The sequence below is a fragment of the Falco biarmicus genome, chromosome 3, assembly GCF_023638135.1.
Source record: "Falco biarmicus isolate bFalBia1 chromosome 3, bFalBia1.pri, whole genome shotgun sequence".
Lineage (NCBI taxonomy): Eukaryota > Metazoa > Chordata > Aves > Falconiformes > Falconidae > Falco > Falco biarmicus.
Window position 1 is genome coordinate 74,785,436 of NC_079290.1, and position 72,089 is coordinate 74,857,524.

Sequence of the window (72,089 nt, forward strand, 5' to 3'; positions counted from 1 at the left end):
AAGCTTTGGCTTACAGAACCATTTCACCCCACATAGCATACACTGGCACAATACCCACGGGTTACCCTTACAACATAGACAGTTTATTCCGTCTGCTCGCTCTGAGTCTTCTCTTCCGTCTTCTGATCTTGACATACAGGTTGCACAAACTTGCTAGGGACCCATATAGGTCCTTTATCTGTGGAGATACAAAAATAAACCTCTACCGATAAATAACACCGGATTAGGTCCTTCCCATACACCTGAAGCCATATTTTTATACAGAACATTCAAACCAGGAACTGTAGTTGTTTGGTTCCCTCGTGCTGTTTGGTGATGTATAACAACAGGTGGTCCCTCTCTACCCTTCGTAAGGGAGAGATAGTTTAAGGTAAACAACACCTTAGTCAACCGTTTAGTTACATCTATGTCCTGCGATACTTTCTGTCTCTGAAGATAATCCTTCAGGGTACGGTTTGCCCTTTCAACAACTGCTTGCCCCATTGGGGAGTGAGGAATCCCTTTAACGTGTTTAATTCCCCAAGCTGTCATAAACCTAGCGACTCGTTGACTACTATACGCTGGACCATTGTCTGTCTTTATTTCTACAGGTACTCCCATGACAGCAAAACAAGACATTAAGTGTCTCTCCACATGTAATGCCTTTTCACCGGTTTGTGCAGTGGCCCATATAAAATGAGAATAGGTGTCAATTGTGACATGCACATACTTAAGCTTCCCAAAGTCAGGTACATGTGTTACATCCATTTGCCAAACCTGAAGTGCCTTCACACCTTTTGGGTTAGTGCCCACCCCTAAACCAGGTCCATGATGACTACATTGAGGACAGGAGCGGACAATACCCTTTGCATCTGCTATGGGTATTTGATACTGTCGATGTAAAGACTTTGCATTCTGATGAAACATCTCATGGCTGTTACGAGCTTCTTCAAACTTCTTTGTTGGAGGAGTTATTGCCAGACAGCTGACTGCTTCATCAGCTCTAGCATTACCTTCGCCCAACCCAATGGTCCACTGATGACTTCTAATATGCATAATACAAAATTCATGTTTTTTCTGTCAAAGAGTACTACGCAGTTGTATAAACATTTCACCAAGATGTTGGTTCTTTGTCTCTCTCAATAAGGCATCTTCAATGCGCTGTACTACACCAACTACGTACAATGAGTCTGATACTATGTTTACAGGTGTATTCCAGCTTCCCAATGCCCAACACACTGCTTTCAGTTCTAAGGTTTGAAGGTTGTCCCGTGGTTCACCGGTAATCACTTGTTTCTGCCACTGATTATCGGATTGCCAAACACACACAGCCTTCTTCATCTTTCGTCCTGCATCTGTAAACACTGTTGGCCCATCAACTGGTCTTTTTGAGCATAACGGTCTCGCAATCCACTGATAATGTTCTAACATCTTCCAGAGAGGTCCTTTTGGCTGGTTGTTGTGTACAACACCTGTATAGCCAACAGGCTTCCTGTATGGCTGTCGAATGTCTCAGGAGCCACTCATAATCATCACCACTGACTGGAATACTGATATCTGCTGGTTCAGTCCCATCAATTTCAACAATCCTGTCTCTTCCTTTTCTCACCAAGGCCGCTACTGCTTCAGGACGACTTAAAATATGATGTCTGGGTTGCAATGGCAAAAACAACCACTCTAAAATGGTTGCTGTATTTTTCCCCTTTTCCTTTTGCCATTGCAAAATAAGGGCAAAAGGTGAAGTGGCAACATTACAAACCAAAAAAGATAATGGATGATTCGCCATTTGGCGACCACGCCAGCCAGTCTGAATCTTGTGGGACACAACTTCTAGGGCAGCCCGCTGTTCTGGTGAACAAGTTCAAGGACTGTTGGCTTTGGTGCCATGCAACCAGGTTTGGAACGGTTGCAAATCATTGTTAGTGAGTCTCTTTGTGTGTCACCAGGGTGTAAGGGAATCGTGAAAAAAAAGTCTTTCAAGTCTATCACAACAATTTGCCAAATCTGAGGGATCATCATGAAAGGTGGAAGAGCAGGTTGCAACACTCCCATCGCTAAAATCTGATCATTAACCTTCCATAAATCATGTCCCAGTTATGTGCATCAAGATTATTAATCAGTACTGGACAAGCTAACGAGCTGGTCACCTGCCAATCACCCTCCAAAACAGCAACACGAATACACCAGACCAACGCTGCAGAATCGGATCTTTTCTCGAGTTCAGCATCGGTGGGGTAGTTGGGCTAACTGGAGGAATTACAGGTATTGAAGTAGTAGGCAGGTTCATTTTAACTCGCTTTACCAGGTTTCTTAATTTATCTATTACCTCCTGTAAGGATTTCTCTGTATTGTTATCACAAGACTTCTCCCCGCCTTCCTCCTCAAACCCGTCCGATGATGTTTCTGGAAGAGGAGGGGACATCGGACGGCGCTTTTGCCCGCCCTGATGTGACCTACGAGCTGTCGCCACCCTCCGTTTTGGTCTTGCTCCACCCACAGCTCCGATTGGTGCAGCAGGACCCGCTGCCCCGCCCTCCTGGTGAGGCTCAGCCGCCTCTTCCGGGTTCGGCTCAGTTACAGCAGACTCCCGAGGAGTGTCCGCTGTCTTATCTAAAAGCTCCGGCACTGCTGAACACGCAGGGGCGGACATACCCTTCATAGGACGAGTATGCCCAACTCCGAAAAGTGTAGCCAAGAGAGAAGGCTTAGGTGAATCACCCTTCTGCTCCACCGGCTTTTCTATCACATCTCCCCCCAACGCTTCTAGGGCTGCCGCCGCTACTTTTTTTTCCGCCTTCATAGTTTCCAGAGTGTTAACTATCGACCGCCACGTAGCTCCTAACGCTTTAGCTTCTTTTCCTTCTTTACCTCCCTCGACCGTAGTATCCCAGAGGCAAGTTCCCACTTCTCTCCATTCCGCAATACTAAACGATAACGCGGGCTCGGGGATCTTACTCTTTTTTCGTGCCCAGCGAACTAAGGTCTCCACTTCTGTCTCTTTAACGCCCTCCCCTCTCTTAAGGAGGATGCTAGTTAACAGTTTAATTGCCGCGTCTAATTCCATCGCGGTCTTCTCAGAGCTCCCCCCTCTCACAGAAAGGATATCAGCGGGGAAGCCCCGCCACACTCGTTGCGGTCTTCCGTAGTGCCCCCCCCCTCACAGAGAGGAATTTAGCGGGGAGCCCCGCCGCGATTTACTCTACGCGGCCTTACCACCGGCGGCGGTGCGATCTGCAGCTCCACACCGAGCTCTGGACTCCGCTTTTCGCCTTCCAGGTTCTGCCCGCCTCCGACATCTAGCTCCCTAATCGGACAACTTCCCTTCGGGTCCGATGCACGGAGATTCCGCATTTAAATGAACAGCATTTAAGCGAATAAATGGGTCCCTGTTCAGGCGCCAGACGAAGAGGGTCCCCCGTGGAGAGTCAGCCAAGTCACGACAATCACACCAATATGGCTACATGCTGTGCTCACTTTATTAAACAAACAGGTCATGTTTATAACTTAAACCGACCGCTCACCCGACTTTACACACAGGTGATTGGATAAAAGTCTCTAGGCCACGTGGGGTCCGTGTCGCTGACGGTGAGCATGCTGCAGGTGTCTTATCAGAGTGTGCTGATGAGAGTGTGTTGATTTCGCCGTTCCCAGGACTTGCTCTGCACCTGGCTTCTTGTTTGTGCATAGCTTCTTTTCTTTCTCCCACTGCTTGTTCCCAGGACTATTTAAAGCTGCTCTGCAGCTTCAACTAACAGACCTGGGTTGTCCAACCCAGACAATGGTAACATATGTCCTTGGTCCTTTAAAAATCCCTCTGCACCTTCCAGCAGCCTGCAGGACAGCAGTCAGTGCAAGAGGAGGATGACAATCACACCTCCTGCCCTAAGCGGCAGCAACTGCACTTCGCTGATTGACGGAATGCAGCGCTTGACTATAGGCCCACGATGGAAGAACGTGAAGCCCGGGCCTGTACACTTGCCATGGAATAGCCCCAGAAGCCAGGCAGATGGCTGCCCACTGTTACATGGGGTGCCACAGAGGCATTTGCCATAAGCGCCAAAGAGGAAGGCACCTCCCAGCAGCCTGCAGGACGGCAGTTAGTGCAAGAGGTGGAAGACAATCACACCTCCTGCTGTAAGAGACGGTAGCTGTACTTTGCTGGTCAATGCTATGCAGCACTTGACTATAGGCCCACCAGGGTACAGTGTGAAGCCCGGGCCTGTAGACTTGCCATGGAGCAGCCCCAAAAGCCAGGCAGATGGCTGCCCACCTTTACATGGGACACCACAGAGGCAGGTGCCGCAAGCACCAGAGATGAAGGTACTTCCAAGGAGAAAGAGAAAGAGGCAGCAGAGGAGGAACAGGGATAAAGTCACACCTCCGGCTGTGATAGACAGCGACTACACTTCGCTGATCAATGGCAAGCACTGGTTGACGATAGGCCCACCAGGGAAAAGTGTGAGGCCCGGGCCTGTAGACTTGTCATGGAACAGCCGCAGAAGCCAGGCAGATGGCTGCCCACATTTACATGGGACGCCACAGAGGCATTTGCCACAAGTGCCAAAGGCAGCTCCCAGCAGCCTGCAGGACAGCAGTCAGTGCAAGAGGAGGAAGACAATCACACCTCCTGCCCTAAGCGACAGTATCTCTACTTTGCTGATTGATGCTATGTAGCGTTTGACTATAGGCCCACCAGGGTACAGTGTGAAGCCCGGGCCTGTAGACTTGCTATGGAACAGCCCCAGAATCCAGGAAGATAGCTTCCCAACTTTACATGGGGTGTAACAGAGGCAGTTGCCACAAGTTCCGAAGAGGAATGTACTTTGCAGGAGAAGGAGGAAGAGGCATCGGAGGAGGAACAGGAATAAAGTTACATCTCCTGCTGTGATAGACAGCAACCTCGCTTCACTGATCGATGGCAAGCAGCGCTTGGCTATAGGCCCACCAGGGTACAGTGTGAAGCCTGGGCCTGTAGACTTAACGTGGAACAGCCCCATAAGTCACACAGATGGCTGCCCGCCTTTACATGGGGCGCCACAGAGGCAGTTACTACAAGCGTTGAAGAGGAAGGCACCTCGCAGCAGCCTGCAGGATGGCAGTCAGTGCAAGAAGAGGATGACAATGACACCTCCTGCTGTAAGCGACATTAGCCTTGCTTATCTGATCGATGCTATGCAATGCTTGACTATATGTCCACCAGGGCACAGTGTGAAGCCCGGGTCTGTAGACTTGCTGTAGAACAACTACAGAAGCCAGGCAGATGGCTGCCCACTGTTACATGGGGCGCCACAGAGGCATTTGCCATAAGCGCCAAAGAGGAAGGCACCTCCCAGCAGCCTGCAGGATGGCAGCAAGTGTAAAAGGAGGAGGAAAGTCACACTTTCTCCTATAAGCGACAGCAACTGCACTTCGCTGATTGACGGAATGCAGCGCTTGACTATAGGCCCACCAGGGTACAGTGTGAAGCCCGGGCCTGTAGACTTGCCATGGAGCAGCTCCAAAAGCCGGGCAGATGGCTGCCCACCTTTACATGGGACACCACAGAGGCAGGTGCCTCAAGCACCAAAGAGGAAGGTACTTCCAAGTAGAAGGAGGAAGAAGCACCAAAGGAGGAACAGGGATAAAGTCACACACCTGCTGTGATAGATAGTGACTTCGCTTCACTGATTGATAGCAAGCAGTGCTTGACTATAGGCCCATGATGGAAGAGCGTGAAGCCTGGGCCTGTAGACTTGCCATGGATCCACACCAGAATCCAGGGAAATGACTGCCCACCATTACATGAGGCTCCACAGTCAGTTAATACAATAACCAGAAGGCAGCACCTCCCCGCAGCCTGCAGGACAGCAGTCAGTGCAAGAGGAGGAAGACAATCACACCTCCTGCCCTATGTGACAGTAGCCTTACTTCGCTGATTGATGCTATGTAGCACTTGACTATAGGCCCACCGGGGTACAGTGTGAAGCCCGGGCCTGTAGACTTGCTATGGAACAGCCCCAGTAGCCAGGCAGATGGCTGCCAACCTTTACATGGGGCGCCACAGGGGCAGTTACCACAAGTGCCAAAGGGGAAGGCACCTCCCAGCAGCCTGCAAGACAGCAGTCAGTGCAAGAGGAGGATGACAATCACACCTCCTGCCCTAAGCGACAGTAGCCGTACTTTGCTGATCAGTGGCATGCAATGCTCGCCTATAGGCTCACGAGGGAAGAGCATGAAGCGCAGGCCTGTATACTTGCCAAGGAACAGCCCCAGTATCTAGGCAGATGGCACTCAGTGGAAGAGTAGGGGAGGTTGAGAAGGAGAAGTAGGATGAACATCCCACCTCGTGCCATGAGAGCAATGGCCCTCGCTCATGTGACCGACGTTGTTCATGATATAGCTGTGGCCAAACGGTGGAATAGCATCGGGCTGTTTCGTGTCCATCTGCTGTGGTAGGATGTGAGGTCCAGGCATGGCAGCCCACCACAGGACGATGTGGAGCCCATGCAAATTGATCCGCCTCGAGAAGGATCATTGATGGCATTGGGTCCACCTGCCACAGCGATCACTGGGCAGCACCCCATCCATCCAGGCTCCTTTGTGTGACTTGGCGCCAACAGTGTTCCAGGAGTGCCTGGCCGGCTCACTCCGTACCTGCAGCTCAGCCTCCACACTGTCATGACTGGACAATAAACAACAACAAAAGAAGAAAACTGCTGTCGTCCTCTCTTGTTTGGCACTTTGGAGGCTGCCTCTGCACTCCTGGGGTCCTCCTGGCCTCTGACTTTGAGTAGGAGGCTCTTTCTAGAAACCTTCTGTTTCCATGCCCACCGTCCTGTTTTGGTGGTGCCTTACATTCTGAGGGTTTTTAGGCTGCCTAACGTCGGTGGTTTGACAGCCAGGGTTTTTTTAAAATGGAGTACAACTACTACCAGGAAAGCCACTGAACCCTAGGAATTTCTTGTTTCCAAAGATGCTAATCTGTTAAGAGTTGTGCATGGTAGTTTTTGAAAAGAAACTTGGTTGCATAGGAATTGCCATATAAAAATGCAGTAGTCTCTTGCCTGGACCTTTACATTTGGTCTGTATCTCAGACCTAAAGTTCTTTCATGTTTAATGTTCATTGTTTCTTGCATTCCTCTCAGGGAGGCGTCAGCGAGCGTCTGTGTGTTGCCTCATTCCCAAAGTGTGGTGTGTTCTCATTTAATCTGGGATAGAGTTAATTTTCTTCTAGGTCACTAGTACAGTGTTGTGGTTTTGATTTGGTGTGGGAATAGTCTTGTGGGGGTCTCTTTCGTTTCCCAGGCCTTGCCAGTGGGAGAGCTGAAGGGGCACAGGATACTGGGAGAGGCCACAGCCAGGTTGGCTAGCCAGAGAGGTATGCCATACCATGGGACATTATGCTTGGTATATAAAGTGGGGTGGGCTTGGCCAGGCTCACCAATCGTTGCTCAGGGTCTGTCTGGGCATTGGTCAGCAAGCGGTAAGTGGATGCAATGTGCATCACTAATTTGCTTTTCTCCCTTGCCTTTGGATTTCTTTCCTCTGGTCTTCTCCCTCCCTTTTGTTTTAGATGCTATTGTTATTATTATTTTTTTTCGTTGTTTCTCATTTCATTTCAATTTTTTTTTTCTCTCAACCCTCAAGTTTTACATTACTTTCTGATATTCCTTCCCCCCCTCCTGGGTGAGGGGAGCATGACTGAGTGTCTGCGTGGTACTTAATTACTGGCTGGGGTTAAACCATAACAGGGTTATATCATGAAAATGATGTGTTACAGTTTATGTGCTTGAGGAATGTATGTAATCCAGAGGAATCCTGACAGACTTGAGAAGTAAGCCGGTGTAAACCTCATGAGTCTCAACAAGACTACGTGCAAGTTTTTGTACCTGTGTGGGCAATCTCCAGTATCAGTACAGGTTGTGTGATGAACGGATTTGAGGGGAGCCCTGCAGAGGACTTAGGGGTACTGGTGTATGAAAAGGTGGACACGAGCCAGCAATGTGCACTTGCATTCCAGAAAGCTAACCATATCCTGGGATGCATAAAAAGCGTGGCTAGCAGGTTGAGGTAGGTAATTCTCCCCTTCTACTCCACTTTTGTGACAAAGCCCACCCGGAGTACTGCGTCCAGTCCTGGGGTCCCTAGTAAAAGCACTGACATGTCAAGAGGAAATCCAGGGGAGGGCCACAGATATGATCAGAGGGCTGGAACACTTCTCCTATGAAGAAAGGCTGGGAGAGGTGGGGTTGTTCAGCCTGGAGGAGATGAGAGTGTGAGGACACCTTACTATGGCCTTCAAATACTTGAAGTGAGCTTGTAAGAAAGGTGGAGAGAGACTTTTTACCAGGGCCTGTAGTGAAGGACAACAGCTTACTGTTTCAAATTGAAAGACAGTAGGTTTAGATGAGATACAAGGAAGAAATTTTTTATTATTAGGTTGGTGAGACACAGGAACAGGCTGCCCAGAGGAGCTGTGGCTTCCCCATACCTGGAAGTATTGAAGGTCAGGTTAGATGTGGCTTTAAGTGACCTAATCTAGTAGAGCAAGGGTCCTCAAAGTACGGCCTGCGGGCTGGATGTGGCCCCCCAGGGTCCTCAGTCCGGCCTCCGGTATTTACAGACGCCCCCGCCGGGGGTTGTGGGGGGAAACCCAGCAGCCGCAGATGGCTGCCTGCCACTGCATCCGTGCGCCGGCCTGCGCAGCCCCCAAGCACCCGCCGGGACCGGGCTGGAACCAGCGCCTCGTCCTCGACCTGCCCCCCAGGGGGCGCCTCTGGGCCTCAAACCGCGCCGCCGCCGCCCCGTCCTCCTCCGCCGCCGCCTCCTCTGCGGTGCGCGGCGGGCGAGAGGCGCGGGCATCTCCTCTGCCGGGCAAGCTCAGTCGGCAGCCTCTGCACTGCGAGGTCCAGCCAACTCGGGCGAATCGCCAGAATCCCGGCGCGGCAAAGTTCCTTCAGTTCCTTCTGGCCACCCTGTCCGGACTGCGCGGCCGGGCTGAGGAGGCGGGCGGTGGCATCAGCGAGGGGGGCGGCTCCCCCGTCTCTCCCTCCCTCCCTCCAGCTCCCAGGCAGGACAAGCAAGCCAGCACCAGTAGGAAGCGCGCGCACCATCATGTCAAAAAAAAGAAAAATTGACTCCGAGTGCAGGGTATTCCAAGAAAAGTGGATTTCTGATTATTTTTTTCACAGAGTACGAAGAAAGAGCTGTTTGTCTGATATGCCAGAATTCAGTGTCTGTGTTCAAGGAATACAATTTGCATCGACACTACGAAACTCAACATAAAGATAAATATAATTCTTTGGTTGGACGAGTGAGAGAAGATAAAATATTAAGACTGAAACATGGACTGACAACTCAGCAAAATACTGTGAAGCAAAAGCAGCTCAATATATCATCACTTCGAGCAAGCTATCAAGTTGCCAAGCTCATAGCGCGCACTGGCAGAGCATTCATAGAGGGAGAATTTGTTAAAGAATGCCTTCTTTCTGTTGCTAAAGAGATGTGTCCAGAGAAGGCAGATTTATTTAGTACAGTGAGTCTTTCAGGACCTACAATTACACGAAGGATTGAAGAAATGGGGGGAAAATTAAATCTGCAGTTGCAGAACTCCTCAAAAAACACGTTGCTATTTCTCATTGGCACTCGATGAAAGCAATGATGTTCTAATTTTCATTTGTGGGACAAATGATTCTTTTGAAGTCACAGAGGAGCTTGCTGCACTGAAAAGCATCAAAGGAACAACTACAGGAGAGGCTATCTATGAGAAAGTTTGGCAAACTGTGAATGATTTGGAGCTGGACTGGGGTAAACTATTCAGTGTGACAACTGATGGTGCTCCTAGCATGGTGGGGTTCATGAAAGGAGTGGTTGCACGCATTAACAAAGAGATGGACAAACGCAACCATTCACATCCAATAGCCATACACTGCATCATCCACCAACAAGCACTGTGTTGTAAATCACTGAAGCTGGACTTTGTCATGAAAATTGTGGTTTCTTCTGTTAACTTCATTAGAGCTCATGCACTAAACCACAGACAGTTTCAGGAATTTCTGTCTGAGCTAAATGTTGCCTATGAAGATATTCTGTACCACACAGAAGTCCATTGGCTGAGTTGAGGGAGAGTTTTGAAATGATTTTATGCCTTACTTCCACAGGTTTATGATTTTGTGCTTTCTAAAAACAAAGAAGTACCAGAGCTCAAAGATGCAGAATGAAATGGCACCTTGCGTTTCTGACAGATGTAACAGAGCTACTCAACTATTTCAATGTCCAGCTTCAAGGAAAGGGGAAGCTCATCTGTGATATATATTCACATGTGAAAGCATTTCAAGTCAAATTAGACCTGCTCATTAACCAAGTAAAGGAGGAAAACTTCTGCCATCTCCCCATAACTCAAAACCTGTCTGCAGAAAAACCAGCAGTTGCATTCCCAAACAAAACATGTATGGATGTACCAGAAATGTTGGAAAAGGAGTTTCAAATTAGCTTTAAAGAGCTTCGTCTCCATGAACAGGACATACAGTTTTTCCGGAACCCATTTTCTGTTGACATTGAAACTGTTGATTCGATTTACCAAATGGAATTGGCCGAACTACAGACTTGTGACTTGCTGAAAGATGCATTCAAATCAAGCAGCCTTACTAATTTCTATGCATCTCTCCCCTCAGAGACATATCATAATCTCAGGAACCATGCACTCAAAATTGCAACCATCTTTGGCAGCACCTATGTCTGTGAGCAGACTTTTTCCCAAATGAAACATCTGAAATCTCCAATCAGATCCAGACTAACTGATGAACACTTGCATCACTTGCTACGACTAGCAGTGACAAATATGGAACCTAACACTGACCATCTCATTAGCCAAAAGCAGGCCCATAGTTCACATTGAAATATTTTTGTTGTTGTTGTTGATTACAATTGTTCTTAATTTTAAATATTGCATTCTTTTTCCTGTTTTTTGTGGCCTACTACAAATAAAATATGTGCAGTGTGCATAGGAATTCGTTAATTTTTTTCCAAACAATAGTCCGGCCCCTGGCAGTGTCTAAGGGACAGTGAACCGGCTCCCTGTTTAAAAAGTTTGAGGACCCCTGTAGTAGAGTATGTCCCTGCCCTTGGCAGGAAGATTGGAACTAGATGATCTTTAAAGGTCCCTTTGAACCCAAACCATTCTATAATTCCATGACTAGAATCACTAACCTTATTGAACAGACCAATAAGAAGTGAACACATATCAAACCTCATCAAGTTACATGCAAGAGATTACATCAGAAGGCTGTCACTGGAAAGTGGAATACTTAAAAAGCAATTCTGCTGTTGCTTACACAAGCAGTCCATTTCAGCCCCTTGATGTTTCTGCACTGGACTCCAAATAAGGCAAGATTAACAAGGGGGGAAAAAATTACATATGACCATGCAATTCACAATCAGACTGCAGATGTAGAAAAGAGACACAGGAAGCATGTGCAGATGATTGTAAGCTCAGATGTAGATTTTGAGTATAACAGAAATGTTCTTATAATATAATCCTCTTTTTTTTTTTAAAAAAAAAAAAGTAAATTCTTAAGATTGATTCTTTGTTTGCTTCATGCTTAAGGAAAACAGCCACCAAAATCTGACAGTATTCTGTACAACTGCAGCAGCAGAAACCACTACCTCCAGGCTTCACTACAGTCACATGTCAGCATTTCCAGTGCTGAAGTAGCCACTGTAGTTGCAGTTTTGGGTGCTGCATCATCATCTGTTATTGCCTTGGTAGTAGCACAACCTGGATTTTTCAGATGTTCATCAGTTGTTGACATACTACACACCCCTAATACGGGTAAATGAAAGGGAAATCTAAATTTTACCACTGTAGAGGAATGAAATTTTCCAGAAGAATTAAAAAGGCGCTTCTGCATCCCAAGGCCTTTCCACTTGAAGAATATGATAAGCTGTATTTCAAACACACAATAGCAGTGTGTAATTTTTTCCAGAGGAAACACTTAAAAGCATCCTGTAAAATGTCAAGAGATACATATTCTAAAATACAGGATATTTATCAGATTCTCCTTTGCATTGTAAAGGATATACATAAGATCTATCAGGACCTTCTATTCTACCTTTCACAACAAGGTAGTTAAGACATGTAAAAATAGAAAATGCAATCCCCAAATAAAGACCTTTTCCTCATAAAATGTGCATGGACTGGAGAACTCATTGCTGGAATTATCTGAAGACTCTGGAGGTCTTGGCAAGTTTCCCAGAAGCATACAGAAATAACATGAGGATGTAGAACTATAAATGCTAGTTAATGAAAAAATATATTAAATATAAAATAATGACTGTATTCTTGTTTTTTTAACATGGATTCAAGATATTGATTAAGCAAATCTTGTGGGGTGAGGGGCACTGATTATCCCAACATAGCACCTAAGTAGTTTCACAGCTTCAACCTCAACTATTTGTTGGGATTACTTCTGTGGAAATGACACAAGGAGGGAAATCATTGCGGGTTAGTTTTGGGGTTTTGTTTTTGCTGTGCAAAATGCTCAGTGAGGTCAGGCTCACCTGTTAATAGAGTTCCCGAGTCTTTGTCCAGTAACGCTGAAAATACCATTTGGAAACAAAAGGTAGTTCCAGGCAACCTGCCTGTTTCAGTACCTATTGCAAAAGGAGCTGAGTGACACCCAGAAGTGGCTGCTGTTGAAGAGGAATTAAGGGTCTTTGAACAACCATGAATTTTCACACCCGACACTTAAATTCTTCACTAAGTTTGAGACATCGTCTAACCCAGATAAAGAAGCACAGATCAGCCTTTCTGTGTACCCCTTGTTATTGGGGGGAGTTAAAGTGGTAATAGAACAAGGTATGCAGCAAAAAATCAGAAATAAAGACAAATCCTAAAAAACTTTACCCTCACCCCACCCTTCTTCCTGGGCTCAACTTCACTCCTGAATTCTCTGCCTCCTCCCCAGAAGTGTACAGAGGGGCAGGAAATAGGCGTAATGGTCAGTTCACCACGTTGTCTTTGCTGCTCCTTCCTCCTCACGCTCTTCCCCTGCTCCAGCATAGGGTCCTACCCACAGGGTTGCAAGTCCTGCCAGGAGCCTGCTCCAGCACAGGCTTTCCACAGGTCACAGCCTCCTTTGGGCATCCACCTGCTCCAGTCTGGCGTCTGCCTCAGGCTGCAGGGGGAGATCTGTTCCGCCATGGACCTCCACGGGCTGCAGGGGGACAGCCTGCCTCCCCACTGTCTTCATCATAGGCTGGTACACCTCCTTTCCCTCCTTCTTCACCGACTCTGGTGTCTGCAGAGTTGTTTCTTTCACATGTTCTCACCCCTCTCTGCCGGCTGCTGTTGCCCAGCATTTTTTCCCCTTCTTAAGTATGCTGTCCCAGAGGTGCTACCACTGTTGCTGATGGGCTCAGCCTTGGCCAGCAGTAGGTCCATCTTGCAGTCACTGGCATTGGCTCTGTTGGACATAAGGGAAGCTTCTGGCATTTTCTCACAAAAGCCACCCCTGTAGCCTCCCCATTACCAAAACCTTGCTATGCAAACCCAATACACTGTATCAAAAGTTCCAGAGATTCTTCCAATCACACGGGTTTTTACTCAAACTCTTGCATTTTATCACCTGTTGTCCTAAGGACTGTGCAAACACAATAACATTATAAATGAACTAAGATACCGCAGTGTAGACAGATGAACTGCCTGTTGACTACGTGTGAAAAAGCAAATTAAGCGCGCAAATGGAAACTGCTATGACATTAAAGAAAACAGTGGTTAGTGGCATCAAAAATAAGGAACTGGATGTAGTAATAAAAATAATAGTAATAATAATTTTGATCCCATTTCTTCTCCTTGAACACCTAGACGGCTTTGTGGGTAGTTGCCTATGGTACATAGAGTACATACAAGATGCATCTATACAGTAAAGCTCCTTGAGTTTCTCATGGACTACCCAAAGCGTGAGTTTAAGTGGCCTGATTGGCTGCAAAGAGCATTGATAAGAAGGAGGTCAAAAATCAAGAGTCACAGAACCTTCCTGTGGCCTGGAATGAATCTCTGCTCAGACAGCATCTAACCATGAACCTTACCTCTCTGTTCATTCTTAAAGAAAGGGCCAACCTCCTCTTACTCCCACCCTCTGCCATATGTCATTTATAATATTCTTGGCATTTATCTGTCTTGCCTAAAACATATGAGAACATATGAGGAAGAGGCAGCAGAGGAGGGACAGAAAGGAAGTCACACCTCCTGCCGTAAGCAACAGCGACCTCAAATTCGCTAATCGATGGCAAGCAGCGCTTGACTATAGGCCCACCAGGGAACAGTGTGAAGCCCAGGCCTGCACACTTGCCATGGAACAGCCCCAGAAGCCAGGCAGATGGCTGCCCACCTTTACATGGGACGCCACAGGGGCAGTTGCCGTAAGCACCAAAGAGGAAGATACTGCCAAAGAGGAGGATGAGGCAGTAGAGGAGGAACGGGAATAAAGTCACACCTCCTGCCGTGATAGACAGCGACCTTGCTTCGCTGATCGACAAAATGCAGCGCTTGACTATAGGCCCACCATGCATGTGTGCATTGTTCTTATCTCTACCCTTGACTTTTACATTCCTTTCTGATTCTCCTCCCCATCCCTCTGGGTGAGGGGGAGGGAGCAAGTGGCTGCGTGGTGTTTGGTTGCCTGCCAGGGTTAAATCACAACACCTTGTTTCAATTAATACACATTTTAGAATATATCAGCCTTGAAAATAAGAGTCAGGAATGCTGCAGAATCTACTGCAGTCCTTAGCAAATAACTCACACTGTGAAGACCTCTTTCCTCATGTCTGAATCTGCTTGTCTATAGCTTCCAGCCACTAGATCTTATCCTTTTTAGCCAGACTAAAGATCCCATTATGAAGGTTTTGTTCCCTGCATTTGTACTGGTAGACTCTGATCAAGTCATCTCTTATCCTCATTTATGAGGAAGTGCAAAGAAGCAGCTTGTTAGATCTTTCACTACACATTTTCTACTCTTGTAATTAGTGCCATGGCTTTCTCTGAACTTTCTCTAATTTAGCCATATTAATTAACGAACACAGGCCTCAAACTGGACAAAGTATTCAAGTAACAAAAGCACTTATGTCAAATTCAGAAAGATATGCCTACACAATACATCTGTACCTATTCCTTCAAAGTTCATAAAAGTTATTTAAGACACAGAATTGAACTGGAAACCCACAGCCATCTGATGATCAACAGACTCCCCCAGTCAAATCAAATAGTCAACATTTCCTTTTGCCTGAAGTTATTAAGGCTGCTACTTACACATGATCAACTGCGTCTCAAGCTGTTACAGATATCACTTCACAGAACTATGTTTTTAGAATAAATATGGACAGCATTTTATTTTCCTGTACAGTTCATTGCATTGAAATACATTCAGCTTTGTGCCAATTTTGGCTGGGTAAGTGGTGCAAACAGTACCACTGCTGAATCCTCTTCCTTACTTGACAGTGCTTTAACCTTTCAATCCTCAGCAAACCATCCTTAGCTATTAGATAGTTTTTAGGACACTGATAAGAAGCTAAGTGCCGTAGGGCTGAGAAAGGATGTCATTAAGAGTCCAAGAGGAACACATTCTTTCAGCGATGAGTCTCATTTTACACTGACATTTTTACACCTAAGAATTAGCTGTCCTTTAATACATGTAAACCATGTGAAGCATTGCTGGCTGATTACACAAGACTTTCATTTATGAACCAACATACGGACTACTAAGTCTAATCTTCACAGAAATCAGAGAGTATCACATTGACACTTTTAGCTTTAGCAACCACTACTAATTTCGTCAAAAATATATCAAGCTAGCTTGACATTGTCTGGTTATCCTATAACTCATGTGGATTGGCACTAATTATGCAACACTTGTTTAATTCATTAATTAGGTCCCTTATAATTTTGTCCAGAAGTTATGTCAAGCATACAGTTATGTAATTATCCAGGTCATGCCTTTTACCCTCTTTGAATGTTGGCACATTAGCCATTTTTGTGCTATTTCTCCAGTATTTCAAAGCTTATAAAAAAATCAACATTAATGATCCAGGAAGCTCATTGGACAGCCCTGTTGAAACTAATTATCTGGGCATGCCAGTTTAAAAACATGTACATTTAGCCACTGCTAAAGAGCAATCCCTTGAGCATCTGTTACTGGAAATTATTTCATTGATTTATTATACAATTACATAATATAACACATACATTCCCTAGCTTTTTACATCACTTAACAATTATACTACATCCCTCTCACATTAGACCAATACATCTGTTAAGACTCTTTCTGACTGTAAAGTAATTCTGTGCTTCTTATCAACAGTGTCAGAAGCTCTGGAGAAAGGGGACAAAGCGGCATCGGGGCTTTTGCCTACATGGGGACTGCTTAGACATGTTGTAGGTGGCTTCAAAAATCCGCAAGACGCAAAAGGGAACTTGCAAAATCAGCAAAATGCGAGTGGGGGCTTGCAAAATCATCCAAGACATGAGTGGGGGCTTGCAAAGTCAGCAAGACATGAGCGGGGGCTTGCAAAGTCAGCAAGATGCAAGTAGGGGCTTGCAAAGTCCACCAGACGCAAGTGGGAGCCTGCAAAATCAGCAAAATGCGAGTAGGGGCTTGCAAAATCAGCAAAATGCGAATGAGGGTGATTCATTCAAACCTCCCCTGTATCCCCCTCCAGAATGCAGACAAGAGCATGAGGGGGTGGAGGAGGGGGAGAGTCTGTGTCCTTTACCAGACACCACCCACCAATGCCCTGAATACTCTAAATCTCTCCAACTGCATCGACTTATACTCGATACCGATTCCGAGGACGGCAAGCAGAAGCCTTGGCGGACCGATCCCAGCCGCCCTGACACCCCCCGACATTTGTGCCAGCCCACACCCCTTCAATGAAGGCCATTTTGTCTGAACCCAGCCATGCAGACATAGTGTTTTTCAGTCTGCCTCAACCTGCATCACCACAGGCACATCCAAACATTAGGCCCTGTATCTCCCCCACCGCCCCCCGCATGTCACAGCTTGGTTTTCAGGGTTGGCAGAAGCTGGAGTGTGTCCAGTTCTCGCTCTAGATGTGCCGCTCCTGCAAGTGCTCTGCACAGCTGGTGGGATTTTACAGCTCTGGAGCTGATCAAGAGGACAATGGCTACAATCCCTTTGGCAACTTGAGCCCTTACAGTGCTTCGTTTCAAATGTGCCTGTGCCCTCTTCCCTCAGAGAGGGACCTGGGCTTTTGGGGTCAACAGTGGAATTCTTGCCACATGGAATACATTTATGGAGGAAAACCTTTTTCTCCCTCTAACAAGCTTTCATTTTCAGTGTCCAACCTCCCTTACACCCAGGCACTCCAAGTTAACAATTAGCTCAGGCAGCTCCCATTTTTCAATCACACTGCTGTACTTCTAGCATGCCTTCATTACACAAAAGGGATAATGGCATTCTATTATCTTAAATTTTTAAATTGAAAGCAACTTTATATTAACCAAGGTGTCCTTAACAGCTACCTGATACACTTTCCATATTTACTCATACACTGCCAAAGAAGTAATTTTTTGTACAGTCTCATTACCCATGTGAAGTACTCAAGAAAACCAACCCAACTAAACACCACCTCACAGTGGGTTACCAAAAGGCACTGAAAGAAAGTCCGTGTCCTTACTATTTCACGTCAGAGTTCAGAACATAATTTAATATTAGGTTAAGATTTAGGATTGTTAACATGAAATCTGCAGTACACCATCAGTCCTCTCCAATACAACATTACCCTTTTTACTACAGATAATGAACAGATGCTTAGGACTAATAATCTTGTTTCATATCACCTTTTGAGGTTTTCTGCTACAGTCGCTGTTACACCAATTTATTTATAAATCCACTTTTTAGTATTGAAAACATATTTCAGATTTCTTTTCAGCAGTTGATGGCTAAGAACCAGGTCTTGCATTTTGCAAAGTGGAAAAGCTTCCAAAGAATGCTACACAGTCCAAATATTAAGGTACTTCCCTAAGTTTAATTAGGTACTAAATCATAGGTCTGCTACCTATTGCAGACTATTTAGAAGAGGCGAAGAAGATGCATCTTATGCTCATTTCTCCTTCCCTTAATCAACAGTTCTTTCTTGAAAACAAAGACCCACCTTACTTGACATATTCTTGAAACTGACTCTTTTCTACAACAAATCAAAGTTTAGTTAGAAGAATATAGATGGCCAGAAAAATCTTTAATTAATTTGCGTATGTTCCTAACTGCATCTTTTAAAAGAAGACGACTGACAAAAGACAACAAAAACATTCTGTCCCAAGTAAATAAACACCAGGCTTCACTGATTTTCTTTGTACCTCCAATAAAGAAAACAAATTTCAATCTTAGAAAATTATTTATGACAAAAGTCAGCGACTTCAATATTTAGACAAAGTTAACACAAGTAGAAATGACTTGTTGAGACAAATCATAAAGGAAGACTAGTAGAGGTTATGCAATATTTTACCAGGTACCTAAAATCTCACATTTCCTCTTAGAGCTTTCTCCTACATTTCTAAATTAGTCCAAAACAAAGAGATCTCATTTTAATCATTAATGACTGTAGTGAAAGCAGTCTAGATTTCTTGGTCCACGTAACATTAAGAGGAAATCTAGCCAAATGCCTGCCTACTTAGATCACTTTATGCTTAGATCAAATTTATGCTTTAGACTAAATGAAAGAGTATCAGAAAGAACAGGCTTTTGTGTTAAGCACTTTTTTATTGAAGTAGGAGATAAGCATTAGAGACTATTCCACGGAGACAGTATTATTATAAGATAACCATTGCTTTGTCAAAGACCTAATCCTTCATAAAGGGATTGGGGGAAGCAACAGAAACAAGGAAGAGGACAAGAACAAAAACAGGAAGAAATTTAGAAGAAAAAAAAAAAAGGAGAAAATACATCCAGAGCCAAACTTTTTAAAAAAAAAGGTGGGAAAACACCTACAAAGTTGCAGCTAGTTTTATGAATTCTGTAATGTTCAAATACATTCATATCGCAACTGGATTCACACTGCTTAGGGATAAGAACTTGCTTGAATTCTTGTGCTTACTAAAACAACATCTCCATGAGAAAGTGCTGTTGGTAGCATTTCTCCTGGCATACAGTTGCCGATACATCAGTAAAAATGTATGTACAGAAGGTTGATGGAGAGGGCTTCCTAAAGCAGGATGTTGTATCAGCAGAAGATGTATGAGTAAATGCAGTTAAGCATATTCTCACAGCATTTGCATCACACTGAGGGAAAATAGCCGGTCCTTTAAAAAAAAAAAAAAATGCAAGGAGTTCTAAGGCAACATTCCCAGTGCTCCATCACATCATTTCCACGTTGCACAGATTACATTCCTGGTTCCTCTGTTGCACTTCTATGATCTGTTCTTCCACATGGCAGTTTTTGCTCTGTCAGCTCAGCTTTTGACACTGAGGATTTCGGATGGTGATGGACAGCAATGTAAACCTGGAATGACCAATGACTGCTTAACTTTCAGGTGCAGGAAGGTAAATTCTTCTAACTGTCAGTTAATTTTGCCATATCTCAAACACACCTGAGCTCCATGAACTGCTTTCCACATGGAAAAACTGATAATTATGTTCCACTTGCAACCCCCAGCTGCTATCAGTCAGTAGAAAATGTTTTGGGATCTGGAAAGCCCGGAGTGAAGTTTGTCACTAACTGGGCATGCAAGGTCTTCAAGGTGTATCTTGTTGCGCATGCTGCTAACACTAGACAATGCCTGACAATAATAAAAGCATGTGGAAGGATGATCATTCACATCACAGTGACATTTGCAGCAATGACACACAACATGTTTTTAATTCTACTTTTTTGGCCCTACTATATTGCCTCTGATTATAAAAACTGAATTTGCTATTCTTCCCTAGTTACACAAGTTCTGATGGACCTCTGGAAAGAGTGACTGATGATAATTTGCACCATGAACTTTACAGCAAGGTGAATGCAGGGTCATTTCGCCCCGATCAGTCTATTCCATTGGCAAGACTGAATTGCCAGATGTGTTCCTCAAGGATCCCTGGCTTTAAATTAGGACAACATACTCTGAGACCACCATAGAAAGACTTGAATTGCCTCTCAAAACAACATAGACCAATAGCAGGGAAAACACCAAAGAATGCCAACAATGTGACTATTACAAGACCAAATGTTTCTACTGCTATTAAAGGATGTTGTACTTTACCTGATCCTTTGCAATAGCATTGAATAAAAAGTGCAAGTATTACTGGCAGGTCAGAGAGTAGGAAGCATAGAGATACAATATGCTGATTCAGAGAAGCCTGTTACAAGAACAATTTCCAGAGCACAAGCAGAAGCCATAAGACAAAGTTTTCTGGAACGTGCTACTTGCATATTATGCTGTAGTCATAATGCTTTGTGCTCTTGTGAACAAACATGACTTGCCTTGTAAATTCATTTTAGTTGCTTTTTAATTAGAGGACAGAGAGCTACCAAGTAATATGGGGAAAAGGATGGATGGTCCTTATGTTTTTGAAGTTTAAATACATAGTGATTTTCACCAAGAAAAGCGTAGTTTATGTGGCCGTAAAGGGAAAAGAGCCTACCTGGTTTTAGTAGGTAGAAGCAAGATACAGTTGTTAAGCTACACACCAGTGTAGAATACTTCACGTTTCCATAGTGACAGTATAAACTATGAGTTGTACTCGGGCAACCAGGGTAAGACTATAGTTCCAGCCAGGGATGAATTTTATCTATAGGGAACAAAACAGTGACCGACAGAATTTAAGTCTGAAAGCTTTATTCCGACAGAATTTAAGTCGGAAAGCTTACTAGTCCAAGTTTGTTACCCTGAGAACTGTAGCGCTGATTTGGTACTTAGGCATTTTAGTCTATCCTTGCTTTGATACTGATGTTTTAGTCTAGCCTCATAGATCCATTTTCATGTCTACCTGCTTGTGACCACCATGGTAAAAGTTCCTGCTTTCCCTCGCTACCTTTTGCTGCGGATCAAGGTTGGCCCTTCCACAGGTATGTGGATGGTGTGCCTCAAAGTGCAACGCTTCACATAAACAGCTATTCTCAACTAGATCTATAAACTTAACACACAGGAAACAATAAGGAGCAGTCTGAAGTTTTCCCATAAAGATCACCAAAGTGAAATACAGACCTTGTTTCACTGGTGTCAACAGCTTCATATCACAAGTACTTTAAGGAAAATATCCAAGAACAGCATTCCATAGTTGAGACCAGTGGGATGGGATTTGTCTGGGTCCTCAGCAGATGCTGTGCCAATTTAAACATTGTTAATTCATTATAAGCAGCAGTGATCCAAGCAGATACATTATTCATAAGAAAATCAAAGACCCAAGGAAGAGGGCCACATAAAATTAACTTGGCTTTGGTCGCTTTGAAGAGATGATTGCACCATGAGACAACTGTGCCAGCCAAGACGCTCTACAAACTGGTAGGGTGCCAGACTAAAAAGCAACCAGACATCTGCTTAAAGACAGACATTGCAAGTTCAAGTAATTATTTTATATTTAGAGCATGCAATGGACTTACCAGAAGACCATTTATAATGTCACATTTGTGTTCAGTTGACAGATAATTTGCATAAGGTCAGACAGGCTGAATCCAAGTTACTGGGTTTTATGAAAGGATCTTTGTACATGTTCAGATGCTATTCCAAACACAACATACATTAAGCCTTCTTGAACTTGGCCACTGCACTAACATTAAAAAGCTGTAACCATCATAACAGCTATCTAGCCTCAGTCAGACCCTGGGCTTACAGAAAAGCCAGTGTTCAGTAACCTACACTGAACTTACAATGCATAACTAATATTACTTCCTAAATCTAGGTCATTACAAAGAATTAATTGAAGGCCAGTCAGATGATCACCGAAACCAGCACCAATGGAAAGGAGAAAAAGTGAGGGAAGAAAGGGAAGACAGAAAGGGATGTTAAGCTCTTACAGGTAGAATGAATGAAGAAAGAGGAGGGGCATGTATGTGAGTAATTGCAGTATAGCCTCTAACACACAACTTCTACAGAAAGGATAGGTCAGACCTTGCTTTAAGCCTGACTGTGTTGATTCAACTTGATCTATAAATTGACACAAACGAGTTAAGCAGTCATAGGCCTACATAATTTGTTTTACCTTGATACCACCACATCAATTTAACTAAAGCGATATAAACAGCAGGTTTAGAATCACAACCCATTAAACTTTGACCAAGCAGCAGTTACTACCTGGGACCGTGTTCCACCACCAGCATTGGGGGGTGGGGGGGGAAAAGTCACTTACTGACAACAGATTAAAATGCTCTTCAGAGCAAAGATCAAAGCTCAGACCCTCCTTTTCCAGATACACTCTCTGTTGGAGGGTCACGCTTATATGACTGAATGCTATGTCAGTGAAATTAAGCAAGGTAGATGTCCTACAGCCAGCCTCACACAGCCTAGGTGGATGCTGTCATTGTCAGATTATTTGCATTAAAGGAACAGAAGCTGCTACCTGTAATGGAGCAGATCCCACTTCGAATCTGAGAAGACCCCGTTCCTAAAGTGGTTTGAATCCCAAGCAGAATCAGATACTTAAACTCTGATCCTATCAGTTGGAGGACAAATGCTTATGTTCTTACCTTTCACGTGTGCTAGCTCAGGTAGTTCTCCAGCTCACACTAACTACCATTCTAAGACACTGTCCATTTCTTTTAAACCAGTAGCAAGTGTAGCTCCTTAATTCAGGGATAACAATCTTGCTTCCAGGAGTAAGTGTTGCAGTCCTGAGGCTCATAATATCTTTGTGCTTCTGTTTGTGAATCCAGCTGTAGGTACCAGGCCATTAACAAACTAAAGAGTGTCAAACAATGCCAAAAGACAAACATCTAGGATAATTAATCTCCAAGTAAACACTTACATCCAATTCAGTGTTGAAAAAATACAAAACTACCCAGTACAAGCCAAACCTATGCTGCAGCCAAAAGCCACTTCCAAGCCTGCAAGAAGTCTGCCAAACAAGGCAGGACATTTGTTCTATGAAAACCAATTAAGTACAAAGCAGATATTTTAATACCATTCAGCTCTCAAACACTTGACAAGCTGGGTTTTAAAAAGGTACTAACTGGACTTTCCATAGTTAATAACACCACAAATGCTAATCTTTGATTTCTAAATATATTGTTTATTTATAGTTAAACATTAATATCTGAACAGAAATCTGCAAGCATGCAGGGATAATCTCAGTGATGTTTTTGTTTAAACTGAAGTCCACAGTAGCCACATGTTCCAGTCTTTGTATCTTTGTCCTGGAAAAATATAAAAATACAAAAGCTGTTAGTTCCCCTTTATAAAACTTCTAGAAATTACAAATATTCTCTTGTATATTTATATGTGCCACTTTAAAAAACAGATCAGTATAGCTGAAGTACAAAGTTTAATCTTATTTGAAACACTGAAAATAAGAACAGCGATATGAGGTTCGTGCTTGACTTCTGTATCCGACACAGCTTCCTTTCTGCCAGCCTTTTAACTACCAGGCCTAATCACAACAACGTTAATTTTAAAGTCAGGTGGTGTCTCTTCAGCAGTAAAAGATCCTCTTAACCAAACTGGACATCTTAAGTCAGTTCAGTCATATCTTTCCAGTGTTCTGAAAAGATCATTTCATAATTAAGGTAATACAGAACAGGATTTGGCATTTCCAAGTTATATATAGACAGGAATTCTGGACAGTAGTATCAGCTGACAGAGTTAGTTGCAGGTAGAAGGAAACTTCAGTAGGATTCTGGGATGCTGAAAGAAAACATTTTGGAGAAAAGTAGCAGTTATTACTGTACAAAATGTTATTCTGCTCTCCAAAAGATACATTTATTTTGGAAAATTTAGAAGTATGACTGACTGCGAGCTGTTGTTACAGTACTTCCTAACACAACAAAACACAAAGACAGATAAACTCTCATGGATCTTCTGTTACTTAGCAACACAAATTTTTGGTCATGAAAAAGTAAACTCATGGCTCCCCTTCCTTAATACAGGATTAAAATTGAAAAATCCAGGCTACCCTCCACCCCCAAAAGCCTGAATTGAAATTGTTAGGGCTAGAGGAAACAAGCTGGTCTAACACCATTTTCTCTGTTTGCAGGCATTAGCTTTCAAGAGCTAAATCACAGACATTTGTAATTTGATTGTTAAACACAACAGAATCTCAAAATTCACAAAATCTAAAGCATTCTTCAAGAAGAGCATGGCACAGGTCAAACAAATCAACACAAATGCAACTAATCAGCAGTGTACTACAGAAGTTAATTTAAGACTGACAAACACAAGCTTCCCAAGTATTATGAACCAGAACCGCTGAGCGTTTGACTGAATAATATAAAATGAATGATTACTAAGTTCTTACGTTGTTCAAAAAAGTACTTGTGATTATAGCCAGGAGTCACAACACCACTGATACTGAAGGACACTAGCTGTCCCCCATCATTCTTTTGGATATTAAATAAATGCCAAAGTTTAGGTGAGCAAGCGTTTAGACACCTGCATCTCAGTCTCTCTGCCTGAGAACAGTGCCTAAGCAACAGGTCATCGTTGATTTCACTGAGGCTGTATGTCAGTAGCCTCAGTATTTTTACTCTCTAGAATAACAATACACTGGGAACTATCACTACTGTCAATAGGAGGATAAGACAACACTTAATCTTTGCTGATTTTCTGACCGTGATAGAAACATTCGATCTTCAAAATTACCAAGATTCGCAGAGACTGAAAGAGGGGTTGGTTGGTTTGTTTGGTTGGTTGGGTTGGGTTTTTTTCCTGTTCTTCCTTGAACTTGCAAGATTCAGAATAAACTGCATATTCCCAAGAATATTACAAATGTATCCTCAATCTACACAGTGGCATTTAAATAGTCAGACTGTCTCAAAACACAGCAAGCATGGGGTTTTTTTGTTCTCCAAGCACTGCTTGTTCATATTACTTCAGTTAATTTGTTTAAAAATTTTTTTTTGTCCTATCAAACAAATCAAGATTTAAAAAATAAATTTATGTAACTTCAAATTGAAGCCTTCTAACTCTTCCAATTAAAAAATTCTTAGTTTTATATTAGGCACCAAATAAAACAAGCTTCTCAAATGGTTTACTCCTTTTACTTTGTTAAACTAACATGCCAAAAAGTAGATAATATTACAAACAAGAATTTACAAAGCATGCTATACACAGAACAAAGTTATTACCAAGTTTATGTATACTTTAGGATGTCCCAAAGCTCCACCACCACCGTCGCATGATACCACTCTACTTTCAACTTCACTCACAGGCTGTTCTGCTATCAAATCAATTGCAAAGTTCTTGTTCACCTGTAGGAGAAAAAGAAAACTGTCAGATACCTTCCCCATTCAGACAGAAAGCAATTGTTATTTATCACCTCCCCAAGCAGTTCTACTACAACCATCCTGAGAAGTTCCTGCATAGGCTTTCTCCCACCTCCATCACCAACTCAGGCTGTGCTATAAGCCAGGTCAGCGAACTATGCATGTTAAACTCTGCATAAGTAATCTCCTTCCCCTCATACACAGGCCACATCAGTACTCAGGTTTACAACATGACCTAAGCAGATTCTGCAGAGCAGGAACAAGCAGCCAAGAACAGAAGATATTCAACTGATGTTGCCTCTGTATTGTGCTTCAGCAACTACATGATAAAATTGCAAGAGACTCACTGCTGATAAACTCAAACAATAGTGGGACAAGTAAGGTCAGGAGTGAGATAAAACCACTGCTGGTAATTTAGAGCCTCTCACCGTGTACCTTATCCTATCACTACACGGGAATCTCAGGAAAACATGAACATGGTGCATAACAGAAGTCAGAAAGGCAAACTGTTCAGCATTATAAAAAGCAAAATCTCTAAATGTCACTATGCTACTGTGTAAATCCCTCTTAGCACACTTACTGAATATGCACATCACTGATCAAGTAGGGCTTTTTCCTAGAGCACACCTGTGTGGCCCAGCAAACACATCCACCTCCAGACAGGCCTGCGACACAGCAGCTCACACCTCAGCAGGACCTACAGCACCCAGCCACAGCGCTTTCCTCCCTCATCCACACCAGCCTGTTCCAACCCACTCCAAGCCAGCACTGAGCAGACAACTACCCCTACCCCTCAGGTCAACGTGCTCCAGGAGAAGCCAGTTTTTTCAAAGGCGATGTTATACATACACAAATATAAAATTATATGCACACCCAAAGAAGGCACTATCTACTCCTCTGTGGATAAGGTTCATAAACATGCTGGTATTTGAATGAAGATAGGATTCTTAGGAAAAAGATACCTAAATGTCCATTAAATGAATCCTTAAGAACTACAATAGTATGTTTATATAGTTCTAGTGCACAACTTAGGATCTTTCACCAAGCCCTCAATTAAATCTCCCCAAACTTTGCATTTCAGTACAGCACTGGAAAAGTCAGTTTTGCCAACAACTGGATTTTCTTTACCGAAAGAAGATGATAGCCAAAGTTAACAAAAATTTAATTTTTGGTATTGAAGCAAACTGGCAACATCAAGAACCCTACTCCCTGAGGTCTGTGTCCTACAAGTCATATGTAATCTTTGACAACCTGCAAGGATTTTTATTGCTGCTTTTAATAATGCTCAAGATAGTGCGTCCTTCATTTCGTGCTAAAGCAGCAGGGAGTTAGCACCATGATGCACCTCTGCTTCAAGATCAGAAGTAGAACTCCACTCCTCCCAACATTTCTTAACAATAAAGGTATTTGTGGGGAGAGGGGAGAAGCAAGAACCTCTCATTCACTGTACAGCTAGGCCTTGTCTGTGGCTCAGACTACTAAACAAGAAAGTCTATGAACTCACAGGGAATACATGCCAGAAGCAAACAGACTGAGAAAAACTAGGAGGAAAAAACCAAGTCGTTTCAAGTTACATCATGTCCCTTCAAATAAAGCACAGTGGTGTTAGTGGGAAGAGGCCATTTCCCTCAGCACATGCAAATGCTCCTTGCCCAATGCACATTCAACGAGCAGGTTTTATCCTGGCCATAGTGCCAATTTGAGAGTCCCATTGCTGCTTCTTTCCACCTACTTGCCTGTGCCAGTACATGGCCTGGGAGACCAAGAGAGAAAACCAAACTTGGAACTGACACAGATCCAAAGATCCAGAGAGAAGGAGGAGACTGTATTTAACCAGACCAGCTCTGAGGTCAGTTCTCCTCACAGCTACAGCTGCTGCACCAGCCCAACAGAAAGGGTAAAGCCAAAGCAGGAATGGCGGTGTTTAATTAGGTCGTGTGGTACCTTAGGGATTGTACAAGGGCAACATGAGCCTAGTCAGACTGCAGCAGATGCAGTTTAACAGTTGCCATGCTCAGTTTTCTGACAGCTACTTGCTTTAGGCCCTTACCAGAGCAGTAATCCCCTGGTTCTGCACAACCAATGCAGAGAACAATGATTTTAGCGAAAACACATGGATTTCATTAATGATTAAGCTGGCAAAACTGAGGGAACAATAGCCACATACTCTGGGCTGTGACCCTGGGCCTGGCCACTGCCCAGAGGGGCAATACACAGCACCCAGGCACAGGCTCAGACATCCTCCCTGAGGGCACTGCATACAGCAGCTGTGTCACCAGACAAGAAAGCTGCCACAGCTGGACCGGGCTAATCACAAGCCAGACCTGACCACCCGTAACACTCTGAAGGCAAAGAGAAGAGGTAACCAAGGAAGTACAGTCACCAACTTCACAGGCTAGCTTTAGCTTCAGAAACAAGACAACATTCAGACTACGGACACAGCTGAAATACCAGCAGCTGAAACACACTGGGGGATAATGGTGAAACCCCTACAGACAGATCTCATTAATAAGAACCGATGAGGATTGTTTTAGTATTTAACAAGAAATTTTGTTCCGATTTCACATTAAAACCTAATACTAAATCTTACTCGGCAGACTTAAAGCTTGTCTTTTGCTGGAGGAGGAGGAGGAACTGGGCCAAAATGAAAACCCTAGTGTTCCTCACCACAGACAGTCTGAAATCAGCTGCTGGCAAAGACACATCAGAGGAACCAGTACCCTATGGAGAATTAGGCTTAAGAAGCATTTCCTACAAAGTTACAGAACTAGCACAGAAGCAGACATTGCATTAGAGAGAGACATACTTTGTCACTCTCCTCCCAGAAGTAAACTACTTCATCATTTTAAGTAACATTTTCATTTAACTATTTCCCATGTAGAATCCCCACTTTTGCCACAAAGCACAAGTTAAATTGTACCCATGACACAACAAGATAAACTCAGTATAAAACCTCAGAAATCAGCATAATTAATTCAGGTTAATTTAGGAGGGGAATAATTATACGCAACTGCATTAAAAATCTACCACACCTGATATTTAATTACTCTACTATACATTCACACTTAGACACTAATCAGCTGTCTGGGCATCGAGGAATACAATTTACTGAAACAAATTTCTCTCCCAAAAGCCAGCAGATCCTTCACGGAGCTGTGATGTTTGATCCTTAAAGAACTCAGTGCTAAAGGACTTAAAGTTTCACATACCCATGCTATTGATAAGCAGCAGCGACAGGCCCACAAGATAATTTCACAGTGGCTATTATTATACATTTGCTGATATTACTAGACTTTGAAGCTTCGTTATTATACTCTAAATCTTAGTTTTGTTACATCACTATTTCAGCAAATGCTTCCTAGACTCTGGAAAGTCTCAAAAACATGTTTTTTAGTGGCCTCAAAAACTCAGTTTGGGTAAAGATCAAAATTTTAACTATGCAGAAGCAAATTAAGCTTCAGACACACAATTCAGCAGAGCATTTAATTATGTGATTTTTCTGAACACAAAGGGCACCTAAAACATGCTTAAAGTTTCCTTAAAACAAAAAAATGGTCCAAGTTTAAGATGCTCACGTGCCTACAGCTTTCACAGCCTAAATGTAAGCACTTAACAGATATAGGGCAACTCTTGAATTTTTCAGATTTGCCAAAAGTAGGGACGTATACAAAAGCTACTACAAGCTGTCTTAAAAGAAGACTTTTCACCACAGTGGAAAAAAAAAAAAACCACCAAAAACCAAACTACAGAACAGTTTGGTTTTGGAAAGATTTTTTTATTTGGTTGGTTTTGGGTGATTTATCAGTTGTTTTTTCTTAAATCCTAATCAAGTTGAGGACATCAATATCAGGTATAAAAAACCACCACAAACCATCCCCTCTCCCATGAGTAATAGTAGAAGGGCTTACCTCCTTTTGTCGTCCAACAAATCTTACTCTTCTATAATCTTTTTCTTCATATACCTGAAGAATAAAATAACTTGATCTTATTTAAAAAGCAATAACCATAAATAAAGAACACAGAGGCTTGCAGCCCTGTCAAGACTAAATAGCTTAAATGGTTTCAACCTCAGTTTCAACTATTGACATCATCTTACAAATGTGTAGTGCATAGAAAAAGCAGTTTCCATTTCTCTCACACAGGAAAATATATTTTAGGTAGGAAAGCAGAAAAGAAAAGGGTGGTGGTGTTTAAAGCCAGTAAACAGGAGCTTTATCTCTGATCATAGAGACAAACAGAAAATCTATTACTTGTAATGTTGTTCTTTGATCCCACACTGCCATCTGGAAGGTGAGCTAAACCCGGAAAGTCAAGTTTCGTATTTATTTATGTCTGAGTTAAGCAATCACAGTGAGAACCTTCCGACATTAGCTCCACCAGCTGTGCCTCTTTCACATCTCCACAAGGTACCGCACAAGTCTCCCTTGTTTGCATGCTCAGTTTTTACACTAAAGAACAGATAAAATGGAGTTACGGGGCACTGACACTATCGTACCTCCCCTCTGTCACCTCCTCAGCTACATCAAACGTTACATTCAGACCACAACACTCGGTAACGGCTAATGACCCTGTTTCTAATCAACTTTTTCTTTTTTTGAAACCACACGTACCTTTTACCGAGATATCATCCGACAGCTTGAATTTCCACAGCACGTACTACGTGAACGAGCACAGCAGCGGTGCTGCTATCGGCCCCAGGCCCATACTCCCTCAGGCGCCGGCCCGGCGGCAGGCCCAGCCCGGACGCGCCCGCCCTCCCCGGCAGCGGAAGGGTAGCACCGACCCCCGACCGCCCCAGCCCCACACGCTCACCTGCCCCGTGTGCGTCACCAGCTCGCCGGTACCGGAGACCTGCACACCGTAGGGGCGAACAGAGGCAGCAACCACCGTCACCGGGCGGGACGGCAGCAAGCGGCTCAGCGGCAGTAGGCGGCAGAAGGTCGCACCGGGCGCCGCCATCTTGGACCGGCCACGTGACCCCCGCTGGGCGGGCGCAGGCGCACCCCTAGCCCCGCCCCCGCTGCCCCCCGCTCTTCCGCCGGGCCGCGGGCTGCGCGCACGCGCGGGGCTGGCCGCGAGGGTGACCGGCGGGCTGCGGGCCGCGGTGGGGGTGCTGGTCAGTGCCCGGCGCTTTCCGTTAGGGGCTGGGGGCGGTCGGTGGCGGGGAGGGGGGGAAGCAGGAGGAGAGCGGGACGGGTGTCCTCATCGGTGCGCTGTCCCCACAGGGCGCGGAGCATGCTGTCTCTCCTGGCCGGGGCCTCCGGGCCACTCCGCTCGCTGGGCCGCTCGTCGTTCTGTTCCCTGGCGCCGTGGTGGCGGGCGGCGGCGGCGGCGCTCTCCGCGCCGGTGAGCCGGGCCCAGCCGCTGTGGTGCGGAGCGGCCGCCCCCCGCGCCCTGCTGGCCGTCCCGCCGCCGCCCGGGCTGCTGCCGCCGCTCTGCGCGGGGCTGAAGACGAAAACCTCGTTGAAGAGGCGCTGCAAGGACTGCTTCATCGTCCGGCGGCGCGGCCGGCTGTACGTCTGCTGCAAGAGCAACCCCCGGCACAAGCAGCGGAAGCTCTAGCCCGGGCCGGGGGCGCCGCTGCGGGACCCGAGGGGAGAGAGCTGTTCGGTGTTCGCCTGTCGGGCCTGGAGGCCTGCTTTTTTCGTCCTTGCCACTGGGACCGCTCCCTCTTCCCTGGCAGCCCCGTGACTTCCGAGAGCTGAGTGCTGGGGACGCAAAGCGGTGCAGGTGACAAGTGTTTCAACGAAACACCATCGTAGGGCAAGTTTAGTTCTTGCCGGCCCTTGCTGTAACTTCAGACAAGTTCTTCATGCTGAGAACTGGAATGGGAAGCTGCAGCTTTCAGGACCTCTTTGTCAGTCATAAAGCCTTACTTAAAAACACCTCACTGTTAAGTTAGTAAGGGGAAAGCTGAATCACTGGACTCTTGAGATGCGTTTGTATTTGTTTAAAGCAAAATGAAAATAAACACTGATGTTCATTATTACAATATATGATGAATCTTTCTTAAAAATGACCCTGGATGTTGAAAGCTGTGATAACAAAAGCAATGGTTTCAAACTTGGGTGGGCGCTTAGGTAGCAAATAATATTCAATATGTTACATTGAAAGATACTGTGCTAGCTTTTGGCTTGGTTCACAGGTGAGGTGAAAATTTCTTTTGAGTTGCAGCAGACCTAATCCCATGTAGCTTCAGTAATTTCAATGTAAATGGCCCTTGCTGCTTATCACAGTTGGGTTTGGGGGGAGATGGCGGTATTTTAGCATATCTTATCAACACTTTTTTAAGTTTTAGTGTCTAAAGTAATTGTTTAATGATATATTGACCGTTTTCAGTGTATTTGGAAGTGTTCTCAGTCTCATCTTCCTTTGGAGAAGTCCTCTCTGATGTTTCTGGTGTACCTACTTTTCTACGGTTTCCCAAACCTTAACCCAAATAAAAAGGCAGTACCTAGGAGTTGTTGCTTTTTGGGTGGAGTTTGTAAGCTATTTTGTGTAGGCGTCTATAGCAAAGAAGATAATAGTAATTTCAGATTCTAGCTAATTTGCCTTAAGTTTCTGCAAAGCTTTAGGCTTACTCGCATAAATCCATGAGGTTTTAGAATTATCTTTTCCTCCCTTCCTGTTTCCCCCCCCCCCCCTTTTTTTTTCAAATACAGCTTTTCCTGTGCCCTTTGAAACAACTCTCTCCCAAAGAGGGGTATGGAAAATGGATTGGAACAGTTATTGCCTCAGAGGGCACGTAGTCAGGTATACTGTTGAATGCAAACTAGCGGAGTGGTACCGGTGGGTTACAATTAGACAGCCAAATTTGTTACAATCCCCAAAGGTGTTCCTCGTGCTTCTGAATGTGGCTGTGCTTGAGGCAGGAGTGTTTGATCTTCCTAAGAACTAAGTTCTCAACAGAAGGTACCAAACTAAGCTTTCAGATGGCCATGAAGTTACTGCTACAAGTTTGCCGGAGTGTGTCCCTTGTTTAGAAGAGGTTGAACAGGTTGAGCACTGTGTTTTGACACCAGGTAGTGTGATGTCTTGAACTTTTCTGCCCGGTGATAATCCCACAACTTCAAAATTGCAGTAACTTTTACAATTACATCTGTTTTTTACTAGGTGCTTGGTGGACAATGAGAAACTGAGGCTGGGAAGTTGTGGGTAAGCAATGCAGAGGCAATAGTTATCGATTAGTTCCCATGCGTTGGGCATGTGTTGTCTTTGCACCCATCTAGTCACCTAAATGTGGGTTTAGAGAGAGGAGCAGGTTAGTTAACATACACATCCATCGTAGGGGGACTTAGAACAAGTTCATGGCAGTGAAGGTGGAGAGAAGTGGCTAGCTTCATCTGAAGACAGACTGATTCAAAATGTAAAAACCTCTTCAAAACCAAAGAACCTGGAAATAGTGGAAAACGCTGTTCCTGGTTTGAAGGAAACTTTCAAAAGGTTTGATTGAATTTTAGGCACTCATGAATAAGAACAGCTACTTTCTAAATACCTATAGGTTGTGATTATAAATAAAATGTAAGCCGAGAAATTTCTTGGAAAAGTTTTACACCTTTAACGTGCTTTGCCAGTTAAGCAGCCTAAGCAACTGTAGATTTGAAAAGCTCTGATTCTCAAAGAAGAGTTCAAGGTACACATTTCTAGGTGCGCGCTGTGTGTTTTGTTCCAGCAGAAGAAAAGGCCTATATGCTGTGAACCCCTGTGATACCTTGTGAGCATAGATATTAGTACACCTTTAAGGTAAACAGTGTATGTCCAGAAAACCCAGTGATTTCCAGGCTCATCCACTTTCCTGGAGGGTGATGAGGACTGAGCAAGGAATGAGTTTGCCATCAGATGAAGTGAGGGTCTGCAGCATGTGTTTGGATTTTTTTAGGAAAGGTAATTGGCAGCTGGTCTTACTGCCTCCCAAAAGGTTCATCCTGTCCCTTTCTGTCAGAAAAAAAGGCAACTTCCTGGTACAAGACAAATTGTGCTGGTGGGCCACTGAGGTTTTCAAACCAGGACTCCCTTGCAAAGAGCAACATCAGATAGCGAATAGACCTGCAAGTATGGATTGTCAGGGCTAGGAGCAGCAATCGTCTCTGGCCAGACTTTTTGAATGCAATAGTGTGTGGGACTCGGGGACAGATTTACTCATGCCAGGCTAGTGTCTATTCAATAGTCTACACCCAACAATAGGGAGTGATATTTAGGGATAGGATTACTCCACAGCACAGAGGGGCACAAATTGCTATTTTTTCATCTCACCGTTAGCCTAAGACTTAAGTTTTTATACAGTGCTGACTCAGCAGCCTATTTCAACAGCTTATAATTAGGAAAAATTGTTTCACAATTAAAGCCATTTAATTTAGTGCTGCTAGTCAGAAGCTTGAGATGTGGAGTAATTTAAATTCAGATGTTCAATATGGCTGTAAATTATTTATGTGTCACCATCTGAACGGTCAGTTTTGTGAAACCTGGGCTGGAGCGTTCAAAGAATGGTGCATTCACGGCCATCACCAAAACAACATATTTGGTTGTGCTAATATCCTTGGAAAGAGGATTACAGGATTAGAAACTAGAAGGCTCTGAACTGTAATTGTACTTTGCCATTGTCTTGCTGTATAATCTTGGAAAAAGTAATTTTGCCTTTGTCTCAGTTTTTCCATGTTAGGCAGGAGTACTGAATCTCATGCTTCAAAGTATCTTTTTTTAGTTGATGTCCACAAAATGTTACAGAAGTGTTCTGAAAAGATATCAGATTCCATAGCTTTCTGTAATTTGTATGACATGAAGGTGACTAGAACTGGTGTATCACACATGTTTATTTTAGGTTTGTTTGCAACAGCTACAAAATGAGAAGCTGAAACAGTGTCAGACAGTAGCCTAGCAGGTACTAGCTAAGGGTTCTGTCTTTGTGGGCTTTCTGAATGTTGTGCTGCTTAAACAGTTGTTTTCAAAGGATAGTGTTACACAACTGCTACTTAAGCTACCTGGGCCAAAAATGTAGTCCTGGAATACTAAAAATGCCAATCTGTATTAGTTCCATAATTGTATGCATTTATGCATTTCTTTTTTACCCCCCTGCCTCCCCATGTTCTGTGAGCAAAAGATGAAAGGGAGGGGAATGGTAAGGAGGGCACAGCTAGAGCGCAAAATGGTTTTTTGGGGGAAATAGGACCCAATGACATAGGAAGAAAAATCATACACTGAAAACTGAAACAAGGCGCAGGCTCCAATTACATTTTCAGCACCTGGTTTCCTGCTGGTTTTGTGTCTAGGTTACCCCTTCCAGAATTTCTTTATTCTTCTTTAAATCCCCACAGTGGAGCAGAAGTGTGACAACTGATGGCTCCTGTGACTGTCTCCGTCAATTGTACTGTTATGAGAATCATTTGCAGCTGTGAGTGACTGAACTTGCTTAACTGTTCAGAACTGTTCTAGGGAATGAGACTGTCAAATTCTTGATACGCAACAGGTAGATGTATTTAGGTCAACTGGAGGATAAATCTTAGAGCTCATGTATATTGATGACTGTCAGACTTTGTGGTTGTGTGTATCAGAATTACAGTATTGGTTGCTGAATTCAGGACAATAGCTCTGCAATAATGACAGGTGAGGGAGAAGTCTTTGGGAACTGTAATACTAGGGGAGCTGTGTCTGCTCGGATCAAGGCGGTACACACTGAGGTTAGCTGACTGACAAAATGACTTTTCTGGATTCTGACACCACCAAAGTCACTTTCTCAGACTCAGTTAACATAGTAATTTTTTGGTTCTGTAGACACCATGTTGCTTTTCCAATTATTGTATCATACCATTTACATAAGAAGGAAAAAAAAAAAAGGCACAAGGAAGAACAAACCTTAAGAGCAATTGCTAATCCTTTGCAAAGTGTTAACAATTGGAAGCCTTCCTTTATTTGCAGAGGTGAAGTAGGTGACTCTTCTCTAATATCCATGAGTCTAAGACTAGGCAAAGGAAAATGAAAAATTGGAAGTATTATTTTTCAAGAAAAATAAAACAAGAACATAAATACTCTTAAACAAGGAAAAAGAAAGTGAGAAGCAGGCTACTTTCTCTTCTTTGTTTAACAGTGCAAATGGACAGAACATGCTGTTGCAGGCACTGGTTAGAATACCTTCTCTGTAATGCCAAGGTCTTTTTGGGGTTTCAGGAAGATCCATGTACCTGACATTAGAGAGGTTTCGTTACCAAAGCTAGTTTACGTGTATCTGTAGTATCACCATGTTCTAAAGTTCTGATTCAATAAGGGTGGACATACCCTGATATACACTGCTGAAGACTATCAAGTGACTTTTAAGATACAAATTAGGGATACAGTACTCCCATTCGGTTTAATAAGGCTGATTATACATGTAAATACTTGAATTCATTCCAGTGCAGCTCATCAGATTAACTTGGAATCTGTACCAGTAGCTTAAACGGAAGGAGTGTGTGTGTGTGTGCGTGTGCTGAACATGTTAGTTCCAGAGACTGAGAAGGGACTGGGTTCTTTCCCACTAGCTGGGACAGTTTAACTCACTACACCCACGAGGGGTCATGCCCTCACCTGTCTGGTCTCCTGTGCTCTCCAGAACTGAATTTGCCTTCCTGTAGGAATAGCTGAACTGCCCATGAAGCTGTTATTGAACTGTCACACATTGCAGCCCAGTTTATTTAGGTAAGTGGTGGTGCTTTAGTTCTATACCTCTGGGAGATAAACTGCAGCAGTTCCGTTATTGCTCCGTATCCCACTCATAGTGGAGGCAGCAATCTTTATAAGAGCTTCATCATTCTTGAAGACATCGAATCTGATCTAAAAATGATGAAAGTGGGTACGAGGAGAATATTGGCACCCAAGATAAAGCTGTCACTTGCTGGAGTTATCCACCTGCCTTCAGAAATGGAAAATTCACCATTTCACCTAGAAGCTTGTGCATCAGACTTCAAAATATGTTGTCTGTAAATGTGAATACAGTGTTGAAAGAGCAGTATTTTTCAAGAAGCCCCCTGCTTTTACGTATCACATTGTGCAAAAAGGAAAAAAAAGTGAACTTTGTGAAGCTGTTTCATCTAAAAATACATTGATTCCATTTAGCAATTGTAAGTAAGCAAAGAAACAGGCAAGGAATAATGTAAGCCTCTCAGCTGTATGTGATTGGTGCCTAAATGAGGAAAAGGCTGGGAACAAGCAGTCTTGAAGTCTATACAGTTTAAAAAGAGACTCATCACTACCAAGTAAACTAGGAAGCTACTCTTTATAAAAATCAGTGACTGAAATATCTAAAATAGGTCACTTTCATAGGGAGTTCAGGCTGTTGATAAGAACCATTGCATGTAGATTGTGAAGCCAGGTACCTTGCCTTTGCTTTGAATGCTTATCTTGCTATTAAATAACAAGTTGGTTTTATGAAACTTGTTGGTTGTTCATCCTGATCACCAATAGCATAATCACAAAAAAGGGAACTTAATGTATTTAGGTGAATGACAATGCAGTAAATATGAAATTGTAACCTGGGGCTGAATCTGAAAGCTGAAGAATTCTGTCCTCTCAGGGAGAGGTAAAGGCATGAAGCCTGAAACAGGGCTGCAGCCAGAGACCGTGTAGTGGATAGACGAGCAGCAAGTCATGCAACTATAAGTCTGTTCCAAAATGCTGTCACTTCACTATTAAAAATGTGAGGTCATTTGCTTTAATTTGCAATTACTGAACTTTGTTATGACTTTCATTGTCAGAGTCCTGTATTTTTTTTCTTCAGAAGGTAAGAGTCACTAAATTTGAGTTACCCTTTAGTCTTTTGATAAGCTAATCAGATTAATCATCTTAGGTTTCTCACTATAAAATGTTTTTTTTAGCGTTTGGATATTTCTGTTTTCTGTACCAGCCCCCCATTTCTTTTTAATAATACGGACACAGGAACTGTAGGCAGAATCAATGTTATCGATGCTGAACACTGAGGTTAAAATGCTTCTGAATTTTGCACTCGCCAGTCTTCTGCTTCCTTCATCTGAAGATCACATTATTGCTACAGGTTTCCTTAAGGAGTTCATGTTTGTTGTCAATTTTTTATGACCAGTAAACAGGCTTAACCCTTCACAGCCCTCTGTTCTGCAGGTGTAGCTGCAATGTCTGCTTGCTAGGTATGTGACTTTGCATTTGAATGTAACAAACCAAAATTGTTTTGAGTAGGTTCAGTGTGCTGAGCAGCAAAATATTTTCCTCGTAACTTCATAATCATTATTACCACTTTGCTGATTTTTATTATCCTGAATTTATCAGTGTTTGATCTATATCACTCCCGAATCTCTAATAAAAACACTGGGTATCTATCACTTGTCCTAATATCCCTGAAACTACAGTGAAAGACATTCAAATTTCATGATGGTTCCCACTGCACTTATGTTTTGACATCTGTTACTCAAGCAATTGTTAATTCATATACATACATTAGGATTATTTTTAGAGTTTTGAAACATAAGACACCTCATCAGTCAGTTTGAATAACTCTGGTTTTGCTCCTGCATCTTCTTCACTTGATCATCTGCCCTGCATACATGATGGACTGCTTCCAGCATGCTTTCTTTCCTCAGACAAAACCCAGAAACAGTTCAGTGTCTAGACTAGTCTAGCTTATTCGCATATACAGTATGGCTGGTTCCTCCAGCTCATCCTGGGTCTCCGGTGGTACTACAGCTGGCCTTGATGTCTTACATGACTTCATACTGTGGCCTTCTGCACACAGCCTACATCCTCAGCATCATCCAGCGAAGGCACAAACATGGGAGGCTGAAAATCACCTGTCTCATTGTCTTGGACACATAGTAAGGAAGTGCTATTTTTTTTAAGGAACTTAACGTTTATGATGTGTGACATTCAAAGAGTGGTCAGGAGGGAAAACAGGCAAGGAAAGACAAGGAGATTGTGATGGAAGATCCTTTCTGGTGAGCTCTGGGTGCATCCCTTGATGCTGCTTTAAAAAGTGAAGAGCAAAACCAAATGCATCCCCCATTAAGGTTCACAGTGAGAGGTGGCGTAGTCGGGTGCTAAGCATGAAATCAGACAATGACTGTGTAAGGTGTGGGCAGGTAAGAGAGCTGTGGTGGTAGGCCTGTGGGTAGGGGCCACAGCAGAGGTCACTGGTGTTAAGACCTGTGAAACATTCAGCATTTGGAGTCTCCTTAAGCATTACGTAGCCGTAGATGCTGCCTGTGAGTAGTAAGGTTACAATCAGCTCTAGGACAGTTTGTCAGGAGAATGGTTATCACTGGAAAAAGTCACAAAGGCAATACGTATATATAAACTCCAAATCCCTGCTATTCTGGCAACTACTTAATACAATTATTTAAATAAATTCAGTAAGTTCTAAATTGAAAATTAAGGGTCTTTTGCTAACAACACTCTTTGAAACATCGTCTAGAAATAACTCTTCCTAATCTTCTTCTAACTCCAGCACTACATTTATTCAGGACTTGTTTATACTTATACCAACATTATCTTTTATGTTAAATAGTACTTCTGTTCCTGGGGAATCTACCCACTTGATACTTGTTTCTAGGCAGCTATCATGTCCTTTCTCAATCTTTGTTTTCCTAAGCTAAACAAATCATTTTAGCCTTTTCTCATGAAGCAGGCTTTCTGCTCCTTTCATCCTATTAGCCCTTTTGTGTAACTTTTGAATTTGTGAGATAAGCTTTGTAAGGAAAAGTAATATATTTTATTAGATTGCTGATATAGTTAGAAAAAATCAGGAAAGCTTTTGAGTATACAAGTCATTCCCACATATGCCCAAAGCTTACCAGCTTTTTTTCCAACTATGTCAATTGTCTAATAAAAGATATTGCCTCTGCCTAGAAGAATTTCCTCTTATACATTCTTAGACATTATTGGCTATACCATACACCTTTTGAGTTGATCCTGAAATATTTTGTATAAGTCTGTCCTCCCAAGTATTTCTGGTTTTGCCAATGTGACAGATGAATATCTACCTCTGTGTTTCTTGGAAACACACCTCACCCTAGATACTTTAGGACTGCCTTTGAACAACTCATGGGCCAGCTTACACTGGTGCCTCAGCATCTTTACTTGAGACACCAGTATGAATAGGTTTTTGTCCTACAAGTACCCAGCAGCCTACTTTTCTTCAGTTCATGGGTGATTTTATTCTTCATATACAGTATTTCCATTTCCCCCCCTATTGGTTTCCTGTTGCTACCTTGCCTGCACATTTGATTGAATATCCCACTTTTTGTGCTAAGTCAGAAGGGACACGCCTCACTTTTAGTCACTTCCCTACCAACCTTAAAATTTATTAGGTAATCCTTTTCTCTGTTTTAATTAACTACATAAATTAACTCATGTTTTCCTGAAGTCCTGATAGATTAGGTCTACTGTATTTTCCTCTTCCAGAGTCAAAGAAAGATACTTTTGTTTGACATGATGTACATGTCCTGCATGTTTCATTTAATCCTGTTTTCTGTTTATTTTCAAGTCATTACTATTGTTCTTTATCAAAACCTTTTTATACTGCAGAATTTAGCTTACAAGCTTGTGGTACTTACTTTCAACTGCTGGTACTTCAGTGATTTAAAATATATATGAAATAAATAGGCCAAAAATGTTCTGAGCCAGCTCTTTAAAGTCTCCTGGTCATAAGTTATCTACACCAGGTGCTGTAATGTATTTATGCCTAGAGACACACTAATTGTTCTCTGACATCAAGCAGTTTGATTGTGTAAGGCTACTAAAGGACTGAACAACAGCTTGTATTTTGCTTGGGGTTTGTTCTGTTTGAAACAGCAAATAAGAGCTAAGGCTATTTTGCTGTCCTGCCCTGCCCTGCACCCCTCACCCCCCCCCACCCCCCCACCCCCCCTCATGGTTAGACATATATAAGGGATATATAAGGGGTCATGTTTTCACAAGGGAAAACAACGCACCTTTAAAATGCTAGCCAATGTGTACTCAATTCCTCATAAGGACAAGAAAAGTTTAGTTTCAACACATCCTACCAAGGGTGTCAAAAACTACAGGCATTTCTTAGCCACCCAATGCATATGCCATAGAATCCTCTGTGCTTACACAAGGGTTTTTATATCCTTCAAGTAGTATGCGTGATGCAATAAAAAAACCCCCTTCGTTACCTTTCAAAACATACATATACATGAATTTGGATACTGAAATACATTAATACTTGAAAATAAATATTGCACACTATTTTTTTTTTAACATTTTAGAATTTCAGTAAAATAGCATGGGCCTGATCTAAACGCCACTGAAGTAAGTGGAAAGAAGCTGAGTGACTTAGAGGAGCAAAATACCATGTATATGTTCTCTGCAGAGTACACTTTGTCAGAGGTCTCTTCCCAGAAGAGGGGGTAAAGTGGGAGCTGGGATGTGTGAAGTCTGTCCAGTGATTCATGCCTGTGCAAAACAGCTGATCTAAGGGCTTGGAGAGTCCCTCAAGGACACATAAGCCGCATTTCTAACACAATTTTGAGTGAAGAGGGTTTCCTTTCTGAAAGTCTTCTTATTTGTAGCTCCAAATAATAGATGATCCTGCCAAAATTATATAAAAATTAGATGTCTTATAAAGATGAATGGTATGTTTTGTGGGATATCAAATGTACTACTCTTAAACAGTCTATTTTTAGTGATTTCTTAAGAAATTTTATGCTTGTTTGTATATGTGAAGGTTTGACTGGACTCACCAGTCTTCCTTTTTTTTTTAATAAACCAGCATAAAGTAGAATTTATTTACATAATGCAATGATCCATGAAGGTTACCATAACATCAAGGGACCATATTAACCGCTTGAATGGAATTCATTAGAAATTAACTACCACTTAAATTAATTTTCCCACATTCACAAGGCTGTAATGGTGGAAAAAGGAGCCGTCCATCAGCATGTACTGACAGGAGAGCTGTCACTGCTTTTATTTATAGGTGAATACATTAACCCATGAAGCAGCCTTTTCAGACCAAATCTTGAGCTTCTGTACAAATAAGCTCCTTCAGAAGACTTTTCTTTTAATAAGTAATCCAGCCTCAGTTAAACAGGAACACATGCTACCTAATGCTTTTGCCACTGGCTATACATGTTGTAGCTCTTTCATAATAACAGTAGAAAAATTTGCTCCTAAAAAATCCAAACTTCACACTGTATATAGTTTATTTTCAATGGATAATATTATCAATTAGATCTAGTTATAGTGATACTGTGTTATCAGTATTGGTAAAACTATACAAAGGATTGTCCATTTATTATTATTATTCTGTAGTTTGTTACATCGTTTGAATTTTTTAACTCTCTTACAAATGAACACATGTGCAAGTCACCAAACTGTAGGATGAAAATGAATGAGGCTTGTACCCATCTGTGACCTAGGTATACTTTGGGCAAATTTACTGTAGCACACTGTGGTAATCAATTTGAATAAGCTGCAATGGGAAGGAGCTTTGTGTTAGATGACCTAAGTTGTCACAAACCACTACAGCATTAGAGGGAGTCTGTGTTTTATCTATGTAAACCTCATAGCTGAAATGATCTTAGGACAATTTCCTGTAGAGTTTAACCCAAACAATTTTTTTCATGAGTAATTATAGCTCAGAGCTAAAAGCTGGCCCTTACCAATTAATAAGATTTTCTATTTTCTTTTAACAGAGAAAATTCAGTAAGAAAATGATGGCATTGTTAGCTTTTAAGAAATGCCCCCTATCTGTGACAGTTAATATTAAAATAACTGAATAAAATCAATTTTACATATTTTTCTGTTGGATGCTACCATATATAATGAACAGTGGTGACACACCTGTGTGCCAGAAATATTGCTTGCTGAAGTGTTTCACTCTAATTGCTGTCCAGAAAGAGAAAATATGGAAGTTACAGTAAATCTCGTAGTGTTATAAACACTTTCTCTTACACTCCTCCATGGTTTCAATACCTATGTCAAAGGAAGCTTCACCACACAGTTTCTCATATGACAAATTTGGAGGGCCGGTGGCTTTCTCAGGTATTTTTGTGAGTTTATTGCTCCGTTCAGACACTTGGCAGGCACAGCAAAACCATGAGCTTTTCCTGGGTTGCCCACAAGTCCCTATATTCAAAAGAAACTAAAGATTGTCCTGTTACTCCAGTGATAAAATAGCATGCTGTTATCTTTTATGTTGTTCCTTCTGAACAGATTCTTTTCAACAGCTTCTCAGAGGTATAGAGATGTTACATGCTTAAGGCTAAAAATATAAACTCAGTAAGTGAAGAGAACATCTTTTACAAGCTTTGCCCCCTAATAATATATGTAGGTTTTAATTTCAATTATTTAAATATGGCTATTCAACTATGCTGAATTAAAAACTCAGTGTCAGTATTACCTAAAAAGACTGTTGATGCAGTTATGTCGGTCTCAGCTTGATGTCACACATCTTAACAAAGAATTTGCTCATGTTTACTTTTCTTACTTTTTATATTATACTTTAACTAGTTTAACTGAAAATCTGTAGGTACTTCTACCAATGGCTTGGGATGCTATTTGTTTACAATACAGGCAAGTGATTCTCTAATGTTCTCATGGCAGCCTGAGGAAAGCTTGTAGCTGGAAGCAGACTAGCCACTCACTCTCCTTCAAAAGTAACAACTGTCACCAGCACGTCGTATGATTTATTTATTATTTAATGGATTTAGAGTATTTTAAATCCTTACACTCTTTTGTCTAATTCTTCCACATTTTATGTGGCACTGCCTTTTAGTTTGTATGATTTGTATACACTAATGTACACATATAATGTATAATGGGAATGAGTCAGACAAACTAGAAAATTATGCCATTCTACTTAGTCCTCATCAGGGATTGCAGCTAATTTGGTTAATTGATACAATATTGACTAAGTAATGACTCTCACTTCTGTTGACATTTTTACATTTGTTAAATTCCTCTGCCTGATTCTGCTTTTCTGCTTTATTTCCTTTTAAAATTTAAACATCTTAAAAAAAGGCTCTTCTCAATTAATGCAGTTCATGATTGAGGAACACTGAAATTAACTTTTAGCCAATTAAATTTTTACGAGTATTTGCTATTGTCGACAGTAGTAAAAACTTCTGTTTCAGCCACATCAATAATTAATTTAGAAGCACATGCCTGAAATACTTCCCCACATGCAAAGGAGTTGTTATTCTCCCACAGCTTCCCTCACAGTCATCCTGGTGACTCCCTTGGCACTAGTACGCCATTATTTTGTTGGCAGCATTTTGATTTCTGCATGGTTATGATTAACCTGTACAATGTGTTCCTCTTAATGCAAAGCTGTTTTCTTATCCCTTCAATTCTACAAACTGGAAAAAGCATATAGCCGGAGGCCACACAGAATAATACCAGTGTCAAGCTTTAAAAAACATATTTGTTTTGTGTCCTCTAAGGACAAATGATAGACATGTAAAAATGTTTTCTCTATTTTTCTTTCAGGGAATGCTTACTTTAGAATTAACTTCTGTCACAGAAAACATAATTTGAAGCATCTACTATATATTATTTCTGAGCATTTCTTCTATAAAGAGGGAAAATAGTACATTGTGTATGACATGTGTGATTACAAGGTTAGAGAAACTCTTTATGTTTCTCTTGTTGTTATGGTTTCTCCTTAAGAAAGCTTGTCACTGGAAACAGAAGAGCATCCTTCCTTCAAAAGAGGCAAGAATATAGTGCTATCAAACAGCACAGTGTAATGAATGTAATTTTTAATTGCTTTATAAGAGTTTAAATTCCTACACCTCTGAAGCACTCGGTGTTCTTCATGCAATCCAGTCATCTATCACTTTTGAAATATTTCAGAGAAAATGGATTTTTATGATACACCCTTCAGTGTTCCGATGACTACACATGCTGCAACCTATTTCTTCATAAACGCATTCCATCTTTAATTTTGTCCCCTTCAAGATACAATCATCCTAGTGTCCTTTTATTCATAAAGATTTTTCTTCTACATACTTTCTGTGTCTTACCTATTTGTTAATTCTGTTTCTCTGTGATATCAAGCATACTTCATTTTATGCTTCATTGTCCAGGTTTTAGTTTCAGCTCCAGTATGTTAAATGTTCCCACCCTTTTGCTCCATATTTTATAGTGCACAGTACAGAAGCGTTAAAAGCCTTTCTCAATCAAAGAGAAAAATGAGTGTTCTTAATGTGGAATTCTCTTCCTTCAGAAACCTGATTGACCCCAAATCTTGTGACTCCACAGTCAAGAAAAATAAAACTCATTCAAGGCAAAAGGTATCTCAGGAACACTTCTCTGAAATGAAAATATGAGAGATTTTCTCTTTTCTAGTTATTTCCCACCCCTTCCTCTGAAATAAAGGCAAAACCTATACATTAAAATGAAAAATAAAATCAATTATTAACAGTATATTTTTTGGTTAAGTCTACATATTATTAGGAATTTTTTGTACCCTTGTTTCTGATACCAAACTGTTTTACTTCATTACATTGAAGACTTTTTTTTTTTTTTTTCTTCCCATTTCCTGGCTCAGTTGTTGTAGTGAACCTTGTTACGGAAAAGAATTTCCAGGATCTGAGGAAGGCCTGATAAAAGGAGGGCAGCTCGGATAGGTCTCTTAGAAAACCCTGTGGTGGATGTAAGAGATGCTAATTATAGCAAAGCCCTGAGAGACTGAGGAGATGCTCATAAAATAGTCATTGTTTAGCCTGCCCATCACTTTCTTTTAGCCAAAGGCTAGATGGCCAAATGACAAATAATCCTGATAAGTCAATTAGAGAAGATCTTGGGAACAGCACAGATCATCAAAATAGCTGTGGTACGAGAAAGTTTGGCCTGAATGGATCTCATTCCCCAAGCTGAATCCATGCTGTAGTGAAATGACTTCTCTATGCTATTAAAAATCATGGCAAGAAGTCGTATGTGGCACCCAGTCAGCCCATGAAGGCTGGCCTTCAGCTGCAGAGTGAGCACAGCCCATCTCCCTGGGAGAAGGAACATGCGGTTTCCTGAGGATTTGGTCAGAAACATGAGGTGCCCTGAGCTGAAGATCCACGGTTGGTACCCAGGGATTTACTGGTGAGCACCCAAGGGAGCACCTCCAAGTGTTTGGCCTGAGAGGGAAGTAGTCCTTTCAGGTAGTCCTGGTCACATTGACTCACTGGGAACCAAAAGCCATCGGTGAGAGTCCTTCCTCAGTCTCCTCTTCACAGGACTCCAGCGGGGGAGCCACAGCAATGGCTTGGCCAGCTAGGCCTGGTGGATCTCATCAAGGCACGTGGCAGAGGGCCCAGCAGCAGCCTCAGCTGTTGTGCAGGATAATTCTCTTTCCAAAATGAAAGGAAACTGAGCCCTGGCTTGTGCTTTCCTTCCTTTGCCTGGAAGAGAAAGTCTCTGCATTTGTTGTCAGAGGGTCTGGAGGCAGTCAGATGGCAACAGCATGCAGGGCAAAATGGTCTTCCCCCTTCAGACAGCCTGCTCTCATAACTTCCTACAGCCTCTTCCAGCCATCGTTGGCACCCTCATGTTAGTAGGGCAGGGCCAATGCCCTTCTGCATATTTTGGGAGCCAAGCAGTCCCCTGTGCTGTCTGTAGCTGAGGAGCTGCCCAGGGGAACAGCCCAGCATCCCTCCATACTGGTGGTACCTGCATGGACTTGCCTGCAGCAGGGAGCCCCCTGAAGCTGAGCTAAAGGCAGCCAAAGGGCAGTCTGTGAGGGCAGTACTGGGGAGAAGCAGTGGGGCAGAGGTGAGACTTCCTTTGTGGTTTGCACAGCAGAATGACTTCTGTAGCTGTAGATCCCTATTCCCTCTCTAATATCTGTTGTATGGTGTGCCAGCCCTTCTCCAGGGTGCTTTTGTCTGTTTTGTGCCCTTTGTCTGTTCCATAACGTCTTTTTTCCTTACAATTAAATTTTCCACAACTTTCTCTCTTCAGTTGCAAAACATTCTGCAGATTTTCTGCCTAGAGTGGAATTGCAAGAGATTTCTGAATGTTTTTGACACAGATACATTTTAGTTACATGTAAAATTCCAGCAGTTGTTGAAATATTGTCTAAGTCTTGTGTTCAGCTAGGTTTTGGAGAACACACTGGAAAACAGTGACAAAGAGTAGTTAAACAAAGAAAGAAATACCAAGAACTGCAAGAAGTAACAACTTAAAAACAGAGAAAAGTTGATAATAACAGGTGAAGCTAAAAATATCAGCATTAAAATCCTGAAACAACATAATTTTAATACAGCAGAATAAAAAATGCAAACCAATCAGCTATATAGATCTTAGTTGTCAGCTGAAATGCTTCAAACAGGACTGTAGAAAATGTATATTTTATCTTTATTTTGCCTTGTGAACTAATTCTTCAGAATTAAAGGAAGATAGTATCATGGTTATGGTACCAGGACAGAACAGAAAGAAGCATGTGTTCTCCCTGATCATGATCCCACAGTAGTAATTAAAAATGAAGAGGAAAGGAAAGATTCTTAATAGTTGGCCTCATTAACATATCAGCTACTTCTTCTTTGATTTAATGCAGTATCAAACAGGTTGTGCTCCCCCATAGTCATCAGGCTTGAAGTGCTGATTGCTGCATATTCAAGGCCTCCCGGCTACTCTGTGGCAATGTCACAAGGAATACCCACAGGTGTCTTTCTTACTGTTCAACAGTTGCATTTGAATGTGCATTAAAAATTTAATTAATTTGTCAATGAACAAAGCTGATTTCTGGGCAGGTTCAAAATATTTTATTTACACATATATATATATATACACTTTTAAAAATTCCTAGGTCAAAACTTCTCCATATATTTTAATGATTTAAAGCCACACTTATACTTATTAGCACACTTTCTTTCCTGTACACATCCTTGAAAAATCTTATAAATAAAAAGGTGAGAATTCATTTAAGTTGACAGTGGTTTTCCATTATTTTGGGACAGCAAGTCAGAGATTGAAGTAAATTGTTCCTTATAATTATAGCTGATCTTGGAAAAATTTATCACTGGAATTTCTTCACTGATCAACTGTGTTGTATGGGCTACACCACTGTCTGCTGTTCAGACATTTCAATTCACTTTGACAGGAAATATATCACCCATTTTGGTGGCAAAATAAGAGTTTTACCTTCCCTTTAATTGTTAATTTACCCTTAATGAAAGGACTGTGAGCCTTGTTACGACGTTTCTGTTTGTAAATTGAACTAAATGGCACACTTTACTGTTTCTGCTTGGACCAGCACGATAAGGTGTGGCACAGAGTTTACAGCAGTGAGTGCCACAGATAAATGCCTACTGACGAGCATCATCTGTTGGTGGTTCTAAAAATACCCCTTCCTTTGAAGGCACAATAGTCTCTGTTGGGGAGCTACGGAGTTCAGAACCCTAAAATGCCTTGAGCACTAACTCATGCATCTGTTGAATACACCAGCAAAAGAAAATTGTGGAAGTGCTTGGGTGGTGTTTTCATTTGGCTTTTATGTGATTCCAGTGTGGCAATTAGTAATTTTAGAGAATAAACAAGATGACAACTGCTTAGCAGCAGAAGGCAGAAAGAAAGAACTCATCAGTGCTGCCATACTCCCACTCCTGTTGTCCCATTCACATTATCGCAGTCACACACCGTAATTGGAAGTTAAGGCAGCAGCTCTTTTTTTACACAGCATAAAGATATACAAATAACAAGCATTAAATAAGAAACATCGCACCACACCGAGATTAACAAAAGTAATAATGCTGACCTTGCTAGCACTCAAGTCTTTTCAACCGTGAATAATCTGCCATCCTGACAGGAAAGAGCAAGACACCTAATCCTCTAGCATGTTCATGATAGAAGAACTGCCACTCCTTCCCAATTAATCATTATCTGAGACAGTTCCCTTATACCTGAAAAGATTATTCCTTAGCCCATTGCCAGCTAAAGTTCCCCTTGTACAGAGAACAGCCAGCCAGAGGTCTCTTAACTTTTCTCCAGTGATAACCCTTGCATTTCAGATCTAACATGTTGTATTCCCCCAGGCCCAAATGCCCCTTAAATGGCTGACAGGTGCCCTTGCCTCAGTATCTTAAAGAAAAGCATTTCCAAATATTTTTGAGGCTTTCTACAGATCAAAACTAATGTCTGTTTGCAGTTTTTGTGAACACATTTTGGGTAGAGCTTTAGCACAGTATGAAGATTAATGACCCTTAAGAGGAGGCCTGCAGGTTTCATTTGTATTCTCTGTGCTGTTTTCACACTTTCAGAAAGCAGTGCTGAACTTCTGAACCACTTTGTCAACCTTGTTAATTTGACAGTGATTTGAAGATATTGGAATATCTTCAGCTGTAGCTATTTGTTAGTTATTCCACTCAGGAGGGGAAATCCTGGACTCATTGCCACAGCACAAGGTCTCAGCACACCCAGATGTGCAAATGACCTTGACTAAAAGCACCCATTTTTTCACCCCATGTTAATATCTGAGTGTGTGTACAGTAGAAGTCAGATGCATTGTGTATTCCGTTTCCATTTGTCACTCAGGACCTAGGTCTCTAAGATCTTTCTCTTCCTTCCTGAATGGAGGAGAAAGAGGATCCCTATTCCTAGAGAAGTAAATATGTACAGGCAGATGAGACAGTCAACAGTGTTTATATTCATGTCATTTTTGTATAACTAGAAAAAAAAGTTGGGAGTTCAAGGTTATGCCTAATGAAATTCTTGCAAAAGCTGATGCAGTTACACCTATGGTTAAAATTATTCAGTGTACTCTGACAGTGTAGACAAACAATGTCCAGCACCTCAGTTCTACAAAGCTGTACTGGCCCTTCCCTGGAGATACTGAGTGTCTCTGGAAGGACTAGTTTCTAACCCAACAAGCTGCAAAAACATCTGCAGCTGCTGCCAACTTTGATGAACTGTGTTTCCTATTGGAGAAAAGGCTAAAACGAGGGTGATGACCCCATAAGGCACCATCAGTTTTAAAGAAGTTATGTTTGAGGGAATTTCTATTAATAATACCCACATGCCTTTTAAGACCATGGAGCACTAGGATACAGATGCTGTCAGCTGGGGGGTGATCTCAATATTGCACCTCCTTAAACTTACTCTCTCTTCCTTTTTTACATATATTGAAAAAGTAGATCTCTCCCTGCAAGGTCAGATTAGCCGTCTGTAGGGCACCATTACATTCTATTTTTTTAGGCAAGGATGAGCGAGCTCAGCTCCACGTTACAGTGTATCTTATGGCCACATGGCTCTAGTTAGTGCTTTTTAAAGAGCAGTCAAAAAGCCTTGAGCAAGAAAAAATGTATTGACTTTGTCTCAGCAGTGCATTAATGCTGGTAACTGATTTTTGCTTGATTTGGAACATGGGCTAAGTGGTATGGATAATATCTATCTGTGAAGGACTATAAAAATATACTCTTAGCCTCAGCCTTGGACAGAAGGGTTCCAGTTCAATTGGTTATTCATAGCTGAACACAAATGCTTCTGAGTTGCTGCTTCCTAATACATGGCGTTTTCTTGTCCTGTAAAATGACACTGTACCGTCCTCATCATATTGTATGGGATAAATGATGTGTATTATACTTCTCTGAGCTAAAACATGTAATGATAATTTGCTCCCAAATTTTGGGGAAATCCAGTTTTTCCATGTGGGCACCTTATTTACAGTTCCATCAATACTGAGGTAACCTGTGTTATGGACAATATATCCATTTGATTATGTATTGTCATTTACAACTACCATTTGAGATCAACAGACTGTAATAAATTCTTTTACTACTGTTATGTCGATTTGGTTTGATGTTAACTCTTTTACCAGAAATTATGTCTACCTGTTGCTACAAACAGCTAACTTATTTTCAAAAGGTTTGGAATGAAGCACAACCCACCCCACCCCACCTGCTGCTTTAGGATGAGGTAACCAAACCCTGTCATAACTTTAACATGCTTTATTCTAAGCAATCTGAAGCTTTTTAGATTATGTGATCTGCTACAATATCAAAACCTTGGAAGAAATTCTACTGTTACTTCAGATGTGATTAGTTCTTTCACATTTTTATCCTTAATCCAGTGTATCTAAATGCCTTTTTTTTCTCTTTTTTTTTTTTTTTTTTTTCACTTTAAGGGACTATCGGAGTGTATGTTTTCCATTTCTGGATACTTTTTCAGGTGGTAGAAGAACACATAGAGAGGCCCAGGCTGTGGATGATAAGAATTTAAGCATTTTAGTTTCCATCTTTAGGAATTTATGGCACCTAGAGGCCTATAGACTTCCATGAAGTTTGTCCTTAGAAATTGGTGTGTCCTACCAATGCTTACAAGGACAAGAACTGAGGATGCATCTGGATGAAATAATTTTAGGAACATCATTGTTCCTAACATGTAAATGTAACATGTAAATCTAAGGCAAACTACATGTATGTCTAAGGGCTTTTTTGGATGTCAGAGTTGCTAGTATAGATCTACTGCCAAGACTGGTAAAGAAAGTTGATATGTCTTAACAGACCAGCTGAAATTATTGCAGACAACTGACATCTTCTATCTCAAACCCTCTAGCCAGATCTGACAAGAAGCAACAAATTCTTGACAAACTCCAGGTGAGACACAACTGCTGTTCTGCTGTGGTGCCTTCACTGGAAGTGTGCAGCGTTGATACTGGCTGCGGTATCTTCCTCTCTTTTCTCCCTTGCTGCATGCTTTCCTGCCAGCTCATTGGTGCTGTGCTAGCCTAGATGGTTTTGCTTATAGTATGCGAGCATCCTTTGATGAGGAAAGACCAACAGGAAGCTTATAAGAGGCAACAACAGTCTGTATTTCTAAGCCTGTATTTTAAGACTGAGAATGATAAACACAGTAATTTTATTATGTTGACAGTTTCCCCACAAAAGAAAATAAAATAACTTCTGAATTTTATATTTTTTACTCTTTGAAGGAACTTGCTCTGTTTTAACATTCTTTAAAAGTGTGGACTTACATGAGAATGTAGTATTTGTTTAAAGGAAACTACTTTCCATATACTCTACTGTCTGTTATATTTCTCTAGAATAAGCATTGCCTTTAATATTCAACTATTTAAATTTCTGTGTGAGTTAGGGTTATGAGCACTAGTAATAATTATATGAATTGTAACAGAAAACTAAATTTTCATGAAATACACATTGCTTTCCTGGATTGTATTTTTTTAAATTCAGTTAATTGTCTAAGTGCTAATTATAAATATTGCTACAGACCATTTTCTTTATTCACTGAAGGAGACTTGCCATATAATGGTTACTTACATTATTTTTTAAATCACTACATTTAAAAAAAATTCATTCCTTAATACTGTTCTCCCTTTCAAGGAACAAAATCAACAAAAGCATTAGTTGCTTCACATGGTATATGTATTTCAAAACTCTAAGTGTCTATGAAGTTGCTTACACTTACAATTTATGCTTTAGAAAACTGCAGGAAACTGAGAAAAGACTCTGCAAGTTTGTTTTTATTTTAAACATTATGCTCTTTTGCATTAATCTTAATCAAGCATTACGTAAAATCAATGAGAATTTGAATTAAGAAATTGGATATCAGAAGAAACTCCCTGTAAGGGCCTTTTTCATCAATAGGAATCTGAAGGCATTTTCTAGTAGGCATAGTTGTTTGTTTGGTTGTTTTTTTCTATATTTTTAATTTATGAGAGAAAGATTACCAGTTTCAGAGAGACTGCAAAACAGTGTAAGCACTGATCACCTGCAATTGTGGATCCAGTTTTGAAATTCAAATACCAAGCCAAAAATACCCATAACTTGAGAAAGCTTCTCTGGATGCTTTCAGGGAGAGGTGAAAGACACCTCTACAAGCAGAAAAAGAATAGGGCTTCAAATGCACCAAATCATTATTGCTATTAATTTAATGCATTGCATCAGCATAGGCCAAGGATAGAATTAGTGTTAAAAACAGTAATAACACCTCAGAAAAGGCAGAATTGTTCAGCAAATATTTCTTACCTGTTCCAGCCTGTCTGTGGTTAGCATGGAGATCACTACAGTCCTCCCTTTCTCCTACCAGCCCTATGAAGCATCTTAATCTGGTGGGGTGGGGGGTTTTTTGAGTGTATGCTGACATCCCACTAAAATAGGAAGAACAAGCTTGCACAAAATGTTGGGCCAGAGAGGCAATTTAATTCAATTTCCATGTACTGGGTGAATGGTCTACTTGCCAGATTAAAAAACAGGTCTGTAACCAGGTGATAGTTTTTCTTCAATATGTTTTTTTTTTTTTTGTCTGACTGTTTTAAATGGGTACAGCTATATTTTTGGCTACCAAATCTGTACCAAATTTGGCTACCAATCTGTAGAGAGGCCCCGAGACTACAGCTGAGCAACCTCCCAGGTGGCATGGGCAGAGAAGCAGATCGTTTCACAGTCCAACTCAAGCGTGAGCATAAACAAGCAGAGCTGGAGCAGGAAAGTCCCTTCTACTTGGAGAATTGGCAGATGTAAGATGCTTTGCTCCTCAAAGTTTTCAAGGTCAAAGATGGGGGCATCTAGGAAGTTTAATTTCTTCAGGAATGAACTGAACAGGAATTTGTAGGATTGCAGCTTGGCTTGTCCTCTGTCTAGCACCTCTTCCAATCTTTCACCCTCCTTGTGTGCGTGACCCAAATCAGCTAAGCTATGGTGGCTTGACTAACTTTATAACACCAACTAGTTTTGCAGTTTACAGCTGCTGTAGCCAACAGAGAAGGCAATGCCCCTCTATAAACTGGGAATAACAATTCTCTTTTCCCTTCCAAATGTTTTGAAATATACAGATGAAAGTCTTATGCAGCAAGTAAGTTCCTATTTTAAAACAAGCCTGCAATATTGTTTGCCTGCAAAGAAACAAAGATTACATGTTTCAAAAGTTTGCACAGTAAGTACTTACAAGCTGCACATTGTTTTTCATTACCAATTATTTGTTTTCTTGCAGAACAACTTCTTCTAAAATATTAAACATAGCCAAAGTGACTAATGCATTTTTTTAATCTAAGAATTGCTCAATTAAAAATTTACAAGGCACGCAATTTTGATTTCTGCCAACAATAGTCAAAACTTGTGTATAAAGATTAATTACTTATAAAGTAAAACACATCTTTTAAAAACTGACATTAAATTTGCATCTGCACTGTATGTTGGATTTTATTCCAGTCTCTTTAGGCCAAGGACTTCTAGTAAAACTGCTGATGGAAATGCATTGTATGAATTGACTACTGCTTGAACCAGCTAAAACAGAGAAGCAAACCATATTTTGTACTTTTGGTTCTGACGCATTCGTTATACCCTGTGAATATAATAAAATATAAAAACATACTGACAATAACAAGATTAAAAATATACTGATTTTTAAAATACATTATTGTGAATTATTATCTTACATAAAAAGGTATTCATATTTCATATAAAATTAAACAACTTCGCTAAAATATTCTTTAAAAACAGTTGCACTTTTTAAAACTATAACCCTTTGTACTGACTCTACATGATTGAAGTTTCTAATGACATAAAAATATATATTTCTTTTACTATACCAAGACTGCCCTCTAGAGTCTCATTGGGCCAAATTAATCTCTGGTGTAACTGCTCTCTCCAGATTAGCTTTGAAATGTACACATCTTTTCAGGCCCCATTATGCAGTGTTCCAATTTGAATGATACAATGTTTGCTTGAAAAAGCAGGTAATAGAATTTCAAGACAAATAAGGGAATTTTTTTTTTCACTTACTACGAGCTCTGATAATTCATTACAAAAAATTACTTACACCTCTTTACTACACAAATTTCGCATTCTAATTGGATCATAAAGTATTAGGAAAACGATGAAAGAGAGAACAGTTTTAATCTCTTCCTAAAACCACGGGAGATGTGTATGTCTATAAAAGATGACAGAGGAAGTGCATGCAGGATAACCGAATTAGGCTGGCACTTGTTCTTCCTTTACAAGTGTTAAAAAGCAGCACTTCTGCCCTCTGAGGGTTGGATTAAGCTTCCACTGAAGCCAATGGCAAACCTTAAGTAATCAAGGAAACAGAATTATTGCACTGATTGCCAGAAGCGTTTATATTCAGTTGTTAAATTAATAATGGGTATCTGGTTCAATAAACAGTTGTGTTTCCCATTAAATTGTAGCTGCAGTGTTGCTTCTTATTACTTACCAATATATTATGCAAAAAAAGGCAGGGAAAAGAGGACAGATATGAAGTAAACAGACATACACAATATGGTTTTAAAATATACAATGCAATGAAATGAACTCTTAGAACACACTTTAAACTATGCACCACTTTATATCCCTGAGAGACTAATTTTCAGATTACAAGAACGTAATTCTTAATTACAACTGTGTAATTTAAATCAAATAATATAATTTTTAAAAAAGATATTTTTTTCTTCCCTCAAATAACTGAATTTTCACTTTTTTTCCTGTTTCCCAGCTCCCAGTAGGAATGGCTTATTCAAGTGAGGTTACACTTTGCATTTATTATATATTCTGAGGCAAATCTGGGATAAATAGCCCCAGCAAGCTAACTGAAATTTGCTTCACTTAGATAAAGCAAAAAGAATTTGGCCCTATTTGGATCACAATAAATGATGCAGAACTAGTAATTGATTTTTTTCACTATTATATTGTTGAGAATAAACCCCAGTTGCTTCATCATTCTGAATTATATGGTGGTCCTATGTTTTAGCAAAGTAACTGCACCAGTATCTGTCTTACCAGGGAAATCCGAGACCATTCTCTTGTGAGCAGCAGTGCACAGTTAATTCTTGGTTGCTGTGACAGCCACATGAAGAGTTACAGGCGGTTATTTTGCACAGCTAGGACCAATTTCACATACTGCAGGCAAGGCATGCAGGAGTAGGTTGTGTGCAACCTGGGAAGTATTTTCTTTGTATAACAATGCAAAAAATTACAAACATAATGTTAAACATTATAGACCTAATACCAAATAAACTAAAATAAACTTTTTTTTCTTTTCATCCAGAAGAAATGTTTGAAGTTTAATCTGAAGGCTGCTGTGGTCAGTGGAAGTTTTTCCATTGACATGAGTTGTCTTCTTACCTGTTCCTTCTTTTCCTCTGTATACTTTAGATGGCAGGAATCAATTTAGATTGTCTCCTAAACGCATCTACACAATCTAATGATCACATGACACCGGATGAAGAACACAAAAGCCTCATACATCTCCCTGCTGTTCCAGGAAACCAGTTTTGATATCACTTTCTTCACTACTTTCCTTGGTAATAATGGATAAATATTCTACATTTCTCATTATCTCTTTTAAATTGGAATAGGTTTCCTATTATTCTTTATAGTTTGGATCCTCTTTTTCTGACTATGCTTTGGAAATACTTGCAGTCATTCCCAACATAAAGATATGCTTTTATCTTTTAGGGAGTATTGATTTTTTTAATCTTCTAATCTTGTTGCCTTCGAGCTGATCATTTTTCACTATTAGGCCACTTTTTCACTAAAGCAGAAACACACAGCAAAAAAGAGGCATTTAAAAAAAAAACAAACCTCACTGCTGATTTTGTTGAAAGTCACATCAAACATTTTTCCCCACCCACGCCCATTACAATCATTATTTCACAAATAATGGGTAGTTCATTGGATTTGGGTGCTAAACAAAAGAGTTGTTATATTTGCACTGTTTAGAAAGAGAAGAGGCATTTTATATAACGACCTGTTATATGTAATACATGGATGAGGGATGTGAGCTAGAGTTTTGTACTCAGTTGACGAGCATCCTAACCATTAGCCTACAATTCACTTTGAGGCACTGCTTTCCTGGTGTCCCCAGTTGGAGCAGCTTCACTTTCTCTGAAATTACTGTGATAAAGAGTGAGCTTGTGAGAATGACTCCGCTGCTTGGTATTGAGGATGCTTGCCTGCATAGTGGAACTGTATATAGTGTTCACATCATTCTCACCTGCTTTTAAAAGTCTTTGAGTATGCTAGAAAAGGAAATGCTGTAAAGAGAAGAAATAAGGAATTTGTCCTTTCTCCTTTTTCCCAATAGTCCTTCTCTTAGTGATTAGAGCAGCGTTTAAGAGTAAAACTGGTCTGTACTCCCCACAGTAGGAGAAAGGAATTGTGTGAACATGACCAGTTGCCAAAGTCAATGACTAAACCACTGCAGATGGGGGTCTGTGGACATTTCATCTGATCTGGTGGTGATGCAGAACCAAGAGCACATTTCTGTTCTGTGCCTTGCACTGTTACTTATTCAAACAGCTGATTAACCGGTTCCCGCTGAAACCTTACAAAAATAGAGATTAAGTTTTGGGAAAATCAGCTTGCAGAAAAGAATTGCCTCTGCACATGCAAAGGAGTAGAATGAATGCATGGCATGCAGCTGACATGGAGAGTGGTACAGCTTTAGTAGAATAGTGCCTGAAATATTTTGAGCAGAATGAATAGCCTGTGGTTGGTGTAAGAGGTGTTCTAGTTCCTGCTCTTCTTCTTCTTCATATTTGCCCACAGATAGTTTTCCAATCCCATATTTCAATACTGAAATAAGTATCTTGCCTTTAAAATTGCTGATGATTCAGATGTCCTCAAAGACATGCTTGGACTACATTAACAATTTAACAAGAAAGTTCAGTTAGAAACTAAACTACAAATGTATCTGTGGAGAAATAACACCAAAACATTTTTCAAGCAGGAAAATCACACATTCCTCCCCACCTCACCCACCCCACCCCCCTTATAATGGCTTCCCCATATTATTTTCAATACTAACATCTTCATATTAAATATTTCTTCAAGAAGGGATATATGAAAAGGAAAATAACTCAAACACAAGTAGTAGAATCTCAATTATTCTGTCAAAACTTTCTTTCTTCTACTTATTTTCTCCTTCCAGAATACCTTTCATTTAACCAAACATGTTTCCTTTTACATCTTGGCATTACCAAATTCATCCTCTCACTCTAACATCTATTACACATACAAGAACTCTTTTGTCTGTTTTGGAAGGAAACTGCCGTTTGCATGATTGACTGACAAATTCCACTCCATCTCTGATTATTTTTTTAACTTTTAAAAAAATGAGTATTTCCAGTCCTAAATCCAGTGTGAAAGAGGAATAATCATAGCATATGAGATGCCTAACCATACCATTGTAAAGATATTATCATATTTACACTGGTAGACAAGAAAATAGATTTGCATGCATCCAATTGTGGGTGTATTCATTTCAACAGATGTCTATATAGCTAAATTAAGAAAGAAAAATGTCTTGCATTTTTTTTCCTAGACTTTAAATTTCTTGCTCTTGCATCATAATATTGATGTCAGGTAAAGATTAAAGATATGGTGTTTCTTCTATAATGCAGAACAGCTATGCTCTAGTTCATCTAAAGTAAATTCTGAATTTGGGATGCATTCTTCACATATAAATGCTAAAGGCACAACACCATCCTGACTGCTGTCCCAAAAAGGAAACCACAATACAAACTGATTTTTTTTCTCTGCGTGGTGGATGAGCCTTGCTGGTTCCCGAGCACAGGAGGTGCATGTAGAAGCCATATGTCTGGAGGCAATGACATGTATTGCTCTTACTTCCCTGTCAGTCTGCACCAGTGGTATTGGAATTAAGCCAGATCTTGGAGTGATTAAAGCTTATAAATTTGAAATTAATTTTGTAAAAGCAGCTTGAAATAGTTACTTAGAAACTCGCAAGGTTTTGAGTTATTCTGTTGAGCTGGCATATCTCATTCTGAATTATAATATCTCCCCAGTAAATTTTGAAGTATCTTCAGAACTTCCTTCAAGCTTTCTTTAAGGATCTTACAGAGTGATTCACTGTAATTAGGGTCATCAAGATAACATATAATTTACTCTTTGTATTTCTCATTCCATTACTCTTTAGATCCCTGAGGATACACTGGTTACTGTCCTTAGTAGTCCCTCACAGCTGATGCTGACTTTATAGTCCCCACAACTTCTCACAATACTTTCACTGCATGAAAGGCAAACACAGAGTCCTTCAGATAATCCCCAGTCTGTACTTCATTCTGGTGCTTTTCCACTGGCTGTAACATTATATATGTCACAAGCCTAGCTATAAAAGATACAGGAACTGCATCATCAGCCACAACTGGCCCCAGAGTTCCTACTTTCTGCTAAATGTATGTCGGTGCTAAACATCTCCATCTGATATTACCCTTACGCTCCCCAGTCCTGTCCTAACTTTGTAGCCATTTTTTTCTTGATGTGGAACAAACTCCTACTACAAATAATTCCAAAAGTCAAGAAATACATTTATAAGCTGCAGTCGCAGGAAGCGTGGCAGAGACTGCATGCCTTTGGTACTAAATGCACTTTTGTTAGCCTTATTCGCACCCTGGAAAAAAATAAATCTACTTTTGTCCCTCTATAATTGCAGGTGCTTATACTTCTAGAAACACAGAGGAAGATGCACATAAATGCTGTCCTGTAGCCATAATTCTGTTTCTGTAACTGGAAAAGATCTTTAATATGATTCCCTGGAACACAGGACTAGGACCTTTCTTGAGTCCTGGCCCTTGGTATCTCAAACAACTAAAACTGATTTAATAGACGTATTTGGTTTCATTTGAAAGCTAGGTCTTTTTAACTGCAATGACTTCTCTGGAAGAACTAGGATAATGCTTAGGAACCTTTTAATTTCAGGTCTCAATGCATTTATAATCTTCTTATGTCTATTTCTTCCTATGCCAACATTGCCTTTTAATTTAAATAGTTATTTCCCCTCACTGTGTTGACACCCTTGATATATTCATAGATCGCAATCATAATCTTCCCTGCACTACAATCTACTTAGATAAACAAGTCAGCCTTCTGCAATGTCCTTTCCATAAAGATGTGTTCTCTGTTTTTCTGGTCTTCCTAGTAGCCTTTCTGTGCACCTGATCCAGTTCCAGTTCATTGCTTCTGGGCATGGATAAGAAGAATTGCCTGCAGTATGCTAGGCAAAGCCTTGCAATGTCAACAGGCAATGTCCCCATGCAATGTCACTGGCCCTTCTCCATCTCTATTGCTGTCCTGCTTCCAGCTGTGTGGTGGTGCACTTCTCCCCTTTCTCCCAACTGTCCTACGACCTTGGGAGGTACCGGCTAGGCCTTAGTGCCTTCAGTAATGAGTTGGGCAGTTAAGCACCCCTTGACTGTGTCAACAGACCTTACTCAGCCAGGGCAGAGAAAAGCACTGTCCTTAAGGAACTGTCAGCTAAGCCTCAGTGCCCTGAGTGATGAGTGGGGATGCTGAACATCCCTTGACTGCACTGGTCACTCCTACTCGACTCAAGGCAAAGAGTGGCACTGCCTGTTCTGGAGCTCCCATTGACTGGTCAAAACAGGGAAGAAGAATGAAAATAATCATTTGTTCACTGACAACCCTGGAATGCTCACAACAGCCCATAGCCTGAGTGGCAACCAAATGGAACAATATATTATTCCTGGAATTTTTGAGAAAGTTTCCAGCTCAGGTTGTGGTCGGGACGGAACCTTGCTGGTGACTAAAGCCAATCCTCTCACAGCCTTATATACAGCGGTCCTGAAGTGAGACCCTTCGAGCTCTCCTGGACCACAGCGGGCTGCGACCAGCATCTGCCTCTGAGTGGGACGCTGCTCAGGGCTCACAAACCACTCAGTCTGCAATACTAAGGGGACCGTTGTGGAAAGTCGATGACAGAGCCTGGGCTGATAGCCCTGCTCCTCGAGGCTCAACCCTTCATCCGTTGAGGAATGCAAAGGTATTAGACGTGAGTATTTTACCGAACTTGAGGGCAAATTTCTAGTAGGTATACCTTTGCCATAATGTATTGTAAGCTTGAAGTATTTAGGTTTATTATGTAATCTTGTGATTTAAAACCAAATGTTTTTTCTGCTAAAATCCTACTGAATGTGAAGAAACCTTTTCTTGTCTCTTTCTTTCTTTCCATCCTTTGGATCTAATCCATTGTCCAAGTCTGAGACCAAGAGTAGATCCAGACGCACCTAAACTCTGTAAAAGTTTAGAAGGCAAGGGGGTCTGTTCCAAACCTTGTCACGCAATGGCAAAATTCTCCTTACACTTTATATTTCCCTAGATCTAATCTGCTGTCCAAGTGTGAGATTAGGGATAGATCCAGCTGCCCCTAAACTCTGCAAGAGTTTGGAAAGCAAGCAGGTCTATTTTATGCTAAACCTCATGACTCAGCAGGTGGGTGTCCCTTCAGGGCAGCTGACCCAAATTAGCCAAAGGGATATTTCGTACCATAGAACATTGTGCTGAGTATATAAGATGGGAGAAGAAGAAGGAAAGGGGGGAACATTTGCAGTGATAGCATTTGTCTTCTCAAGTAACCATTACATGTGATGGAGCCCTGTTTTCCTGCAGATGGCCGAACACCTGCCTGCCAATGGGGAGTGGTGAATGAATTCCTTGTTTTGCCTTGCTTATGTGCGTGGCTTTTGCTTTACCTATTAAACTGTCTTTATCTCAATCTGTGAGTTTTCTCACTTCTACTCTTCTGATTCTCTGCCCCATCCTGATACAGGGGGAGTGAGCGAGCAGCTGTGTGGGACTTAGTTGCCAGCTGGGGTTAAACCACAACAGTCTTCTTTGGTGCCTGATGTGGGACTTGAAGGGTTCAAGATAATGACATAATTGATGGGAATGTGCTTAATCAAATTTATAGTTGTTATTGCTGTTTAGCTATTAATTGACAGGCTCCTGTGCTTGCCATGGGGCTTGCTTGCCTTGCTGTTAAAGTCTAGTGTTTGTTAGTGGCTGCTTTTTGCTTTTGCTGCTTGCTGTATACTGCTGTGCTGCTTACCATCTTACTGTGCTGTGCCTGGGAACATTCTGGTAACAGCAATGACGGTGCACCTGGGCTGGCAGGTGGCCTGGACATCACTGCTGCTTCTGTGCTGCTGTACTGGACAGACTGGAACTCCAGTGTGTACTCGAGTCGAAGGGACTATGACCTGTGGATGAGTCCACATGGGAGCAGGAAACCCCGAAGTGTCTGTGGCCTTGGATAATTTCATACCAGAGCAGGTGTGTCCCGAAGCACCTGTGGCCATGGTTATGTCTGTGCTGCAGCAGGTATACTGCTTAAAGGGGTTGTTGCCCAAGGGTAGGTCCATGCTGGAGAAGCATCAGCAGCTCTGCATGATGTCATGCTGGATCACCTCAAAGCATGTGGCCGTGGATAAGCCTACGACAGAGCAGGTACAGCCCTGGAGGGATTGTAGCCAGGGCTAAGGCCATGATGGAGCAGGTGTACTTATGAAGGGACCGTGGCTGTGGGTAAGGCCATGCTGGAGCAGGTCTATGGTCATGGCCCGTTTATAAGGCCATGTTGGAACAGGTGCCCCCCAAAGTGACTGTGGCTGTGGATAGGTCTATGCCACAGCAGGTATACCCCTGGAGAGACTGTGGCTCATAGCTGAGGCTCCACTTGGAGCGGGTACAACCCTAAGTGACTGCAGTCTGTAGGTAAGTCCAAGCTGGAGCAGGGGCAAGAGGAGGAGTTCACTGCAATGTTAAACCCTGCGGGCTGGTCCGAAGGGGCCAGGCGTGGAGATTGTAATGAAAATACCTTTAAATCGTTGTAACCCATGATTTGAGTTGCATGTTGTAGGAATTACTGTAACAGGAACTACCTGAACCAGTGGAGGACAGGACTTAGACGAAGCAGTGCAAGTGCAGCAGTGACCAACGTGAGCTGGCTTTGGTGCCCAATAACCCCATGCAACACACCACTTCTTCTGTCCTGAGTGACCACCAAAACAGATGGAGCCCAAAGTCATGGACTAAATTAATTCAATGGACATTTTGTGGACATTTGTGGACATTTTACAGACATTTTTACAGGGGTGGTCCATAGACTAGAGGAATGATATCTGTGTATTATATTGAAGGATGGGAAGGGTGATGGTGGTTAATGAGGCAGTACTGAAGTGTGGCACGATGTATAATTTTTTTTTTTATTTTCTATATTTTTTTATCTGTTCTTCCAGAAATTCTTACAAAGTATAATATACTCTTGAGATGAAGTTTCCAAGCCTGCAATTGGTTTAAATCACATTTTTTAAATTCTGTAAAATAGGTACTACATTCACTATATTTTAATCATGGTCTCCACCATCCCAACACCCATTCATACCAATATACTTCTCATCCGATTGCAAGACTGGAAAAATCTCTCTTGTGATGCTTTAATTGGAGATTCCTTTGCTAGTTCTTTCAGGTTATTTGATCTCCCCCAACTTGAATGCAATAATGTTTCTTGAGTGTTATTCTTGTCTCAGTTGAAGCAGTTTGCTTCAATACTTCTATTAACATTTTCCATCTTCCTTTTGCTCCCACTGAAACATCACACTATTAGGAACTGAATCAAAGTATTCACTTAGTTTTGAGGCTGAAACAAAAATGCCTTCCATCTAGAGGATAAATAGTACCATGTAGCAACTTTACTTCTCCTTTAGTTCTTTGTTGTCCTTTGTTTTACTGTTCTTTGCAAGGTCTGCTTCGTGTTGAGTCTCTGCTTACTCCTATCATCCTTCTTGAAATGACTATTCATCCAGTTAGCTCTGAAGTCCTTTCCCATGAATTTTTTCTCGTTTATTTGAGACAGATTTTAATAACATTGGCACCTTGGATTTGATGGTGAAGGCCCTGAGACTTCATTCTACCTGGATTCACTATTCATTTTACTTTGTTTATTCAGGTTATCCTTCTTACTTAGCTGCAGGTCTGCTCATATTTAGCCTTACATTTAGCTAAAACTGAATTGACTTGTGATCACTAAACTGAATTTCTTTTTTGTTTTCTATTTTGCTTAAATGTCCTTATCATTAACCAAAATGAAGATGGTATCATCTCTTTTTTTAACAGTGATGCTTTGGTGGAAGAGATTGACTGCTTCTGTGTAACATGGAATATCTGTATCATACCATACTAATTACTGTTTATTTAGCTATTTCTACATTTTTGTTGCTTATCTTCTGCAAAACTGTTCAAACCTCTGTTTCATCTCGTCTGTACCACATTCTGGTTCCTGACAGAAATCACCAGCTTTGTTGCACTAGGATTTACACTGTAGCAGATGTGCGTAGATGCCATGATTCAGTAAGAAAATCTTATTAAAATGTAAGCACATTTAAATTTACTATTATTAAAATGTAAGCATTTTTAATTTACAAGTGTAACCAGTAATGTTTTTTAAAAGATTCCCACTTCAGTTACATAGGAACAACTGAGCTCCTCTTCAACTTCCTTAACTCTGTCAGCCTCAGAAATGTTAAGACTATTAGGAATTATGTGATGGTTATGTTGTTCCCCCTATGCCTCCAACATAAGATGCTGAAATTTGATCCACATAACTCTCTCTCAAGATATTTCCTGTGTAACGACAGAATATTTTTATGGAATTCATAAATATTGGATGTGAAGATGGAGAATCCATTGCTTCCTGTGGTAATTTGAATTTGCCTGGTTTTAACTCTCATTTTTTTATTACATGGTTATACACTGGACTTTACAAAATTCTTTTTTACTGGATATTTTCTCACTTTAATCATATTGCCTTCATATCACTTCTCAGCCTTCTTTTTCATAAACTAATGGAGCCCTTCAAATTTCATATTTTACAGTAATTTTTTTCCTGCTGTTGAATTTGATTGTTTTCTCGAGTTTCCCCATGTCCCTTCAAAAATATGGACAGCATAAGTGGAGATAATAATGTGGTATGAGTCTTAGCGCTACCTCCATTTCTAGTCCAACTTGCTCTTTTCCTATTCATTTATACTGAACAGCCTTACTAGCTGTTTTTTTCCTCGAAGATTTGCAGGAGATTAGCAAATCATTACCATTATTGGCATGTGTGTGAGAGGGGAGCACTAGAGTTGTCAGCATGCCCAGATAAAACAGTGATATTACTTTGGCCTTGCCCCCCACAAAACACAAATTATCAGTCACAAATGGTGCTGATGTACTGCACTTCCATGCTGATCCAGACTTTCTAAGATTTATTTTCAAAACAGTGCATGCATACACACACATGTAAATTCACATGCACATGCATGCACAGACACTACTGTTGCCTTGGGGGAAGAAAGAGCAGTGAGGGAATGGGACGTAAATCTGGAGGGATTGTCTATCTCTGTTGTGCAATCTGAGAGTAAAATTAGGAATTAGACATTGCACCATGCTGCTGCTTGGCTGCACTGCTGACTATCATATTCTTGGAAGAGAAACATTAATGTGGTCCCTGATAGGTGACTCACCTGAATGAAGGAAAAGTACTGTGACAGTAACATCTAGTGAGTGTGAGTCAAAATTAATATTGCAGAATAAGACATCTACTTTCTTGAATTTATAATTGGTTAGCAATGAAAATAGGAGATTACAATTGTCAGATACTCTGCTTTTCCTTTCTTAGTCTTGCTATAATTTTCAGTGCTCACAATTTGAAATGAAAATTCAGGAATTGCAAAACTCAAATGTCAATGGAGTTTTAAAGTGTCCTGTTACTAAAACTAAACTATATAAACCATGATTTTAAGAAAGCACAATAAAAAGAACAACAGAATAATCCTGAAACAGAAAACCATTTGTCTGATGCGTCTGTGTAACAGAATATTACTTCTAGATGCACCAGTTTCTGTCAAATAAAAAAACAGACTACTGTTCTATGAGAAGATAGCACTCTGGGCCTCTCTGTTAAGTTTAACAGCATAAAAATATCAGTACACAAAGTAGTGTTTAAACCCTTCTGCAAGAAAACTTTCCCACATGGCGCTTTTTTGACCTGTGTTTGTTGTTTTGAAGACCACAAGCTCTATACACTTTTTAGTACTTAAAACATTGGTTTTGCATGTTCTGGACACTATAGACAGCTGTCCCTACACTGAAAATATTTCATCACAAACAAAAACCTTAACCCTGCCCATCCCCATGTAGTGGAAATACTGTCTGGTGGGGGCGGGGGGGGGGGGGGGTGTCACCACAAGAGCTGCCTGTCACTTCCTTACCGGTACACATACCCGTGCCAGTACTCAAAATAGGACAGAATAATTTATTCTCACTGGCCCTCTCTAAGGGCTTCATTTTAGTCTCTAAATGCACCCATGCAGTCTCAAGTTCTTCAGGGTGAAAGAGGTGAATTTCTATGAAAAGTCTTTTGAAGTTTGCGTAGGCTATCGCTGACTTAGCAGCTGAGTGATGTACGGCACCTTCTTCATTGTGCAGCTGTTGGAAAATCTCAGAAACAATAATGTTTTTGTCCACTGCACTTTTCTATGTTTTCAAAGAAGCAACATGACTTACCTTATGTTTATCTGCAAAGTATAAGTGCAGTCTGTAACAAATAAATGTAAGCGGTGTAGGCTGGAGCCCTGGGACACATATTACTTATACATATCTTGTTGGTAACAGAACATAAATACTTCACTAAAGTCTCCATTTGTAATTTGTGCTGAACATTTCTGAACATATGAAATATGAATTACATTTTGTAATGGCCCTTTGTGTTGAGGTCTAGCGGGAAAATACTGTTCTCCATGAGACAAAGTAAATTGCAATGATTCCTGAAGGGACTTGACTTTTGTACAAGAAAATACATTTAATCTGACATAGTTACTCTAATGATCTCTCATGTTATCTTTTATTGAACACAAAATGAGGTACAGCCATCAATGTTTAGCATGCTGCTGAATGCACCATCATTAGATTACCAATATGGAGCTAAAGGGAATTTACTCAGCTCTACACACTTTTAGGGACTCAAGTTTAGTAGAATGGTCTGTACCACCTGATATTTAAAGGAGGAAGGCTTGCAAAATGTAGTTTTAGAAACATATACACCTAAAAAGAGTTAGAAACAATCATTCTCTCTTCACATGTATGAGGCATCAAGGGTTGTCTTAAGAAGAGAGGGCTAAGAGGCGAACTATCGCTGACTTTACCTACCAGGATGTTACAGAGAAGGCAGAGCCAGACTCTTCTCGGAGGTGGACAGCAAAAGGACAATGGGTGACAGGCTTAAGTTGAAAGCAGGAAGATTGGAGTTTGATGTTAGGAAAACAATTTCACAGTGAGGTGATCAGGCATCAGAAGAGGTTGCCCAGGGAGGTTGTGGAATTTTCTTCTTTAAGGGATGCTCCAAACTCAACCAGAAAGGGTTGTATGCAACCTGATCAAACTTCAGAACTAGATCTCACTTCAAAGTCAACGCTGCTCTGGGCAGGGGTTTGGCCTAGATGACACCAGAGGTTCTTTGTGACCTACATTATTGCATGATTCTATGATCTTATTATAGGTTTTATCATAATTATAATGCATCTATTATGTGGAACCTTATTTCATATGTAACATGGAGTACATTCATCTGTGACAATGTTCTGAAGAATACAAATACAGTGCAGTTCCATATGAAGAATACGAAATTACTATTGTCTTGTATTATAAATATGACTAATAATAATTCTTTATGTTTAAGATCTGCTTCCAGTTATATAAGAATGAATCAGCTTCAGCAGAGGGTTTTATTAGCTTTTAACAGAATAACTGATAGCATAATCAGACTTTTTATTATTTTGATATTCTTAATATACAAATTATTTTTATAGATAAACTTCATAACTATTTTGTTATGTCCATGATATCCCTTTCTTCATCTGATTACTATTCCTAATCTCAGCACAGGATGAGAGGGCACTGTGGAGAAATGGTGGGGTGGGGGGAGAATTCTAAGGTATGTAAATGAAACCTGCTGAAGCTACATTTTAGAGTCTCTTGTTTATTTTGTACAGTTTGGTTGGGTCTATCTTTCTCCTTAAAGAGGGGTCAGTCATTATTTTTTAATATTCTCATTTTAAAAGCTTTTGCAAACAACTGGTTTTTGAGGGTTTTTTAAACCCAGAAATGACAGCTCCAATATCAAAGCATGCTCAGAGGAAAAGCTGTACCCTGTACGTTGATTTTACTTAAACTAGCACAGAGAAAAATGTTCCTGATACTTGCAAAGGCCTTTTGCAAAATCCAGCATGAAGTTTGATAGACTACAGTTTCTTTCTAGCTTTTGATGCTTTCAAAAAGAATTTGTGAAACTATATAGCCTGCAGTGACGTTTACCATCACATTAAAGATTAATCTCAGTTCTATCATGATATTCTAATACAGAGCTCAGCAAAAGTTTGTGGCATTCATGCACATTTTTATGCCTTCACAGATCTGACTTTATTTCATGTATGATAGTGGCAATTAAGTATTTTAAGATTATAATGCCTGTTTTCATTATTATATCCTTTTAATGTGTTAAATATATACTCAACTTTAACTTTTCATGATTGTGTTTTTGGGGTAGAGTTGGTTTGGGGTCTCTATTTTCATACTGGAAGATAAAGAAATGAGTAAAGTGAAATTTTTCAAGCATAGAAAAGCTGTTACTTGTGCAGAACTTTGTCTTACTCAGCACATACCTTTTGAGAAGCTGGGGGTAATTAAAAATTGTCCTTAGCAGCTTGATGTAGCCTTTTGTAGTAGTTGCTTTTTCTTAGTTACTTTTCAAGATACTAAGGAATTTCAAGGGTTAGGATGAACATTGAAAGAAAATAGATAGGCAGGAAGCAGGTGTATCGGTTAAAGAGGCATAGTTAATTGAGGAGATGCACAACTGTTACTTCATTCTGTTTTTCAATATAAATATAATACTCTGGAGAAGAATAATCAGAGACAGAAGCCTTTCTATTTACATTGCAATCGGTTTCCATTATAAAGCTTTATTTATATTTCTTCATAATACTCTCTGACTACGTATTTTAGTTGAATGTTGTTTTTTCTTAATCTGAAAGCAAAAGTAAGGAGTTTTGCATATTTAAAAAATAAATTCAGACATGCTATCTTGGTCATTTTTAAATAAGCTCATTTAAAAGCTTGACCTATCTATAAGTTTCCTGGAAGAATTTTACTTATAAAATTTCTCATTAATTATTTTATGAACTTTTAATATAAATTGCAATAGCAGATTTCTTTCATAGTTCCTCCAAACTTCACATGCCAATGGCATGCAGAGAGGTTCTACTTAAACAGAGTATAGCGTTAATTAGTTATAGATGATTTCAAGCCCTGCTGTGCTGCTACTGAAATGTTACTTGGAATTTGGTTCTTTATTCCAGAAAAATGAATCTGAGCTGGATCAGGTGCATGCTGGGTTGTTTCAGGAAGTAAAAAAAACAACATAGCGGCCTATAAGCCACTGAGTCATTGCGGTCTCTTAGGCCAATTAACACAGCATAACCTGCCATCTCTCTACAGACTGTTCCTCTTCACATGCCATAGCACGTGGAGTTATATCTGCCTTGGTACATACCCCAGGGTCCCTTTTGCTTGCTCACTGCCACACCTGGGCACATCACTATCAAGGCTTATGAACCCTGCACCTTGCACACAACCGTTGCCTGAGACTCCAGAAGGTGACACCTGGGTCTCTTTAATGTTCACACTGTCAATACCATGCCAACTGCTGCCGCATCTGCTGACACTGCATTTGCTGCTGTGGTCACATTTGACATCTTCTCACAGTGTTTCCAGCCCACTGGCAGCCTGCTTCTTTCTCTGGCATGGAGCATCACTCAATGAAGTTAGTGTCTGCATGGTAGGACCATTGTCCTAACACCTCTGGGACACAGGGTACTCTTGCCAGAGACTTGGGAGGCCAGAGGCTGCAGCCCTCTGGTTTCTGTGTGCCCGGTCCAGCACCAACATCAACAGCAGATCAGGAAGGTAAGACATCAAGCATACACAAGGCCAGCAAGTGCCAAAAGAGCATCAGAGCAGAATTTCCGCAAACGCTTGACACTATGAAAATTAAAAAAAAATCCGATTTACATCTGCTTTTCTCCCCTTTCCCTGCACTCAGTTAACACAGGTAATAGCAGTCTCTTCTTCTTTCCCTGCACATTATCCAGGCAGGCAGTGTCTGTCCATAGAAAAACCACTGATGACAAATGATATATGTAGGCTGCCTCTAATCAAGAGGCTCATCCCACTCCCAGAGCAGGATTGTGGGCATTGACCAAGGATCTCCAAGAGTCATCATCTCCACTGCTTTCTCCTCACTCCTGCCTTCCTCCCATCATAAATCCCAGAGCTTCCCTACCCAAGCTGTTTCTGGTTTTGGTGCTGGTTTTCCTGCCAGGTGACCCACGTCTCTGTGAGATTACCACTGCCTTACTCCAAAAGGGATCCTGGGAGCAAAGAGGGCACTATGGAAGATGATGGAATCAGAACTGGTGAGTGAAACAGGGAGTGAGCCGAGCTCGCAGCACTGAGTCACCCGACAGGATTATCTGCATGCTTGTACGTGGTGAGTCCTGGAACCACGGATTCACATCATGGTATCCAGCTAGTGATTGCCTACCTAATCTAGTGATGTTTCCCCTGAATATTTCCCTGGTATCTTAAAATTTGCAGCTTAGAAACTTCATGAGCTAGAGGTGATAATTTTTTTTTTATTTAATAGCCCCTGTGAGATTTTCCCTCCAAGACTTTGTCTAAAAACTTTTTGAACCTTTGCAAAATTATGGCATTTAGAACACCCATCCATTTAAACCATGTGGCAATGAATTCAACAGTTAACAAAACTCACTGTCTGCCCAGATTGCAGTATTTGTTTGAAAACGGAATAGTTTCTCTTCCTACATCATGACCATGACCCATTTACTCCCATGGCCAGCTCAAAAAATGTTCTTTTAATATTTAATGAAATAATTTTTAAAAAAATAGTAAATGAGAGTTTAGCATTATTTAAAGTTATTTGACGACCAAGAATACTATTTAAACAAAAATGATACTTTTCTGTAACCCTGACAACGTAACAACACAGGCAGGATGAGGTTTGTGGAAGAAATATAGAGCAACTAATCTAGTCCCACTGTTCTAATTGATTACTTACAAATCTTACCCTGCTGACTGAACCAAGTATAATTTAAAATTTTACAGCTTAGGTCACTTCTAGATATGTTTTTCTAGTGTCATGTTTGTTTCTCATTTTAAAATGTGCCAGACTTTTCTGTCAATAAAGTATAGAGGAGGCAATATATAAAAGAATAGCTTTCTTTTACCAAGAGTAAAATGAAGCTTAACAACTTTACACACACACAAACGGGAATTCCAGAGGGTTCAGGCCTTTTTCACCATGCATTTCTGAGATGGAGATAACAAGAAATGGAAAGTTTGTGATTCATCACATGCAGCAAAAATTCACAAATCTTGAAGCACCATCTTGCCAGAAGATACTAATTATCCACCAGAGAATTCACCAGACTAACTCATATTTCTCAGCTCAGCCCAATTCAGCAGCCCTTCTTCTTGTCTACAAAGCACATAACACACTCAACTTCACTTACATGTCATATTATGTAATTAAAATAAAGCATGTCTAAATTATTTGAGACTTTAATTAGTCAACTAGTAAAAAGGCTAGCATCCTAATGCTAGAAATGTGTTTGAACAAAAAATAATGGAAAACAGAATTCCAGCAAGAAAGTATGAATGAAAATCGATACCACTAAACTCAAAATGCCATCAAAAAGCTGTAATTCATCAGTAATTGAATAGTTCTGCTGATATGACAAAATCAGCCATACAATATAAAAACCTGATAAACAAGTAATAAAAAAGCACTATTTAATTAATAATGTATGTTTTATACTAAGACACTTAACTGCCAAGGGATACAGGTATACTAAGAATGCATCAATGAAGGTTTTATTATAATCTGCTTTCAGGACAAAAACTTACAATTTTAACTATCCAGCAGTAGCAAAATAAATCCCAGTAACCATTACAAATTCATTTCTATCGTGACAGAACTTGAAAATGTCAATGGATAGTCAGAAGTATAACACTTAGGGGCTTTGTTTTAAAGGCAGAAGAGAAATAATTACCAAATCTTTGAGTTCATGTCGTGGTATTTAACATTATCTAAAGCCAACATTAAAAAATATTATCTACTGAACTTAAACATGGAATTAGCAGCTCTTACAGTTTTCACATAGATTTTCAAGGCACTGCCTGGAGAGCAATAACTGACACTATTTTTTAATAACTTTAATAACTTCTGAAACTGTAATGGAAGTGCTGGGAACATAGGGAAAATCACTGTTGTATGGTTATTTTCAAAGGGGAAGTGTAGTGATCTGAATTACAAGCTAGTAAATCTGTAAGCTTACGAGCTTACAAGCTAGTAAGTCTGATGTTGATAACAGGCACAATAACACAGCCATCATTGTGGGAGTATTACCAATAAGGAACGAAAGATCAGACATAATGGAGACACATCTGTGATACAGAACCAATCTGCGTCACTTTGGCCAGCAGCACTGCATGGTTATGCTAACATGAACTCAACTTTCTTCACTTTGTAAAGGTTTTCCATCATGGAAGTGCGGTCAAAGCCCACCAGCAATCATAGAAAATAACTCCAAAACAAAGCAACCTGAAAGGAGCCGGTGACTCTGCTATGGTTTTGGAAAAGAAATCTGCCCCGGGGGAGTCTCCGTGATCCTGCACAGGTGTATGCTGTGCAGTGTGTTGCTGAAACACTGCATAACAATGGCTGGTGGTTTGTCCATGGAGAATAAACATAAAACAAATTAAATACCAAAATAAGCAAAAAGATTTCATGTAAGTTAATAAAAACTTGGTTTATTGTATTTTTGTTTCAAACCTATATTAAACTGCTACAAACAAAGCTTCTGAGCTAAAATATCAGAGGTATGGGGAACT

General features: G+C 41.0%; 2 protein-coding genes and 1 long non-coding RNA gene across 3 annotated transcripts; 1 reads left to right on the forward strand and 2 right to left on the reverse strand.

The window, feature by feature from the left end:
- Positions 1-18,937: 18,937 nt before the first annotated feature.
- On the reverse strand, positions 18,938-21,220 carry LOC130146554 (uncharacterized). Its single transcript, XR_008820952.1, has 2 exons — positions 19,559-21,220; positions 18,938-19,470 (listed from the first exon to the last, which is right to left on the reverse strand). It is a non-coding gene; the product is annotated as an uncharacterized LOC130146554 (long non-coding RNA).
- Positions 21,221-23,153: 1,933 nt separating this feature from the next.
- Positions 23,154-30,357, reverse strand: NDUFS6 (NADH:ubiquinone oxidoreductase subunit S6). The gene is made up of 4 exons (XM_056332794.1): positions 30,175-30,357; positions 29,271-29,324; positions 25,225-25,347; positions 23,154-23,298 (listed from the first exon to the last, which is right to left on the reverse strand). Exons 1-4 carry the CDS (start codon positions 30,319-30,321, stop codon positions 23,233-23,235), a joined length of 390 nt encoding a protein of 129 aa, XP_056188769.1. The 5' UTR covers positions 30,322-30,357; the 3' UTR covers positions 23,154-23,232.
- Positions 30,358-30,360: 3 nt separating this feature from the next.
- On the forward strand, positions 30,361-31,356 carry MRPL36 (mitochondrial ribosomal protein L36). The gene is made up of 2 exons (XM_056332795.1): positions 30,361-30,478; positions 30,588-31,356. Exon 2 carries the CDS (start codon positions 30,598-30,600, stop codon positions 30,922-30,924), a length of 327 nt encoding a protein of 108 aa, XP_056188770.1. The 5' UTR covers positions 30,361-30,478; positions 30,588-30,597; the 3' UTR covers positions 30,925-31,356.
- Positions 31,357-72,089: the final 40,733 nt, after the last annotated feature.

Bases quoted from the DNA above. Each gene is read 5' to 3' on its own strand.
- MRPL36 (XM_056332795.1), top strand. From the start codon at position 30,598: ATGCTGTCTCTCCTGGCCGGGGCCTCCGGGCCACTCCGCTCGCTGGGC.
- NDUFS6 (XM_056332794.1), bottom strand. From the start codon at position 30,321: ATGGCGGCGCCCGGTGCGACCTTCTGCCGCCTACTGCCGCTGAGCCGC. The intron at 29,325-30,174 runs GTGAGCGTGTGG...TTTATTCTTCAG, and splicing joins TGGTGACGCACACGGGGCAG to GTATATGAAGAAAAAGATTA. The intron at 25,348-29,270 runs GTAAGCCCTTCT...TTTCTCCTACAG, and splicing joins TTGTTGGACGACAAAAGGAG to GTGAACAAGAACTTTGCAAT.